Consider the following 60,948-nt stretch of genomic DNA (forward strand, 5'->3'; position numbering starts at 1 on the left):
AAGATTGAGGAATAATCATAAGACAATGGAGATTGAAACAAAGAATGAAGGAGTAAAAATCTTCTCTAGAGTAAACTTTGAAAGAAGCTTTGCTAAATGCAGCTGGGCATACTCAGTATACTCAAGTGTTGTTTAAAACTAACAAGGTACTTCTGTCTCTCTTTGGCATATTAGCAAGCTGTTTGTTCCAGGAGGTCAAGACCCAAATGTCAAGATTTAGCATCACAAGCCAAACACAGTCTGAAGATGAGAACCAACCAGAAAAATCCAGAAGGTCAAGGGAAAAGTAATTCAGTAATTCAAGGCCAAACACATGCTGTTGGGAAGGCACCAATCAGCAAGAACACATGCTCTCTATCCTCTACCTAAAACTCCGGGTTTAAATCCTCTATATTTTTTTGCCTTTGAGGAGGAGATTTTGAGTTTTATCTCCCATTTCCTCATCTGTTTATCTTTAGCTAATACACCTTTTTCCATACCACAATCCTGACGGATTGAGGAATAGTAGAGATCACAGAGTAAGAGAACAGATCTGAGTGAATGTGTCATATTTAAGATTTTATAGATGAAGGAGTTCTAAGAAGTAAATATGGGAGTAGTTACCGCATATAGTGCGGGTACCAATATACACTCTCAGGAGTGGAGTACTTCAGAACACTGAGAAGCTAGAACTGCCTGCATGAACAAAGACGATGTCAAGCTAACTTGAGATGGAACTGTAAACTTTATAAACATATAAAAACTATAAAGACAATGAAGTGAGTGTATGGAGAAGTGGATGAGATAGTAGGATCAAGATGAGGTCAGCATTAAAAGAACAGTCACGTGCTTCTCTCTTTCTAAGGAATTTAACTTCCCTGATGCAGCGCGCTATTGTCTAACCATTCCCTCTTCTAAACTTTGCCTCAGTCGCATTCCAACCTGTGTATTAGGTTCTGAATAAACATGGGAAGAGAACAGGTTGGGATGAATTCTGAATCTTACTCATTTAGAACATGGTCTGTAGCACTGTGCCATAGGAGGTAGGCGGGGATGCATTGCTTATTGCTTAGTTGGTGCAGGCTTGGTGGAGATACGAGAATAATTAAGCAGGCAGGAAAAGCAGTAGTATTGGGCATTGGGAGTGTTAGGTACTATTTTAAATAGGATGGTCACAAAAGACTTCTCTGAGAAGATAGCTCTTGAGCAAAAATTTGAATGAGACAAGAGAGTGAGCTATTTGGATGTGTGGGAGAGTACTCTTGGACATGGAACTGAAAATGCTAAGCCAAGAAGAAAAAGTGTTCCTACAATATGTAAGTGACAGCAAGCAGGCTAAAGGTGACATTTAGTGAGCTAGTTAGATGGTAGTAGAAGATAAGGTCCAGAGCTGCAATAGGAGTTTATGTCATGTAGGCTTTCAAAAGGGCTTTACCTTTTTATCTGAGAAAAAAGGAGAATGATTGCAGAGTAGCTAGATGGGCTGATATGTTTTAAACGGATCACTCTGGATGCCCGACTGAGAAGATAAAATGAAAAGGACTCATCTGTTAGGCCTCTTTACAAAAGTTCAGATGAGAGATGTCGTTGGATGGACAATGGTATGAGAGGTCAAGCTGGTCAGAAGTTGTTGAATATGGATTTATTTTAAAAGAAGAGTCAAGAAGCCTTTCCAACATATTGGCTATAAGGTAAAAGGAAAACAAAGGACTCAAAGTTGTCTCCAGACTTTTAGAGATAAGAAACTAGAATGAAGGAGTTGTCATTTGCTGAGATGGAGATGATGTGCAGAAGTAAATTCTTGTGGGAAAAAGATGAGTTTAACTTTAGACATGTACATTTGAGATGCCTGTTAGGTATCCTGGTTAAGATGCTGTGAAAACAGTGAGGCATACAAGTCTAGAGATAGACAAGAGGTTTAGACCAAAGATACATATGTGGGATTTGTCAGAATATAGTTATCATTTTAAAGCCACACAGGTGGATGATCTGAGATTAGATTAGATGTGTGAGTGTGGAGAAAGAAGAGAACAGTCATGAGGGATCTCCTCATTAAGATATTAAAAAAGTAGAGGAACCAGCATAGGAGGCTGAGAAGTATTAGTAGTGAGGTAAGAGAGAAGCAGGCGATGGTTTTGTCTTGGAAGGCACTTGAAGGAGTTGTTTCAAAGAGTTAAATGCTACTAACAGGACAACTAATATGAGGACAAAAATTTGATCATTGGATCAAAATCTAATACTCAGAATGCAAAGTGACTAGAGCAAAGTTTAGAACAGGGAATGGTTAGAGAACAGCCCTTTGCATTGGGAATGTTAAATTTCTTCGAATGAAAGAAGTAGGTAATTGTTCTTTTAAGGTTGATACCATCTTGACCCTATTATCTTACCCACTTCTCAGTACACCCTCTTCATGGACTTTGTTTATAATTCCTTCCCAGGATATGTTGACATTGTCCTTGTTCTCACAGGAAGCTCAAGTTTCTCAGTGTTTTGATGTCCTCAACTCCTGAGAGTTTCTACTTTTACCTACACTACACGAGGTAACTACCCCCATGTTTACTTCTTAGAACTGCTTCATCTCTGAAATCTTAACTTTAGCATATTCCACTCCCATCTCTTCTCTTACTCTGTGTTTTCTACTACACCTCAATACATCATTTGTTGGTTCATCATGAAATGTGGTCACTGAGTCTACATTCCCCTTTTCATCCTTTCATTTCCCATATAAATTCACATATACAAATTAGGTTAAGTAACAAATTAAATTTAAATTAATTCAGAAACCACTCATTCTCTCTACATTTCTCCTTTAAACAGATATGCTGCTGGGTGAGGCAACCTGGAGTTTTCACCTCTTAGTCTGTCCTTGTACCAATCATGCAGGGCAAATGTTTCTAAAACAAACCCAATGGCACTGCTTTTACTAATGTGGAACCTCTTATCAGAAGCTGAGACCTACACCCATTGGAGATTCTTATTTGTTTGACTATAGTAAAGCCTAGATATCCCTATGTTTTAAAGGCTCGCCAAGCAATTCTAAGCATAGCCAGAATCTGAAAAATCTAATCTAAAGACCATCAGTTTCTCACTATGATTTTGGAGGTCAAGGATTTTGCCTACCCAGTGTCCACTGTACTCCAAATGGTTTTTTTAGGTCACTCATGTTAACTCCATCGCCATTGACATGTAATCAGCTTAGGAAAAAAACTGTGAAGCAGTCCTGGCCAGTGACACATGAGAATAACTGTGCTGGGGGGCTTCTAAGAGAGTTCCCTTCACTTTTTCAAACCTAGTGGCCCCTCTCCCTTACTGAATGTGTCCTTTTGAGATGTGATGTATGTGATGTCTGAAATTGTTGCACTGTCTTCACCCAACCCAAGGACGATGCCCGTACAGAAGAAGGGAGAGCCGAGAGTATATTGGAGAAGATCTGGACCTCCCATGATAGACCCAGAGCTGGTCCTTCCTCTTGACTTTTTGTTATGGGTAATACATTTCTGTGGGACTTCACCCAATTTGAAATAGGGTGTATTCTAAACAAATCAGCCATATAAGTTAATAATTTTCTCTTTACAGCTCCCTGCACTACTCATCTAGGCAAGAGTTTCACAATCTGTGGAAATTACTGAGTCATTCCTCTGAGACCAGGAGCCTCACGTGATACTAAAAGTTTGACAATAGAATTAGGTGATTTTAAAATAAATGATGCAGGAGAAGGAGTGATTTCCAAAGAGTCTCAGCTTTTCCTTCACTCATCTTGAGGCCACATTCGGGGCTCATTTATTTATTCGGACAGAAGTCTTCAGACACAATAGTGAGTGAAGTGTATTTTACTTCAAATACCATAGGTCATGAATTTCATCAAACACCATTCTTTAAATTTCATAAATGTCTCCTTAAATATCTCTGTTTTTTCCCCAAAATTCCTCGAGGGCAACAACTGAGCCTCATGTACTCTCTCCACCCTCCCTCTCTTTCATCTTTCCTCCCAAACAGCCTCTACTATCTCCTGCCTTTTCCAAAGCGAAATGGTTTCACATTTGTCCTGCATAGCACCTCAGTCCACCACCCCACACCCATAAGCCTCTGTCAAGCTCAAGTGAACTCTATTTTTGTTCAAACAGGACAGCACATGACCCCAATCTCCCCACATAAGAAATCATTAAATAAAACTGTTCACTTCCTAGGGATAAGTACTGCTGGAACATAGTTTTATTTAAGGTTTCAACCATATCAGTATATCCTTTGCTGAGCAAATATTTCCTGTTCTCTGAACACTGACAGTTCTCTTGTGTAGAATGAGTGAGGAGAAAATAAAATGATTATTGACAGGTGAACATGAGCATTGTTTATTTATAATTACTGGGTGCTCTCTTCTTCTCCCTCTGTTACATAACAGAGAAATCCTGAGGTCTCTTGACATACGGTTTTCTTGTTTAATTTGATTTTATAAACTGGGGAATGTTTGAATCCCCACCAAGTCCATTAACCCAGACTGGTCAAGCACAATCCCCATTGGACCAGTCAATTTCTCCAGTGAACCTTGGGAGGCTGGAGGACTCTAACATGTCATTGGATGAATAGGAGAATGTCCAGCATGGGCCCTCTGCGATACAAAGTCTATCTTACAAGTCAAAGCCTGCCCTAATGTCCCCAGGGGAGCAGCACCTCAGGGCTCAGGCCCTTTTCAACCCTCCATCCTAGTGTCTGGGTCTGGTGAAGGCAGAACTAACTAAATGACCCAGGCTTTTCCTCCTGCTTCCAGTCTCCAGAAGATACTTGTCCTTCACAGAACCCATGCAACTTCTCAAAGTCTTAGCAGTCCCTGCATGTTCTTTGTCTGAACAAGTAGGATCAGCCCAATGTGGAGGGGGTGACGTTAGTGCCTGATAGCCACAGTCATATTGTTTGTAACAAAATCTTCCATATTGGAGACAAACCAGAGGCTGTGGCTCCAGACCAGGTCCTGTCTTGCTCAAGCTGTCCTCAGTGGTGGTGAACCTGGTTCTCCTGGTATCTTCCTAAACCTGTAGCATGTACAGTCCTAGCCCATACTGGAGCCATATCCACACACAGATCTTGTTACCTACCGGTAGCCGGGATCAACTCCCTGGTTATTTCCCCCAAATCCTAGGTGGGCACAGGAATCAAAACTTTTATGAGAGCTTCAGAGGTGGGCTGACTGTAGCTATTTTGTAGACTGATATTTCGGCAGTCATTTTTAAAGACTTTGAGTAGTTTGTGGTTTTCCTTTGGAAATGTTCAATAATACCTACTAGGCATGTTTTATAAGGCACTCCCTGCTTCTCATTTTAAAATTCCCTGTTACAGTGGGCTGTTGTCAGACCATTCCTTGTTCTAACCTTTGTCCAGATCACATTGCATTCTTAGTATTAGGCTCTGAATAACCATAGGAAGGAAGAATTAGTTGAGAAGAGGTCAAATCTTATCAATTCAGAACATGGTTCCATAGCACTAGGTTGTAGAGGATGGGTGGAGATGTTTTGAATAGTTGTTGCAGGCTGTGTATCTCTGACATTGGCACTGACAAGGAGACTGGCAGAGCACCTTCCTACTTGTTCACCCAAAGCCACATCTGTTCTCTTTCAGAGGTTGTAGATCAGGAAACTGAAGTTATTTATTCATCATCATTAAAGATGCAATCAGAAACTCTACCCATTCTATTGTATTAGAAATTATACCTAATACTATTCTATTCTAACTCTTACACATACTTAACTGATATTCACTATTTATAAAGCAGCCCTAAAATAGCCTGTTGTTTATATTTAATGCTGAAAACACACTTAGCAATATTGCTAACTGGGAGCAAATCTGCTCTACCCACACTATAATTTTACAGAAAATAAAGACTTTAGAAACTTTTTTGTAATTTTGATTATACAAGCCGGTTTTGCCTGCTTGGGGAAGTTATTCCTAAGTGTTTAATTTTCTTCATGCTATTATAACTGGAATTGTTTTTATAAATTCCTTCTCATATTGTTTATTGTTACTGTAAAGAAATATAATTAATTTTTCTGTGTGGATTTTGTATCCTGCACCATTGCTGAGATTTTTCGTTAGTTCAAACAGTTTGTTGTTTGATCTTTAGGGTTTTCTACATATAAGATCACATCATCTTGGAACAGAGATAATTTTACTTTTTCCTTCTCATTTTGGATGCATATTTTTCTTTTTCTTGTCTTACTACTGTAACAGGAATTCTTTCCTTTGTGTTTAGATGATATGTGGTTGTGACGTTCTGATTCCTTTCTCATTTTAAATTGTGTATATTCTATTGTTACTTTCTTTGTGGTTATCATGAGGATTTCAGATCATGCTCTAAAGTTATAATAATCTCTTTTGATTTGATACCAATAGAACGACAATACCATATAATAACTCTACTCCTATACAACTCTGTTCCCCTCTCCCAATTAATGCTATTGATGTAACTAATTTAATCTTTATACATTGTGTACATTTTAACATAGACACATAACTATTTTATGCATTAACTTTTATATCTTTTAGAAATAAAAAAGTAGAATTACAATTCAAAATTATGAAAGTACAAATTTTTATATTTACCCATATATTTACCTTGGCTGGAAGTCTTTATATCTTTACATCTATATATGTTTATAAAAATATCTTTATATCTTTATCTTTATATAGACTATAAAGTCTATATATCTTTATATGAGTAACTTACCCTCTTGTGTCCTTTCATCTGATCCTGAATGACACCCTTTACATTTCCGGTAGGGAAGTTTTAACGGTAATGAACTCTTTCAGATTTGTTTATCTTAGATTGTCTTTATTACTCCTTCATTTTTGAAAGACGTTTTTACCTGATATAGAATTCAGTGTTGACAGATGTTTTTTACTTTCAGCACTTTAAAGACATCATTCCATTGCCTTATGTCTTCCAAGGTTTCTGATGAGAAATTTGTTGATAGTCTTATCCAGGATTCTTTGTACCTGATGAGTCAAATTTCCTTTGCTCTTCAAGATAATCACTTGTCTTTGTTTTGCAACAGTTTGAATATAATGTCTGTAGGTGTGGATAGCTTTGAGTTTATCTTATTTGGAAATATTTGAGATTCTTGTATTTATTGATTATTCATGTCTTATAGTCAGCTTGGAGAATTTTTGTTCCTTACTTCTTTGCATAATCTCTCTGTTCCACTCTCTCTACTCCTTCTGGGATTCCCATAATCTGTATATTAGTCCACATGATGGTATCCTATAGGTCCTTTACAGTGTGTTCACATTTCTTCACATTTTTCTTTCTCTTCATTAGGCTTTATAATTTTTATATCTTTTTTGATGTTATCATTTTATTCATATATCATTTACCTGATTTTTTTGTTCTTTGACAATTTCTCCTTTAGCAATTTCTGCATATATAAACATTTGTTTTAAAACTCTTTGTCTATCAAGTCCAATGCTTATGCTTCTTCAAAAACAGTTTATTCTAATGTTTTGTTCTTTTTAATCAGTAATGGTTTTGGGTTTTTTTTGTATGTTTGTGTGTGTGCCTCATTGGGCATTAGAAAAAACAGCCACCTCTCCCACTCTTTGCAGATTTGATCAGTACCCTGATAATCTTTCACTTATTAACTTTGCATGCTCCTAGTCTTGGAATCAGCCCAAGATGAAAGCTGAATGTCTATGCTCTTCTTTTCTGAGCATTCATCTTGCCTGGCCTGTGTGTGGTTTTTTAAATTTCCCTGAATACATGGCTGACTTTTGAATGTCTTAATATCCCCAAACTACACACACAGGCTTCACAGAATTTTGTGTGGTGTATTCCACGTCTTCACTCCTAATCTCTCGCTTCTGGCATCTGTGCATCTATAGTCCCCTGAAGCCATAATGAGCCATTCTAGCTGCTTTTCAGTTCAAGCTTAGAGTTAGATGAAACAGATTTCAGACTTTCAGGCAGCCATGAAATAGTTTAGAACGTTGCAAATAAGATATCCTGTGATCACTCTGATTTGAGAGAGGTACCTGGGATCTGGGTTGATGCCTTTAACAGACTAAACCTTTACTGTGTCAGGAAAGGATAAGGGCAAGGGTGAGTAAAAACATAATTAGTTGCCATTTTAAAGCCACAAAGAGGGATGATCAGATATCAGATTAGATGAGTGAGTGTGGACAGAAAAGAGAAGAGCCATGAAGTATCCCATCATTAAGAAGTTGTTAAAAAAGTGGAGGAACCAGCGAAGGAGGCTGAAAAGGTGGGGTAGTGAGGTACGAGGGACAGCAGGAGAAGGTTCTGTCTTGGAAGGCAAATGAAGGAATAACTTCAAAAATGAGAGTCAAATGATACTAATAGGACACGGATGATGAAGACTAGAATTTTACCATTGGATTACAATCTTATGCTTAGAATGAAGTGTGACTGGAGCAAACGTTAGGACATGGAATTGTTAGATAATAGCCCATTGCATCGGGGATGTTAAATTCTTCAGAAAGAGAGAAGTATGTAACTGTTCCAAAGCTGACATCATCTTCACCCTATTATCTTACCCACTTCCCTGTCCAGTCTCTTCATGGTCTTAATTTATAATTCCTTCCCAGGATATTTTGACATCATCCTCGTTCATTCAGACAACTCAAGATTCTCAGTGTTTTGACATCCTCAACTCCTAAGAGTTTCTACTTGCACCTACACAATGTGAGGAAAGGGCTCCCATGTTTACTTCATACAAGTGCTTCAACTCTGAAACCTTAAATTTAACAAAGACAATCATATCAATTCTCTTACTCTGTGGTTGCTACTACACCTCAATCCATCAGGTTCTTAATTCATCATGAATTCTAACCACTGAGTCTCTTTTTAACCTTTTCAACCATTCAGTTCCCATAGAAGTTCATATATTCAAGTTAGGTAATAAGTTAAATTGAAATTAAATCAGAATCCGTTCATTTCCCCTTTCAACAGATTTTCAACTGGATAAGCCCTTCCTGCTTTTTCTCCTCTTAGTCTTTCCTGTACCAGTCATAAGAATAAATGTTTCTACAATAAAGGCAATGGCTCTGCTTTCATTAATTGGGGCCCATTTATCTGAAGATGAAGCCCAAACCCACTGGAGATTCTTATTTGTTTAACTGCAGTAAAGCCTAGGCATCCTTATAGTGTAAAAGCTCACCAAGCACTTCTAAGTGTGGTCAAGACCTGAAACGTCTAATCTACAGTCCATCAGGTTGTCAATATGATTTCAGTGGTCAAAGTGTTTGCCTTCCCATACCCAATATTCTCCAAATGGTTTGTTTATGTCATTCATGTTCACACCAGTGCCCTTGACATGTAAACACTTTGGGAAGAGGACTGTGACCCAACCCTAGCCAGTGACACATGAAAGGAACTGTGCTGGGGGGGCTTCTAAGAGAGTTTCTCTCACTTATTAAAACAAGTGTCCCCTCTCCATTGACTGGTTATGTCCTGTTGAGATGTAGTGTCTGAAAATGCTGCACTGTCTTCACCCAGCCCAAAGATGAGGCCAAGACACAGAAGAAGGAAGACCCAAGGGACCATCAGAGAAAATCTGGACCTCCCGTGATGGACCCGGAGCTAGCTTTTCCTCTTGATTTCTGGTTATGGGGTTAATAACTTTCTCTGGAGCTTAAGACAAGTTGAGATACATTTATTTGACCTGGCTGTACCCTAACCAAATCAGCCATATAAGTTAATAATTTTTTCTTTACAATCTCTGCACTATTCATCCAGCAAGCAGTTGCACAATCTGTGGAAACTGCTGACTCATCCTCTGAGAGTAGGAGCCCTAGGGGATTCTAAAGGTTTCACAATGGTATTGGGTGATTCTAAAACAAAAATAATTTATGCAGTAGGAGTGATTTCCAAAAGAGCCTGAGCTTTTCCTTAACTCATCTTGTGATGTGGCCACATTCAGGGCACATTTTGTTCTTCAGACAGAACCCCTCAGATACAGTAGTCAGTCAACTGGATTTTACTTCAAAATACATGGGTTATGAATTTTATCAAACACCGTAATTGAAACTTCATAAGTATCTTCTTAAACATCTGTTTTTCCCCTGAATTCCTCCCAGGGTAACCACAGTTCCTCATATCCTCTATCTACCTTCTCTCCCTTTCAACCCTCCACTCTTGCAGCCTCTGTCACCTCCTGTCTTTTCCAAAGCAAGGCAATTCTGAACTTTGGCCTGTACAGCCCCCCCGTCCCATAAAACATATCTGTAAGCCTCTGTCAAGATCAGATGTACTATTACTATATTTTTTCACCGTAGTACAACACATCACCCCACTTTCCAACCAGGGAATTCATTAAACATCACAAGTCACCTACTAGGGAAAAGTAATGCGGGGGCATAATTTTACTTATTTTTAAACCTTGTCAATATACACTTTTCTAAGAAAATATTTGCTGTTCTCTGTATGATGACAGTTTTCTTGTAGGGATTGAGTGAGGAGAAGATCAAGCAGTTATTGGATAGTGAACATGGACAACACTTATGTATAACTCCAGGATGCCCTCTTCTTAACCCCCTCGTAAAGACTGCAAAATCCTGAGGTCTCTTGAAATATAGTTTTTCTTGTTCAGACTGATTGTATAAACTGGGGAAAGTTTGAATCCCCACCAACTCCATTAACCCAAACTTATCAAGCACAAGCCTCTACGGACCTGCCAGCTTCTCCAGTGATACTTGGGAAGCTGGAGGATTCTAACTGGTCATTGGTTTAATATGGGAATGTTCGGCCTGGGCTCTCCAACATATGTAAACTATCCTACAAGTGCTCTCCTGATGTCCCCAAAGGAGAAGCACCCTGGGGTTCAGGCCACTTTTGACCTGCTGTCCAAGCGTCTGGGTCTGGTGAAGGCAGAAGTCACTAAGTGTCCCAGTCTTTCCATCCTGCTTCGAGTCTCCACAAGATGCCTTTCCTTCCCACAACCCACACAACTTCTCAGTCTTAGCAGTTCCTGCTTGTTTTTTATCTGCACAATCGTGACCAGTATGTTATGGAGGGGGTGACATCAGTGCCTGATAACCATAGTAATCCTGTTTGAAATGAAACCTTCCAGACTGGAGACAAACTAGAATGTAGCTCCTGACTGAGAACCTGGTTTGCTTGAGGAGTCCTCCATGTTAGTGAACTTGGTCCTCCTGGTATGTCCCTAAACCCGACCTCTTCCAGTCTAAGCCTACACTGGAGCCAAATCCACACACACAGATCATGTTCCCTACAGGTAGCCATGGTCAACTCCCTGGTTATTTCTTCCTAAATCCCTAGGTGGGTACAGGAATCTGAACTTTTATAAAAGCTTCACAGGTGGGTTAAATGTGGGTATTCTATAGACGGGTATTTGGGAAGTCCTTTTTAAAGACTTTGAATAGTTTACGGTTTTTCTTTGGAAACATCCAGTAATGCCTACCAGGCATGTTTTATAAGGCATTTTCTGGTTCTCCTTCTTAAGGAATTTAACATCCCTGATGCAATGGGCTATTGGCTGACTCTTCCCTGTTCTTACCTTTGTTCCAGTCACACTGCATTCTGAGTATCAGGTTCTGAATAAACATAGGACAGAAGCACAGGAAGGCATCATAAAGGATGGGAGCAGGACATATGCTCTTAAGGTAAGTATGTTCATAAAGCTGAAGGAAACAAGTAATAAAGGAGGCTATGCCTGGAGGAGACCATAGCTGAAACTAAGGCACAACCTGCAGCAATTCATCCTTGATCTCATCACAATTTTCTCTTATCAAAAGGATTCAAAGAAACAAGACGCAGAAATCAGAAGGGGAAGCGAGTTTTTGATACAGGGAAAAAGTTAATGTAGTTAGAGGTGGAGCTCCTAAGCTATTTTGTTACATGTATGGTTGGGAGCAGGAGTTAGTCAAGAAATTCCGAACAATACTTTTTGATGGGATTTTTGACAAAATGAGAGTGAGGTATTTAACTAAAGTCCTATAGTGGAATTTGTCTTTAGAAATGACCAGTCTATTGATTTTTATTTTTGAAAGGTAAGTCTGAAATAGTTATCAAGGACAAATTTACATTTTTTTTTTTTAACTTTAGAGTCAAAGATGAGCAAAGCTGAAGAGAAAATTCAAACTCCTGTAACATGCATGACCATATCTTCATGATTTTTCTGTAAGATATGCCTGAAGAGAACTGAACAAATTATGAAACAGTCCGTGGTTTGATTCTAGTTTCAATTTGGAATCACTGACCTCTGTAGTCCCAGCCCCACTTATCTTGCTGTTATTAATAAAAATAAAGAATGCTCTAGACTTTCCTTCTACTCAGCTTGCAGTTAGGGAAAGGAAGGAAAGACAAGAGTTGGTTTAGCCAGGACTGTGGACAGTGATGGACCTATAGTCATTTTGTGAAACTGAATGATGGGCACTTTATACCCGTACTTGGATTGGCACTTTTGCTTCACAGGAAGAAATTAGAGGAGCCCAGGGGACTGGCGGGTTGAATGCAAACAGCCTGGAAGGATAGTCAGCAGACCCAAACTCCTGTGGCTAGTACACTTTGGGTGATTTGGATCAATTCATTTGAGTCTCCATTTCACCACGTCTATTCCCCAAGTGGGATGACAAGCTGTTGACTTTGGGGATTCAAACAGTGGGAATTTTGAGGGTGTATTATCATTATTATTATTTTAGTTACTTAACATATACTGAATGCTTATCACATATTTTAAGTATTTTCCATGCATTGTCATTAATCCCTCAGGAACTCTCCTAGGTAGATGACTATTATTCTTATTTCTTAACACATGTAAAATCTAAACTCAGGCTGCCCTTCCTACACTCATCTGCTGCCTCAGTCAGAGCCACTCCGCTCTTTGTTAGAAACCCATGATTAGCAGTGGGCACAGGAAGAAGGGACAAGTAAAATGACTACTTCATAGCAGCTTTGCTGTAGGATTCTGGAGCTGGAATTATTTGCCAAAGAATTTTCCAAAATATTCCATCATTGAAACCATTTGTCATATCAGAAGCCACTGTTATTTTAAGTGTTAGATATTTAGAAATATCATCTTAAGAGGTATAAAGTTATAGTGGTGATGGAATTGTGCTTTCCTCTAAATCTATTCTTCACCCATCCACATGGTCAACTGCAATGAGCTTAGAATGTCAGATTACAGTCATGGTGAGTGAGGGGTATCTCTGGAGTTGCTTGAGAGAGATTGTCCCCCAGGATTATGGAGACCTATATGCTCCATTTTGGTAGAGCTATGGCATGAAATAACAATAGCTTCTAGCTATCAGACAGGGACAGTTTGTTTGTAATGACATACTTGTCCATTGTACCCACCGTTACAGCTTAAGCATTGGGTATGTCTTATCTACTTTATATCCAACTTTTATTACTGTTGTTAAAGACATAAAAGGACCACAGAGAATAGAACAAAGAGGCAATGTTACATGGGATCCTATAGTGGTAAATCCAACTCTCTATCCCTTACATAGTAACTCTGTCTGAGGGACTGTGAACAGAAATGGAAAACTCATACATAGAATCGTATCAGTCTCAGTAAATATGAACTGCTACTTCTATCCCCAATTAGATGGAGAGTTTAATATAATCAACTCATCACTCATGGGCAGGCTTATCTCCTCGAGAAACAGTACTTTACCAAGACGCATTGTCAGTCTCTACTGCTGCTGACAGGTCACCCATCTCAAATTAGTGGTAGCTCAAACAGCCTTTGTGAGAAGCAGCCCATGCAGTTGGCCTATAGTCTTAGTCCCTTCCACCCTGACTATTCCATTCATGGGCCCATTGTGTAGGTGGTCAGGTATATAGACTATGTAGCACCCAGTGGTCAACACATCCTCTTTACCTAACTATCAAGAGCCTCTCCTGAAGACTCTGGTGGTCATAGAAATCCCCAGGCAGAGTTGCAGGTACTTGAAGTTGGAATTCTGGGTCAGTGAACCAAGCGGATACAGGTAGAGTGTAACTGTGCCATTCACAATAATAGGCTCTATATAGTACATTTCTCAATTAATCTTCTTCACAACCCTCTGAAAATTAACTATTATCCTCCCTTTAATCCAATTGTTACACTTTATTTTTTAAAAAATTTTCAGCGTTATTGAGGTAAAATTAACAAACAAAATTCAAAGATAAAGTGTATTCCATGATGATTTGAGATACGTATCCATTATGAAAAGATTCCCCCCATCAATTTTAATGTATCCATCACTTCACATATTTCCTTTTTTGTTGTTGTTGGTAAGAACATGTAAATTCTATTCTGTTAACCAACTTTCAATATACTATACCATGTTATCCACTATAGTTACCATGTTATAAATTAGATCCTCAGACTTTATTTGTTTTAGGCCTGAAAGATTAAACCATTTAACCAATGTATCCCCATTCCCCCCTCCCTAGCCTCTGCAACCACTTTTACACTCTTTGTTTCTATGAACTCAAATTTTTTTTTCACATTCCATCGTTCAGCATTTGTCTTTCTCTGTCTAACTTATGTCACTTAGCAAAATACCCTCCAACTTCATCCAGGATTTTGAAAATGACAGATATTCCTTCTTTTTAAAAACTGAATAATATTTCACTGAATATGTATATCACATTTACTTTATCCATTCATCTATCAATTAACACATAGGTGGCTTTCATACTTTGGATATTGTGAATAATGCTGAAATGAGAATGGGAGTACAAATATGTCTTCAAGAAAATGATTTGGTGTCCTTTAGAATAATACCCAGAAGTGCAATTGCTGGATCATATGGAAATTCTAACTTTAATTTCCTGAGGCACTTCCACACTGTTTTCCTTAGTGGCTTTGCCAATTTACATTCCCACCAACAATGCACAAGGGTGCCCTTTCCCCACATCCTTGTCAGCATTTGTTCTCTCTTATCTTTTTTAAATTATTTTATAGAGCTCATATTGGCTTATAATATTGTGTTATTTCAGGTGTACGTTATTATGAATGTTTATGTATAGACTGCCTCATGTTCACGACCCATAGTCTAGTTTTTATATGTCACCATATATGTGTGTCCCCTTACCTCTTTCACCGTCCCCTCACCCATTTCCCCTCTGGTAATCTGTTCTTCTTATGCATGTGTATTTCTCTTTCACATACTAGTGAGGTCATAGGGTGTTTGTCTTTCACTGTCTGGCTTATTTCACTTAGCATAATATCCTCAAAGTCCCTCAGTGTTGCTGCAAATGGCACAATTTTGTCTTCTTTTATGGATGAGTAGTATTCCATTGTATATATATATATACCTCATCTACTCTAACCAGTCATCTATGGAGGGGCACCTGGATTGCTTCAATATTATCTCTTGTCTTTTTGATATTAGCCATCTTAACAGGTGTGAGGTAATATCTCATTGTGGTTTTATTTGCTTTTCCCAAATGATTACTGATATTCAGCAACTTTTCAGAGACCCATTTATGTCTTCTTTATAAAAATGTCTATTCAAGTCCTTTGCTCATTTTTAATTTGTGTTATTTATATTTTTTCTATTGAGTTGTATAGATTCCTTGTATATTTGGGATATTAACCTTTTATCAGATACGTGGTTTCCAAATATTTTCTCTCATTCCATAGGTTGCAATTTAATTTTGTTGATGGTTTCCTTTGCTGTGCAGAAGCTATTGATTTTGATGTAGCTCCTCCTGTTTATTTTTGCATTTATTCACTTTACTTTTGCTGTCAAATCCAAAATGTGATTTCTAAGACAAAAGTCATGGAGCTTCCCTTTATGTTTTCTTTCAGGACTTTTACACAGGTCTGTTTTGTTAGTGGTTAAATCTCCAGGGATTCAGGGTCTAGCAAAATGCCAGGGACACAGGAGGTGCTTTAGAAATGCCTGTTGCATAAATGCTGAATGAGACGACTTGGGAAATGAAGGATAAAAACAATTATGCATGACTTTTAGACCCCATTTGGGTAGAAACTGCATGGAGGGAGTTATGGACTCATTTCCAATTCTAAGCCAAAGGAGATGCTATGTATCTATATGTATATCTAACATCTCTCCCCATCTATATCTTTAAAGGTTTCCTCCAAGTGTCAGAATTATTTGTTACTTCATTACAATGAATGCTTAATTGACTGAGATTTGATTTTCTCTGTCCATGGTGCAGCCCATTTCCTGAATTCATTTCAGATTAGACGTTATACTGGAATTTAGTATTTGACCCCTGAGGACAAAGTGGCTATTGATGTAAGTTTCTGTCAAATCGACACAGCACTCCTCTATCAAGGTGAGGGGGAGTTCAACGAGGCCCTCCAAGAAAGGGTGGCAGGTGGTACCTTGAAGAGAGAGGCCATATTTTACACTGCCAAGGTGCTGTGGGCAGACTGACGAGAGGACACAGTCAGTTCAGATATTTTATTTTGAAATGAAAACCAACTTTAGTTTTGATTAAAATAATTTGTTGACCTCCTAACATTGCAGAGTCTCACTATAGAAAAATAGACAGCAGAAAAGATTTGCTTTTCTCTGAAATGTGTTGGGTGGGACCCAGTTGCTCAACCACTCTGAACATCAGTCAGTACTCATATGTGAAACACAAGTAATGATCTTGATCTTTGTTTTCATGGTATGTTGTAGGAATTGACTGAGCCGTTATGGAGTGAGTCTACTCCTTTTATAGTTCAGCAGATTCTTTCAGGACATATTAAAATGAGGCTGACATATTATTTAGAAAAGGAAGCCAGACTAGAAAAAACTTTTTTCTAGTCAGCATTAAGTTTACTAAAATATGTAAAATTTTCTGAAGTGAAAAACTCTGCTTCAAATGTCAAGAGAGTTGAGGTCTCTACAGAAGGATCCTATGTATGTCAAAATCAGTGAGGATGTGGTCTAAAAACGCGGGCTTCTCAGCAGAACTGCTTCCAGGTATTTATTATACGGGGCAGTAGATTACATTTCCCCTTGCCTGACATTTCTTGACTTTCTTTCCAGAGATGACTTTTGTAATCCTTGAAACACTTAGGTTCTTTTCCTGGGCTGTCTCAGTTTTATTCACAGTTTTCTTATAGTCTCTCAAATAAATCTCAGTTCCCTTAATTAAAGAGCTCATTTTTAGCAAGTCGCATAAATTTCGCCCCAGTGACTCTTATTTTCAGACCACCACAGACGTTTGTTACTCACTTCTCAATCTTTAACAATTAGGTTTAATTTGGGACCCAAAATGTGTGAAATAATAAGCCATTGTTTATTTCTTTTCATCATTGAAGGTTTGGACTACTTTTCTTATGCCAGAATTGGTTCAACCATCCTTGAAAAACTCACTGAACAAACTTGAACTGGTCTACATAGATCCCTTCCATGTGCCAATCACTGTAGAGGTCAGCTTTTGCCTTATTTTGCCCAAGAGTATTTCATAACTGCTGTTCCAACTCCATTCTCTAATTCTGGCTAGATTTTCTTGGTTTTTACAGAGATAAATATGTGTAAGTGTGGTAGGTAGAATTCCTATAAGATTTATGACTCTCCTTGATGGTTATGTCACTTCACCATCAAGATGTGTTTTTAGGGGTCAGCCAGTGGTGCAGGAGTTAAGTGCAAATGTTCCACTTCAGTAGCACAGGGTTCTCTTGTTCGGATCCCAGGTGTGGACATGGCACCGCTTGGAAAGACATGCTATGGCAGGCGTCCCACATATAAAGTAGAGGAAGATGGGCATGGATATTATCTCAGGCCAGTCTTCCTCAGCAAAAAGAGGATTGGCAGCCAATGTTAGCTCAGGACTAATCTTCTTCAAAAAATTAAAAAAGATATGTTTTTATCCTTATCCTGTAGTCTTGAGAGGGATTGAAATTGAACAATCTCACTACCTCTAACTCAAAGATTTGAGGGCACCACCTTACATGGGTAAGTAATTTGATTCTGTCTGTAGTCTCTTAGCAATTTGGGTCCCTCAAGAAAGTTGAATTACAACAGACTGCAGAGATACAATGGGAAATCTCTCCCTCTTTATGAGGACAGCCTTCCTTTATGGAGATATCAGCCCTAATCAAGAGTGAAGTACACTGGGATGGTCTGTATTACACCACTGGACTCTTTTGGGCTTCATTGATCCAACCTCCCATCATAGTGGATGTTCACTGGGTAAATCTGATATCATCACTATCTCTGAGTTGGGTAATTATAAACTGGAGCTAAAACACATTGCTCAATAACAAAGATAAGCCCTGTCATCTGAACCAGCCTGCTACTGGGAAATGAAATCAATTTGAACAATTCTTAGTGAAGTTCAGAGGTGGGTGTTGATAGGAGAGTGTAGGTCATTGTGGGAGAGGCACTTGGCCACCATCTCTCAGGTGTTGCTTATCTTCTTTCCTCCCTGTGTGTCTTCTCTTACAACACACACACACACGAACACTCAGATTACCCTCTTGAAGGTTTTGCTACCAAGGTCCTTAGGCACCAGACAGGTCATTCCTTTAAAAAAAGAACACAAAAATCTTCTTCATCTTCTTTCATGTCTGTATTTCAGTGTGTGGAGGAGCCTGTTTCAAAGTATGCCAATGGGGAAGTGACATTAGATACAGTGGATCTTCACGACTTGGTCGAAATAACTAGAGAGGGAGTCAGAAGAAATGAGTTCTGGCATGACCAGTTGTCTGGCCTTAGCCACGTTGCTGCACTTCTCTGTGTTGTGATATTCTCATCTGTAAAACAAATGAACTGAACAGCATGACCTCTATGGGCTATTCTTCATCTAAACTTCCATGGTTCTAAGTAGGGGTTTCTTGGCCCTCTGATCAGGTTGATCCTGGGAGCCCTATAAGGAAATCATTGGAGCAAACTCAAGAGAAGTTAGAGCTCCATCCAGTGACAGATAAACAGGCTCATGGAGGGAGGGGAAGCTGAGTCTGACTCAGCACAAGGGTGGACTGTCGGAGAGTGAAGCCTGTCCTTACGTAGCCCTTCCCATCACCTTTTTCACCATTCTAAGAAAGAAGAAACAGCCAAACCCTCTACTAGGAAGACCTGAGAATTTCTCTTGACCCTGACTCAGATATCATCTGCTAAAGAACTATTAGATACCCAACAGCAAAATATTTTGGCAGAAGAAAGGGAGCAGGGAGGAGAGAGGTAATTGAGAAGCATCTTCATGTCTATTTACCAACCTGGATTTGCATGTAATAGAAGCAAGAAGGCAAAGTCTGTATGCTTAGAAATATAGATATTATGAAATAATGTATTCAAATGATAAAACAGGTTCAGTCAAATTTTGATATATGTCAATAACAAGCTTTCAGTTTTTAAAACATTCAATGCGAAATGAAAGGACCAAATACAGGAAAGGTTTACCACACATTTCCCTCCTCCCCAGGCCCTGGAGAAGTGTAAAGATGCAGGTTTAACCAAGTCTGTCAGGTTGTCCAAACTCAATCACAAACAACTTGAGATGATACTGAATAATCCAGGTTTCAAGTATAAGCCAGACTGCAACTAGGTGGGCCCAGAGTCCAGTGAAGTTTCCGTGCTGTCTGCTCCTCATGCCATCTTCCTTAATTAAGGTTTCCCAAGTCACTGGCTTGATGTCAACTGTGTAGTGATAGTTCCTTTTGCTACCAAAGGAAGTGCCAAAGAAGGAAAAACTTGAGTGTTCTGCGAAGAGTATTGTTCAATTATTCAGAGAAAGGTTTGACGTCACTATGAGACACGTGAGTGGAGACGCTGAGTTGGCAGATGGCAATTCTGGTTTGAAACTCAGGGAAGACGTCAGGGCTAGAGGTACAGATTTTGGAGTTATTGCTTTGTGGAGGGTAATTAAACTCACAGAAGCGGATTTGCTCTCCTGGGAAAGTGCATAGAATAAACAGGAAGAGGGCAGGAAAGTCAATATTTAAAGATCAGGGAAAGAGGCACTGGCTAGGAGATTTAAGAGCAGTTTCCAGACATGGAAAGAGAAAAATGAGAAGACTCTGTTGTCAAGAAAGTCAAAAAGAGGGACAAAAATGCATGAGACATAGGCTGGACCCTGCTGAGGGGCAGGGATCCAAGTCTGCATGGAAAGAAATATTGGATTTAGTGACATGGAGCACACGGAAACCCCACAGGAGTAGTCCCAGAGAGGTGAGAGAAAAAGTCAGAGAGAAAAAGAAAAGGAGTGAAAAGTGAGGAAATGGGGAAATCATAATGAAGAGAAATAATTTCTAAAAATAACACCCAATGCTGCCAATTTTCAAACACTGTGACGTTGTCGCGTTGTATAGCCCTTTTGTAAAACAGTTCGAACGCTATGCAAGAAGCCATTCAAATATTTATTTTCTTTGTCTTAGTTATTTCGCTTCTAGGAATCCATTAGTGGACAATAATTCAAAATATTTTAAAATCTGTCCCTCCCTTTTACCCTCCGCCTCCTCTTTGTCTTCTCTCTTCCTGTTTCAGTTTCCTTCTGAAAGAAGATAAGCCTTTTTCCCTTTCACTTTTCCCACACAATTGATGTTAGCCATTGATCCCTGTGATACCGTTTGATATATTACTTAGTCTTTGTACCCCTGTAAATTAGAGGTGATCTAAAGAATTGATCATAATATATATTATGAATTCATTAATTTTAACAATTATGGTGCTTTCCCGTCTAATGTAGTTACTCTTCTTATTGGTGATTGAATGCTACCATTTTATTTCCCCTTCAAGTGAGCTGGTGAGTCCTTTGACAGGCCTCACCATCTTTCCCATCTTCTTCACTTTCTAGAATGTAAGATGTTCTAGGGTCAGTTTGCAGTTTTTGTGCCTAGACCTTGAGTCAGCCATTTTTCTAAGGAATCTTCATTTCTTTCAGTAGGACACAGAATTTAGAGGCCACAAACTTGTTGTATGTTTTTAGTCATTTTAAACAGTGATAAAAGTATAAGAAGATAGTTTTATCATTTCTGAAAACCAACATTTGAAAGTATTTCATAAGTTGCATGGGAAAAACTACCAATCTGAAACCTATAGTATATGTATTAACTTAGTGTTAGATATTCCCTAAAAGGACTTTTCAGATTTACATGTCACTGGCTAACGTATTCTGATAACTTTTGATCTTGGCAACTTACAAGTGGAATGTCACCCTTAGTTCTACCAAAACAAAGTCCTGGAGTTTTCTGCAAGCCCAAGGACATTGTTGTAGTTGCCTACAGTGCCCTGGGGTCCCATAGAGAACAAAAGTGTTAATGACAATATCAGAGTAAACTTATATCAGCAACTCTATTGGTAAAGAAACACTTTTTTAAATTAAGTTTTAACATTTTATGATGGAAAGTTCCAATCATAAAAAAGTGAACAGGATAGTGTAAGGATCAACGCATGAATAGATAAAGAAGATATGTTACATATACACAATACAACAATATTCAGCCAAGAAAAAGATGAAATCATGCCATTGGCAACATTGTGGATGGACCTTGAGGGCATTATGCTATGTGATATAAGCCAGACTGAGAAAGCCAAATAACATGTGATTTCACTCATAGGTGAAAGATGAAAACAACAACAACAACCAAAAGCAAACACATAGATACAGAGATTAGTTTAGTAATTACCAGAGGGAGAAAGAGGAGGATCCAAAAGGGGTGACAGGGCACAGGTGTGTTATGACAGATGATAATTAGTCTTTGGTTGAGGAACGTTATGTAGTCTACACAGATACTGAAATATAATGATGGACAAAAGTTACACCTGGAGCTGAAAGGACCGCAACATTTTAGTCATAGTTCTTGCTTATAAATAAATATAAATTATAATCTAAATCAAACTAAATGTCACTCTGATGTTTATGTTACCTGAGAATTTGGGAATTGGGCAAGCAGTTGGAGGTTGCACATGGACAGGGAACTTGCACGTATGTGTGTCAGTGTAAAAGGAGGGACGTCACTGTACATTTAGTTTTCAAACCATCCTGACAGCATCCTCAGACAAACAGTCTCTTTAATGGTGTGAAGACAGTTAATGCATTAATATCCCTCTTTCTCTTTCAGTGCTTTTTGTCACACTTATTTGTATTCTGAAGAATATTGACCGTGAGCTATCCACCATGAACTCTACCAGAATGCCATGCTTCTAAGGGTGTGGAGAGGACTTCTGTACATGGTGGAGGTGATTCAAAGCAGCATCTCTAGTTTCAGGCTGCTGGCCTTTATTTTTTAAAATTTTCTTCCATTTTAAGAAAAAATAAAGACTCAAAATAAGAATGTTTGCTTTTCCTGGTTAATAAAATAATGCGTATACATTATAGAATATTTGGATGATAATAGGGAAAAGATAGAGAATAAAATAACATAATTAGTTCATTTAAACATTCTTGAAATTTTGGTGCATTATCTTGTAGAAATGTGGAGTATGTGTTTATTTACAAAATTGAAATAATCTTTAATAGACAGATTGTATACTTTTTAAAAACAACATAAAAATTATCAAAAATCAAATATTACTAAAATATCCAGTATTATGTTTTACTTGATGTAAAGCAGTGCATCTTAATAACTTACTTAATTTATTGATCATCTATGATTTGGCGTTTTGACCTGTTCTTGAATATTTTGACATTGATCATTCATTCATTCAGCAAAAACTTTATTCAACATCCTTCACGTGCCTGAGATTGCTTTATGATAAGTAATTTAGACAAGAATTAAATTAAAATAAGAAAAACCTAGAGTTTCCTGTCTAGTGGAGGAAGAAGACCACGAAGGAGATAAGGAATACTGAGCTGTTAGAAGTGGGTAAGTACCTGTTGGGAGATAATTCCACATGGTCTCACATTTCTATATGTGTGATAAGCAGAGGCACTGTCTATCCTGCTTTCCACACTAATTTTTAAAGAAGTTTGTCAAGAAAACAGCCTTGGAGTGTAGAGAGAGTGGCTCCCTCAAAATAAATGGAAAGGATGCCTACTGTCCAGTAATCTAAAGAAAATACCTCCCTCCAGGGAAAGGGCAGGGATGCTCAGTGCCTGCTACAATCCATCTGTGTTCACTCGATTCTAGTTTTCCTCCTGTAAGGCAACCTTCAACTTCAAGTGTCTTGTGGGCCCCTTCACTTCACCCTGTAGAAATGTGGGCTCAAGGACCTAGTACAGGAAATAGTAATGTGCGAAAGTTAATTTGTTAGCTTTCAAGTCAGGTTAAAATTTTAGATCCTGCATGATGCTTGACAACAATAAGGGAAAAAAATTAAACAGGCAGGGAAAGGGATAGTGGTAGGCACAGGGAGTATTAGGTGCTGTTTTAAATAGGCCTGTCAGAGAAGATTTCACTGAGAATGTTGCTCTTGAGCAAAAATTTGAATGAGATAAGAGAGTGAGCTGTGTGGATGTGCAGGAGGGTATTCCTTGACATGGAACAGAAAATACTAAGACCAAAAAGAAAGAGCATCCCTACAATAATTAAGTGAGAGCAAGTAGGCTAATGCTGGTGACATTTAGTGAGCAAGGGAGATAGTCATAGAAGATAAGTTCCAGATCTGCAATAGGGGGTGGGCTATGCCATGTAGTCCTTCTAAAGACTAAATTTTTTTTTTCTGAGAGAAATGGAGAATGATTGCAGGGTTACTACATAAGCAGACATGTTTTAAACAGATCAGGCTGGATGCTACGCTGAGAAGAAATAGAGGAAAAGAACCTTCTTTTAGGACTTTCTGCAAAAATTCAGGTGAGAGATGATGTTGGCTTGGAACATTGTAGGAGCAGTCAAGATGGTTAGAAATTGTTTGAATGTTGATGTATTTTAAAAGTCGAGTCAAGAAGCCTTTCTAATACATTGGATATACGGTAAAAGGAAAAAAAGGTTCAAAGTTGACTCCAGACATTTCATTCTATTTATTTATGTATTTATTTATGTATTTATCTAGTTCTTTCCTTTCTTTCTTTTTCTTTCTTTCTTTCTTTCCTTCCTTCCTTCCTTCCTTCCTTCCTTCCTTCCTTCTTTCTTTCTTTCTTTCTTTCTTTCATTCTTTCTTTCTTTCTTTCTTTCTTTCTTTCTTTCTTTCTTTCTTTCTTGTTTTGCTGAGGAAGATTAGTCATGAGCTAACATCTGTGCTCATTTTCCACCACTGTATATGTGGGTCACCTCCACAGCATGCGCGAGAGGTGTATGTTCATGCCTGGGATCCAAAGCCTGGAACCCAGGTCAGTGAAGTGGAGCATGCTAAACTTAACCACTACATCGTGGGGCAAGCCTAGACTCCAAATATGTTTTTTTTTTTTTTAGGACGATGAGCCCTAAGCTAACATCCACTGCCAATCTTCCTCTTTTGGCTGAGGAAGATAGGCCACGAGCTAACATCTATGCCTATCTTCCTCCACTTTATATGTGGGACACCTGCCACAGTATGGCTTGATAAGTGATGTGTAGGTCCGTGCCCAGGATTTGAACTGGCCAACCCCAGGCTGCAGAAGTGGAGCACATGAACTTAACTGCTGTGCCACCAGGCTGGCCCCACAGACATTTTGAGATAAGGAATTGGAAGGAAAGAGTTGTCATTTGCTTAGATGGAGATGATGAGAAGCAAATTTTTGTGGGGAGAAGATACGTTTAATTTTAGATAGTATGTTTAAGATGACTGTTAGTTATCCTGGTTAGGATGCTGTGTAAACAGTGGGGCAGACAAGTCTAGAGGGAGAGGAGAGATCTAGATGAAATATATGTATTTGAAATTTGTCACGATGTAGTTGTCATTGTAAAGCCACAAAAGCAGATGATCAGAGACTAGACGAGGTGTGTAAGTGTAGACAGAGAAGAGCCATGAGGGGGTCTCATATTAAGAAATTGTTTAAAAAGTGGATGAACCAGCAAAGAGGCTGAGAAGGAGGAGCTAGTGAGTTTCCAGGGGAAGCAGGAGATGGGTCTGTTTTGAAAGGCAAATAAAGGAACAGTTTCAAGGATGAGAGTCAAATGTAACTAATAGGACAAGTAAGATGAGGATTGAAAATTGACCACTGGATTGGAATCTAATGATCAGAATGCAGTGTGAGCAGAGTAAAGGTTAGAACAGAGAATGGTAAGACAATAGCCCATTGCATTAGGAATGTTAAATTCCTTAGAAAGAGAGAAGCACTTGACTGTCCTTTAAAGTCTGATGTCATCTTGACCTTATTATCTTACCCACTTCTTGGTATGTGAATTTTATGATCTTAGTTATAGTTTCTTCCTAGGATATGTTGACATCTTCCTTGCTCACGCAAACAACTCAAGTTTCTCAGTGTTTTGACATCCTCAACTCCTGAGAGTTTCTACTTGCACCTACGCAAAACGAGGTAACTACTCTCATGTTTACTTCTTAGAACTGCTTCATCTTTGAAGTTTGAACTTTAACACATTCCATCTGGATCAATTTCTTACTCTGTGGTGTCTACTGTACCTCAATCCATCAGGTTCTTGATGCATAATGAATTGTAATCACTGAGTCTGTTTCTTCATTTTCATACCTTCAGTTCTCATAGAAGTTTACACATTCAAATTAGGTTAAGTAATAAATTAAATTGAAGTGAAATCAGATTCTACACATTTTCCTTTAAACAGATTTGCTCCTGGGTGAGGCCTCCTGGCTTTTTGACCTCTCACTCTGTCTATGAATCAATCATTCAGAACAAATATCTCCATAACAAAGACAATGGTTCTGCTTTTACTTATGTGGCCCAGAGATTCTTATTTGTTTGATTGTAGTAAAGGAAGAGTATCCCTATGTTTTAAAAGCTCACCAACCAGTTCTAAGTGTGATCAAGGTCTGACACATCTAATCTAAAGTCCATCAGGTTCTACTATGATTTCAGTGGTCAAGGAGTTTGCCTTCCCAACACTCATTGTTCTCCAAATGGTTTGTTTAGGTCACTTATGTTCAGTACATTGCCCTTGACACATAATTGCCTTGGGAAGAGGACTGTGACCCAATCCCGGCCAGTGATGCATGAATGGTGCTGTGCTGGGGGGCTTCTAAGACAGGTTACCCCACTTCTTAAAACACATGGCCCTTCTCATTGAACTGGATACATCCTATTGCAGCTTGATATCTGAAATTGCTGCATTGTCCTCACTCAGGCCAAGGATGATGCTGGTATACAGAAGAAAGAAGAGTCAAGAGAATCATCAGAGAAGATCTGGACTTCCTGTGGCCAACCCAGAGCTGGCTCTTCCTCTGGACTTTGTTTTATAGGGGGAACATATTCTGTGGGGCTTAAGCCAATTTGATATACATTTTCTGACCTGGTTGTATCCTAATCAAGTCAGCCATATAAGTTAATAATTTTCTCTTTACAACTCTGTGCAATATACATCTAGCCAGGAGTTTCACAATCTGTGGAAATTGCTGAGTCATCCTCTGAGAACAGGAGCCCCAGTAGATTCTAAGGGTTTGAGGATAGTATTGGGTGATACTAAAATTTAAAAAAATGATGCAGTAGAGGGATTGATCCCCAAAAGAATCACTGCTTTTCCTTCACTTAAATTGATGCCACATTCAGGGCACATTTTGTTCTTCAGACATAATCCCTCTGACACAATAGTGAATCAAGTGTATTTATACTTCAAATTCATGGGATATGAATTTAATCAAACACCATAATTCAAACTTCATAGATATCTCTTTAAACATCTCTAGTTTTTCCCAAAAATTGCTCCCAGGGCAACAACAGTGACATATCCTCTCTCCACCCTGCTGCAAGTTCGTCTTTCCTTCCATACAGCCTCTACCCTCTCCTGCCTTTTCCAAAGCAATGCGTTTCCGAGCTTTTGCCTGCACAGCCCCTGAGCCCCATAAACCATACCCATAAACCACTGTCAAGTTCAAGTGTACTGTATTTTTTTCTCTCAAAACACCACATGACTCTACTCTCTCTCTGGAGACTTCATTAAATAATACTGGTCATTCACTGAGGATAAGAACTGCTGAAAGATAATTTTATTTTTTACACTGTGTCAATATGCCCTTTACTGAACAAATACTTGCTGTTCTCTGTACACGGGTAATTCTCTTGTGGGGAGTGTGTTAGGAGAAAGTCAAGGAATTGCATGCTGTTGAACATGAACATTTTTTGTAAAATTTATTGCTCAAGTATGACCTCTTCTTCTCCCTCTCCTCCAGGACTGGGAAATCCTGAGATCTCTAGATGCACATTTTTCTTGTACAGCCTGATTGTATAAACTGAGGAAAGTCTGAGACCCCACCAAGTCCATTAACCCGGCTGGTCAAGCCCAAGCCCTGATGGACCAGCTATTGAAACTTGAGAGACTCTGGGATTCCACCTGGCAACTGGATTAATAGGGAAATGTCCAGCCTGGGTCCCCTTTGATACATAACATATCCTACAACAATGCCTGCCCTAATGTCCCCAACAGAGCAGCACATTGGGGCTCAGGCTGTTTTGATCTTCCCTCCAAGTGTCTGGGTCCAGTGAAAATGGAAGCAGCTAGGTTTCCCAGGCTTTCCCTCCTGCTTCCAATCTCCGGAAGATGCATTTCCTTCTTACAACCCACACAACTTCACAAAGTCCTAGCAGTCCCTGCTTTTTCCTTATCTGTACAAGTGGAACCGGCACGTTATGGAGGGAATGACATCCGTTCCTGACAGCCACAGTCATACTGTTTGTAAATGAAACCTTACAGATTGCAGACAAACTAGAGGGTGCATCTCCTGACTGAGGTCCTGGCTTTCTCAAGGAGTCCTCAGAGGTGGTGAACTTGGTTCTCCTTGTATCTCCCTAAACTCAATCTCCTCTAGTCCAAGCCCACGCTGGAGTCAAATCCACACCTGGGTCATCTTACCTACGAGGAGCTTGGGGTAACTCCATGGTTATTGTGTCCTAAATCCCCAGGGGGGCACAGGAATCTGAATTTATATAAAGGCATTAGAGATAAATTGAATATGGCTATTTTGTACACTGCTATTGGAAGACATTTTTAAAGACTTTGAGTAGTTAATGGCTTTTGTGTGGAAACATCCAATAATGTCTGCCAGGCATTTCTTATAAGGGATTCCCTGCTTTTCCTTTTTATGGAATTTAACATCCTCAATGTAATGGACTATTGTCTGACCATTCGCTGTTCTAACCTTTGTCCAGTTTGCAGTGCGTTCTGAGTGTTAGGTTCTGAATAACCATCTAAAGGAAGCACTGGTTGGGATGAGGTCTAAGCTTACCCATTCAGAACAGGGTTCTGTAGCACTGGAGTGTAGGGTGTGGGTGGGGGTGCTCTGCTTAGTTGGTACAAGCTGTGTGTCTCTGACCTTGGCACTGACTACAAGAGTGACAGAACAGCTTACCACTACGTCACCCAAAGCCACATCTCTTCTCTTTCAGAAGTTGCCATTTAGGAAAGTGAACTTACTTTTTCATCTTCATTAAAGCTGAAATAAGAAACTCTCCATACTCTATTCTATTAGAAATTATACCTAACGTTTTTCTATTCTAACTCTTGCAGGTAGTTAACTAATATTCATTATCTGTAAGGCAGTCTTAAAACATCCTCTTGTATATATTTAATATTGCAAACCCACTTATCAATGTAGCTAACTAGGAGCAAATACACTTTACCCACTCTATAATTCCACAGAAGTTAAAGATATTAGAAATTTTAATGTTTCTTTCTTTTCGGAAATTAATTAAAAGAACAGTCCCAATCCCTTCTCTAAGCATGGAAAACTGACTATAATTCATGTATGTGAAGGATTAGAGAAAACTAAAAATATTTTTAATATTAATCCAGACACATTCTCTCTCTCTCTCTCTCTCTCTCTCTCTCTCTCTCTCTCTATATATATATATATATATATATATATTTCAACACTATAACAAGTACAGTGTTCATCATCTTGGGACCTCATGCCAAACAGTGCTTCCTTTCTATGTTTATTCAGAAACTAATACTCAGAATGTAGTGTGACTGGAGCAAAGATTAAAAGAGGGTTATATTTAGACACCAGCTCATTGCATCAGAGGATGTTGAATTCCTTAAAAAGGAGAAACATGTAACCCCAAACTGCTGCTACTAACACCATAGTTCCCCTTGAGGGTGTTTACACATTCAACTTTAACAACATTCTGAAAGAATACCTGCCATTTGAATGAGTGTCTTCAGTGGGACAGATGGCTGGGGAATTGAATAATCAGAGCACTAAGGAAGAAAATCCAGTAAGTAAAACTCACATACTGTCCACAATCAGAGGGTTCAGGGGAAGGTGAGACTGTGGAATTCCGACTAGTGTCTTCTTGATCTCAGGGTCTTCAATTTGCCGTCTCTATAATCGAGATCATGGGGCAAATCCTGAACATCTCAAATTTGAGGTAGTTACTGGGGCCACCTTATTCGGGACAACCTCCTCACTGATCAAGAATGACCCTTGGAATTGCTAATCTGGTGGCTATATGTAATAGGGTCATTACATATGAGTAAAAGCTATCCACTTCAAGAAAAGAGGAGCTACACTTGAAATTGAGTTGTAAAATGGATCCATTGAAAATGTAAATCACTTTGACTAATATTGTCATCCTAATATGAAGTACTTCATTTATGAACATGGTTGTCTTTCACATATTTGTGTCTTCTATAATTCCTTTAAGGAGCTTATAATTTTGAATGTACAAGTCTTTTGCGTCCTTAGTTAAGTTATTCCTAAGTATTTTATTCATTTTCATGCTATTATAAATGGAATAGTTTCATCAGTTTCTTTCTCAGATTGTTCATTGTTAGCATATAGAAATATGATTGATTTTTCTGGGTTCATTTTGTATCCTGGACCTTTGCTGAAATTGTTTATTAGTTTCAGCAGTTTGTTTGATCTTTAGGGTTTTCTATATCTAAGATCATGTCATCATGGAACAGAGATGATTTGACATTTTCTTTCGCATTTTTGATGCATATCTTTTCTTTTTCTTGTCTTATTACTGTAACTGGAACTTCCAACACTATACTGACTCTGAAAGGCAAAATCAGGCAAATTTTTGATATTATTGATCTTAAGGGGAAATGCTTTCAGTCTTTCAACACAGAATATGATGTTAGTTGTGGATTTTTCATATATGGGCTTCAATATGTTGAGGCAGATTCTTTTTCTAGTTTCTTGAGTGTTTCTTGTCATGAAAGGGTGTTGAGTTTCGTCAAGTACTTTTTCCACTTCAATTGAGATGACCGCATGTTTTTTCCTTCAACCCATTAATGTGGTGTGTTGCATTTACTAAATTTTGTATATTGAGCAACACTTTCATTTCAGTAATAAATCCCACTTGATTATGGTGTAAAAATTTTTATGCTGCTGAATTCAGTGTCTCGTATTATTTTGAGAATGTTTAATTCTCAAACCATGTGGAATATTAGTCTTTAGTTTATTTCCTCATAGGATCTTCATCTGGCATTGTACCAAGGTAATGTTGACCCTATGTAATAAGTAAGGAAGTGTTCTATCCTCTTTGATTTTTTGCAAGAGTTAAGGATGATTGCTGTTCATTCTGCTTTAAAGGTTCGGTGTATTTCACTAGTGAAGCAATCTGGCCCTGAGCTTTTCTTTTTTGGAAGGTTTTTGATTACTGATTCAAACCCCTTCATAACTATAGTGATACTCAGGTTTTCTATTCCTTCATGATTCAGTCTTTGAAGGTTATGTGTTTCTAGGAACTTCCCATTTCGTCAGGATTTCTCAATTTATTGACATACAGTTGATCATAGTGCTCTCTTTTCAATTTTTTTATTGATAGTCTGATTGTGTTATCCATTATCAAAAGTAGGGGACTGAAGTTTCCAACTAGTTTTTTAGTGTTGTCTATCTCTCCCTTGAATTCTGCCAGTGTGGATTTTATATATTTTGGACCTCTGATGTTTGGTGCATATATGTTTATAATTGTTCTATATTCTTGGTATACTGACCCTTTTATCAATATATAATAAATACATTTTTTCTCTCTTGTCACAAGTTTTGTCTTAATTTTCTTTGTTTTTTGTCTGTTACTGGTACAGTTACACCAGCTCTATTTTGGTTATTATATACATGGAATATATTTTATCATTTTTCCCTTTCAAACTATGTTTGTCCTTAGATCCAAAGTGAGTATCTTATAGAGAATGAATACTTGACCCTGTTTTTTTTATTTCATTCTGTAAGTCTGTACCTTTTGATTGGTGGCATTTAGTTACATTTGACTTAATTGCAGATAGGGAAAGACTTACACTTTATTCTTTTCTAAATGACATAATTTCCTTATTTCCCCTATTACTACCTTCCTTTTTGTTTAGATGTTTTTGAGTAGTGACATGTTTTGATTCCCTTCTCATTTTAAATTCTGTATATTCTATTTTTTTGTGTGATTTTCATAGAGATTAGAGATAATATTGGAAAGTTATAATAATATATTTTGAATTGATACCAATTAAACTGCAATGCCACACAAAAGCTCTACTCCTATACAGCTCTGTTCCCATCTGCCAATTATGTCGTGAGGTCACTAATTTGAACGTCATACTTTGTATAAATATTAATGTAAATGCTTATCTATTTTTTATGCATTTATCTTTTAAATTTGGTACAAATAGAAAAGTTGAGTTACAAAGCAAAATTATGAAAGTGCATGATTTTGTACCTGCCCATATATGTATCTTTACTGGAGGAATTTTTATCTTCATCTGGCTTTGAGCTACTATCTAGTGTCCTTTCACTGAAATTGAATGACTCCTTTTACATTGTTTGTAGGGCAATTGTAACAATAATGAACTCTTTCAGCTTTTGCTTATCTTAGATTATATTAATTACTCGCTGATTTATAGAGAACATTTTTGTCTGATATAGAATTCTTGTTGACAGTTTTATTTTGTTTTAGTGCTTGAAACATATAATCCCAATGCCTTATGTCCTCCAAGCTTTCTGATGAGAAACCTGTAGATGTGTTTATCCAAAATCCCTTGTATCTGATTCATTATGTTTCTGTTGCTACTTCAAGATTGTCTCTTGTCTTTGTTTTTCAACAGTTTGAACATCATGTATGTGGGTGTGGATACTTTGAGTTTGTGTAATGTGTAAATATTTGAGTTTTTTGGTTTTGTTGATTATCTATGTCTTAGATCCAGTTTGGGGAGTTTTTGTTCATTATTTCTTCAGATAATCTCTCTTTCCCATTCTCTCTCTTCTCCTTCTGGGACTCTGATAATGAGTATATTAGTCCACATGATGTTGTCCTATAAGTCCTTTAGGGTCTGTTCACATTTCTTCATTTTGTTCTTATGTTCCTTAGGCTCCATAATTTCTAAAACTTGTTTGATATTTTCCCTTGAGATTTACCAGATTTCCTTTAGTTCTTTATCCTACTTTTACTTTAGCAACTTCAGCATATATGACAATTGTTTTTAAATTTTTGTCTATCAAATCCATGCCTATGCTTGTTCAAGAAAAGTTTCTGTCAATTTTATTTTTCTTTTTAGTCCATAGGTTTTTTGTGTACGTTTGTGTGTGTGCTTATTTGGTCATTAGAAAGAGCACCCGCCTCTCCTACTTTTCACAGATTTGTTCTGTGTCCTTACATCCCTTCACTTGTTAGCTTGGCATGCTCCTGATCTTGGGATCAGCCCAACATGAAAGCTAGAAGTCTATTCAGTTTTTTTCTGAGCATGCATGTTGCCTGACCTGTGTGTAGCTTTTTTAATTCCTCTGAGTAGATGGCTGCTTTCTGAATAGCTTAATGTCCCAAAAATAAACATTTGAGTTTCTCCTCAGATTTATGTGGTGTAGTCTATTTCTTCACTCTTAATCTCTTGTCTCTGGCATCAGTACTTGTATAGGCCTCCTGCAGTTATAATGGGCCATACCAGCTGCTTTTCAGTTCAATGTTAGAGGTAGGCAAAATAGAAAAAAGTCTTTCAGGCAGCCACCAAATACATTAAACTTTAAGAATAAGATCTTCTATAATCACTCTGGTTTGAGAGATGTAACTGGCAACTGGGCTGATGCCTCTTACAGACCAAGCCTGCACTGTGCCAAGCAAGGGGAGGGGCAAGGGTGAGTACAAACATGATGAAATTTCCTACCACTTTGAATCTTACTTTTTCCTAAATAGGTGTTCATATTGTTGGTGTAGGTCTTTGTTTCACTGTTTTCCAGAGCTCCTCTAAGGTTATTTCAGCTAGATTCTGGTTGTTTCCTTTTGTGTTCATGGGAGAACTCAAAAATTCCTAGTCCACCATTTTGCTGACATCACTCTATGTGTTCAAATTTCAATGGCTTCATAATATTCCATTGTATCAGTGCTTGATAATTTCCCTAACTGTTCCCAAGTGTAGTGTAATTAAAGCTGTTTCCAGATTACTCTTTTGTGAATACTCTTGGGCAAGATAATATACTATATAAAATCTTTATTCAGTTTTTGTTGTAGTTACATCATGATAGTTTTCTAAAATTTATAACTGGGTGAAAGTTATGCATGTTAAAAAATTTTGTCTTAACACTGTAAATGATATCTAAAAACTGTTAGTAATTAGTACTCCAATAATCACCTTGCCAAAATGTCCTTTTTGAACACTCATCTCAGGAGTGCATTCTTTTTAGGATGAGGTTTTCTTTTTATAACCAATGAAAAAAGAAACAAAAATAATTTTGTTGATGGGAAAGGTATAAAGACAGATTTGCTTTCATTTTGAAGTTTAAATTCTTTATTGACAACCAAATTTTTGAAAAAAAATGTTCAGTATTCATTCTTATAAATTATATGTCTGTGTATGTGTGTGTGCATGAATGGTGTTAGATACTTGATTGTTTCAAAAGGGGATTCTTCATGGCAAAAACAAAAACAGGTTATATCTGTAGGTTTCTTGTCTACCATATGGTTAATAATTATTCAGAAAATCTCTTGTAATGATTCACTAACGTACGTGGATACTGAATGAACAATGTACTGTGCAGGAAATTAATTATTTCTTTACCATTAGATAGCTGTTTAAGAATTCTCTTTGATAAGACCAAATCAACCAGATAACTTCTTCCAATTCTCTTCTTACTCCATGGCTTACTGCTTTAAAATTGCTCCTCCTACAGTCTGTTTGATAACAGCTGGACTCTGGACTTGGGTGTTACCCTCCTGTTATACATATAAAATGGGAAGGCACAAGAATACAACAGTCTCCTTAGACAGAGGAGCAACACACAATGGATCCCAAAGGTCGGCACCTGAAACTAAATGATGGTCACTTCATTCCTGTTCTGGGATTTGGCACCTATGCAGCTGAAGAGGTAACAGTAGCATTCTTGGGTTAGAGTATTGAAAAGAAAATTGATGTAGCATAAGTAGAAGCTGACTTGGTTGGTCAAGTCATTGAGTTCCTGTGTGACTATGGGAGGCTCGTTTGGTTCTTGTAAACAGCCTAGAACCATTTGTTATACAAAGAGTAAAGTAGTCAGTGTTCAGACTTCATCAGGGTCTCACCATGTGGTCACCTTCAGATTATTGTGGGCCCTCTTGAAGTTTACATCTATTTCCCAGAGTTGCAAAACAGATGGAAATCAGCAATCAAGAACACTATCAGCTGCCTTACTTTGAGGGTGATTACATGGGAGTGGTTTCTCTTTATATTTCTGGAATTAAAAAATACTTTCATCCCACCAAGAAGACATGATCCAGAGAAATATTTGTGGTTGAAGTTCCAGGAGATGAGGTGAATAACAAACGATGGGGGAGAATTGCAGTTCTGTTGTGGGGTAGCCTGTTGAATGCCAGACATTAAATATTTAACCTGTAGTTTCCCTGGTACTTCCTTACTGCTTGGGAATTTCTCCCAAATGGAAAATATAATATCATTTGAGGGAATAAGCTACAGTCTTCCAGGGAAAATTTTCAATTCTTGGTCCTTTTATGTATATTTGAATAAAGCAAATAGGTATATTTGGACCTTGGGCATGAGAGGGAGCAAAGAGGACAAGTCACCAGACTGAAAGCCCGAAGTTCGTCTTCCAGTTTAGTCATTAGACTTGTAGGACAAGGGACTAGTAGTTAAAATTTGAGTCTCACTTGCTCATCTCTGTAACAGAAGGGAAAATTCAGAGATATTTTGGAGACACAAGACAGGACATATTTACTTTGTAGTACAAAGTGGGATTTAGGGTAGGGATTGGTCGTGGATACCACTGAAGCTTCAGCTTCCATAAACCTCTGAAGGCCCCTATACCTAAGGCAAGCACATGAACAGCACAGGGCAGTTAGACCAAGTATGCAGTTCCTAGAAACTTTATTGAACAAAGAAAGGTTCTGAAATGCTTAAAATAAATGGAATATTATTCAGCATTAAAACAGAAGGAAATCCTGCCATTTCCAACCAAGTGGATGAACTTGGAGGATGTTATAATAAGTGAAACAAGCCAGACACAGAAATACAAATACTGCATGATCCCGCTTATATATGGAATCTGAAAAACTCAAACTCATGGAAGCAAAGAGTAGAGGAGTGGAGACCAGGGGTTGAGTAGGGTCAGCGGGAAAAATGGAGAGATTTTGGTCAAAAAATACAAACTCTCAGTTATAAGATGAATAAGTTCCAGAGAACTATTGTATAGCATGATGACTATAGTTAATAATAATATACTATATTCTTGAGATTTGCTAAGAGATATTTTAATTGTCCTCAACACACACACAGAAATGAACTATGTGATATGCCAGGTATTTTAATTAGCTTCATTGTAGTAATCATCTCACAATGTATTTGTATATGGAAACATCACATTAAAAAATCTAAATATGTACTCTTGAATTTATATACAATTTTTACTTAGCATGCTCTGTGTGGCTACACTGATAGAGGACTCTTAGAAGTGATCACCTTGTTTTTTGAGAGTCAATTCCATGTACCTTTTCCCTTGGTTGATTTTGTTTCATAACCTCTCACAATATAAATCATACGCATGACTACAACTATATGCTATGTCTTGTGAGTTCTTTCAGAAAGTCACAGAACCCCAGGCTGAACTTGGGAACCTTTGATGCTAGTGATGTAGTAGTGAATGCCCAGTATTGAAGGAGTTCCTGGGATGTCCAAAGTTGATTATGGGAAGGTCAAAGTTGTGCCTGAGCTCTCTCTCAAACATTGCATATCCAAGTACTAACTTTTGTTGCTCATCTAGGTTCCTAAGAGCAAAACTGTGGAGGACACTAAATTGGCTATAGATGCTGGGTTCCGCCATATTGATTGTGCTCATGCATACGGTAATGAAAATGAGATTGGACTGGCTATCCAAAGCAAAATTCAAGATGGCACTGTGAAGAGAAGAGACATATTCTGCAATTCAAAGGTGCTGTATGTGTGGTGTGTGTGTGTTCACAGGTGTAAAAGTGATTGTGTGGAGATGACAATTATATGATAGGACCAGTAGTGTTTGGTGAATTATGCTTATTGGTACAACTTTCATCACAAATATTAATGTATTAAATCTAGTCTCAAAAAAAGATGATGGTTTTCTCATAATTGCTTTGTTCAAATTTTATGATTTTAAAGTAAAGTCAATTTACATTTCTTAGCCTCATACTGTATCACTGTGATTTTGCATGGATTACTGAATCAGACTCAACTGTGATCGAATTATAGCTTTCCTTATCACCTAGTTGACCTGCTAAACTTTCTCAATATTCTGAATCTCCCGTCTCACTTCCATCAATAAGAGAGAACAATATAAGGTGCACTTTTTGTACTAAACAAGAGAAAGTTACAGTGTCTTGAATAGTATCCAGCATATGTTAATATTTTCAAAGCAATTTTCCCCTGTAGTTATATAAACTAAAGGGGCACTACTTATTCTCCATTAGAGAACACTTTTGATGGAATAAGGCTATCTTTGAGAATTGTTTTGTAAACTCCATCAAACAGAATTCAGATGATGGGCACGATTATTATTTGATAACATGTTTTATCTCTCAGGTCATTTCATTCTATTTTTGGTAGATGTACTGATGGTAAGTCAAAGCAATTAACAGTTTCTGTGGATAAGTCAGATCAAAAGGGAACCCAAGAAGGAAAAAAATATTTTTCTCTGTGGTCAGCAGTTTCCAACCAGTAGAAAATGTCTAATCCTTAGGTGAAACAAGAAAAACAAAACTGACAGAAGTATTAATCCAAAACAACTTCCATTCTTTAACCTCTACAGCTTTGGGTCACTTGCCTTCAACCAGACTTGGTCCGACCAGCCTTGGAAAAGACTCTGAAGAATCTTCACCTGGACTATGTTGATCTCTATATTATTCATTATCCAACAGCTCTGAAGGTTGGCAATTTGCGTGGTCACACCTATTTCACTTCTTCTGTCAGAATGTCTATCAAATTGCACAGATGGTTGACAGGAAATTTCCTTAGACATATATAGGGATTATGACAATAGAGAAAAATCCCCAAAGTAATATTTCCTTATTAGCCTTTTATGTACATTTTGAATCCTTGATTTCCCTTCATGCCTCTAAGAGAAAAGAAATCAACAATCTTAAATTCTTTACCTCGAAAACTTGAGGAAATAAAAATAGGCATGTTCAACATTCAGTAATGATTATGACTCCTGGGTCTCTTAGGGATATCCCCAAAATAGAGTTTCATGCAGCTGTGGTGACCAATGAAACTACCTTACACCTGTGCATAATGAGTTGCTCTCCTTTCTCACCGTTTGAATTTGAAAGCAGATAGGATGGTGGTCCCTCTGGGTGGGTCTAAACCTGGCATCCTTCATAGTGATATGCAAAACCTTGTCTACATTGTTGGCTATCTTCAATGTGGAAATTTGTAAACTGCACTTAGCCGTTAAGGATTGTGCTATGTAGAATTCTTGATTGTAACTTATAGAAAGCTACTCAAGCTGTCCTGTGCAAAATAGTTTGTTTGTCTTTGTAAATGGGAAGTCCAAGCCATGGACAGATGGACCGTAGAATGTTCAGAGGGATAAGGAATTCTGATTATACAGCCTGGGTCAAGATTGTAATTGTTCTTTTGGATATAAAGGAACATGTAACTTACTGTCATTCCCAGTGCAAAGGAGGTCGTTGGCAAGAGGAAAATATAGGGGGCAGACCAGTGTAACATAAGTCATTAGTAGTCCTCTTTAGGATCTAGGAGAGTGATATTTATTAAAACATATAAAGTGTAGTTGATTGGAGGAAGCCTGGTTTCCTAAAGATGTACCATACAACTCCATAGGCAAGTCACTTTACCAATAATAGTATCTAAAATGTTATCCCACCTAACTCATGATGGTTTAGTGTCTTGGCCCTAGATGTCCCTGGAAGCCGGGCTAGGTGTGCAGAAATTATTTTGCAACATCACTAAAATGACTGTTTCTATTTTAGCCAGGGGAAGAACTTTATCCAGAAGATGAAAAAGGAAAAGCAATATTTGACACAGTGGATTTCTGTGCCACGTGGGAGGTGAGTGCTTGTAGGAGAGACCACAGAGGAAAAAGACAGAAGGTGAATCTGGTTCACTTCCTCCACTTATGAGAAGGAGCTATACAGCTTCAGATTCAGGAATTCATAAACTTTAAAAGAATGGGTATTCTGTACAGGTGTGGAGGAAACCATTCCTGAAATGTTAATAGAGAGGAACCAAGGAGAAGAATTTGGTACAATGAGGATAAGTATCGCTTGCCCTCAATGTGTAATACTCTCTCACATTTTTCTAAAGAGAAGACAGTAATTCTTATCCTTGCTGTCACTACCTTCTTTTCTCTTTTAATTTACTACTTTTTCTCTCCTTGATAATCATGCCAATTGGCTTTATTGTCATTTCTTTACAGTTGTCCTCTTAACAGATTTTTCTTACAGTTATTCTTGATTTATAGTCAATTGCACGAATTATTCTTCACCACCTCTTCCTCCTCAGGCCATGGAGAAATGTAAGGATGCAGGATTGACAAAGTCCATCGGGGTGTCCAACTTTAACCGTAGGCAGCTGGAGAAGATCCTAAACAAGCCAGGGCTCAAGTACAAGCCCGTCTGCAACCAGGTGAGTACCTTGATCTCCTCTGCTCTCTGTTCTTCATCTCTTTCTTCTTGCACTACAGTCAGATGTCTATTTGTCCTCCCCTCCTATTCATCCTACATTTATGGAACAGAAGATTCTAGAATCCAGAGCCTCTGTCTAGTGTGAGTCAATAGAACCCATAATTGTATCTCTGTTTTGGAAAGCCTTAGTGAAAAAAAGTGATGAGAACTTAGTATTAAGTTGTTAATAAAAATTAGGGACGGGAAGAGAGGTGACAGTGGCCTGGCATTGTTACCAGACATTAGAGGGAAGGTGACATTTCCCTGCACTGTAAAGAATGTCCAGAGATGTGATGGGTGAAAGCGATTTGGAAGGAATTGTGTACAGAAAAGAAGGTCATGAAAATATGGAATGGGTAGTAAATGAGGGAAGAGTGAAAATAACGTAAGGTAGGTGTCAGGGGTTTCTGTGTGGTTTGGATGTCTGAATCCTTTGTCTTGGTATGTCTGCTTTCAAAGGTCTTTGAATACGAAGCATAGATATGAGAAAATGAACTTGAGGCTTTGAAAGTCACCCAGGTTAAAGGGATGTTTTTTGATCATACTAATGGTGGGACAAATCAACACTCAGGAATGTTTAGCAGAAATGTAGAGCAGGCTTTCTGATTTACTCAGTCTAGTTCTTCTCGATTTCTACACTTGAATTAACTCATTAGACACGTTATTCTGTGTCTGGTTCTGTACTCTTAATTTTTTTTTCTATTTTTATTTTATTATGATGAGAACACCACAAGAGATCTACTCTTAAAAAATTTTGAAGTATGCAATACAAAACAATACAATACAACAGAATCTTGTTAACTATGAGGACAATGTTGTACAACAGATCTCTAGAACTTATTCATCCTGCATAATTGAGACTTCCTGGCCACAATGAGCAAATCTCCATTTCTCCCTCCTCCCTGCCCCTGGCGAACACTATTCTGCTCTTTGATTCTATGAGTTTGACTATTTTAGATTCCTCAAATAAAAGGTATCATCTGGTACTTGTCCTTCTATGTATGTCTCAGTTCATTTATCATAATATTCTAAAGGTGTAACTTAAAGTCAAGGAGTGAGCATCTTTGATTGGAAAATGTGGCATATAAAATTTAAGAATTTGTTGTATATTGTTATAGTACTATAGATTCACAATTATAAATGCTAAAAATTTCATGGGATTCTAGTATTAGTTTTATTCTCAATTTTTGTTATAAAAATTTTCAGACATTCAAAGAAGTTAAGAGTATCACAGAACACCCATGTTTTCCCTCCTTTATTCAAAAATGTTTCATATTTTGGCACATTGCCAAATATATGCATATACATGTGGATGTATCTGCAAACATGTATGTAATATTTTGCTGACCCTCTTCAAAGTAAGCTATAGACATAACAATTCACCTTTACAGACCTCAGAAAGCTTATTGTCTACTATCCAAGCCACACTCAATCCTCTATGGCTTTCTCAATCCTTTTTCCAGATCTTATTTTCTAAGCAGGTGCCAATTGTGGTCCACATATTATTTTCAGTCATGTTTCTTAAGCTCTCTTAATATAGAGTGGTCACTCAACCCTCTTTTTACTATGACATACAGACAGGTTTTGTTGAATATTCTGGATTTATCCAACTGTTATCTTGTGATGTTAATTAATTTGTTTCTCTAGTCTCAATTTCTGTAAATTAGAAGTTATATCTGAATGCCTTATTACGTTAAGGGTAAACATTTTTGGCAAGAAAACTTCCTTTTCATGCTGTTTCCCTCAAACCACACTCCAGTTTGAAGCTTGTCATGACAAGCTGTCCCACTATGAGAGATGTTAGTTTTGTTTTCTTGGTTAAGCTAGTGGCAGACAGGTCTTTTCTTTGTAAATGTATATTTTTCCCTTTGAAATTACCTACCAATCTTTTGGGTTATAATTGTCATCAGAGGAAATCATATTGCCTCCAAGTTTTCACATAATAATTGAGTAGCCATCAACGATTTTAACATGAATCATTATTATCAATGGGATTCATAAGTAATTATTTTTAATTTTAAGCATTCTTTTATTTATTTTTTCTCTTTGGAGGAAGACTAGCCCTGAGCTAACATCTGCCACCAATCCTCCTCTTTTTGCTGAGGAAAACTGGCCTGAGCTAACATCGATGCCCACCTTCCTCTACTTTATATGTGGCATGCCTGCTACAGCATGGCTTGCCAAGCGGTGCCTAGGTCTGCACCCAGGATGTGAACTGGCGAACCCTGGGCCACCAAAGCAGAATGTATCAACCTAACCACAGTGCCACAGGACCAGGCCTTATATATATTTTTTTAACCTGACATTTTATTGTAAACAGAAAATTCCCTTGTAAAGTCAGGGTAAAATACAATTATTCTTATAAGATGGGTAAAAGCTTAATTCCTTCCCTTGAACTCTCAGTATTCCTGGAAAGCAGTTACTGTAATAATTGATGTCAGTAGGAACAAATATTTTTTTCTCTCTCTCTCTCTCATCCCTACGGACTTGTGGATTTTTATTTACTCTATTGCTATAATTGTTTTTAGTCATTATGCCCTTTGATCATCGCATCTACCCAATGTCACTACTGGGATCCTCATCAAACTGGTTCTTTAGTCCTTTAGAAATCCCTTCGTGAGTCTTTGAGCAATTTCTTGTTTTCTGGCATAACTTGATGTCCAAGGTTCAAACAGTTCTTTTCCTGTCCCAGATCTGGAATTCTCTTTGCAGTGTACAATGGTACTGAGTAACCAAGATCTAATCCGTGGAGTTGCTTGTTCTGTGCAATTTCATTATTTTTTCCTTCTTACCCTTTTAAGGAATAGAGATATAACATTTATTTTTTTTAACAAAACATTATTTGATGTTGATATTTCCAGCTTAAATTGAATATTACTGTTTTTTATTCATCTTTTTTTTCCTTTAAACCTTTTTGTTCCATATTCATATTGTCATTTCATGTAATCTGACTCTTTTTCCCTCTTGGCATTCTACAGGTGGAATGTCATCCTTATCTCAACCAGAGGAAGCTGTTGGATTTCTGCAAATCGAAAGATATTGTCCTAGTTGCCTATGGTGCTTTGGGAACACAACGTCCAAAACAATGGTAATTAAGATGACAGGAAGTTTACTAAAACCCTAAAACACTAGTTTTGGTGAAATATTTTTAATCATACCATACTCAGTTTTCTGGAACTAACTCTCACCTGGCTTGGGGAGAAAGGGGAAGGAAGGAAGAATTCCTTTCCTTTTTTCATCCCATCACCCAGCCAATTCTTTTACATTATATGTGCCTGGTTGTAGATTAATCAAAAACAAATCCCTGCATTAAAATCTATATGTAATCGAAAAATTGAGACAGAAGATATAAGCTCAAGTCATGATTTTGAATTTTTTTTAACTAATTAACACATTTCTAGCAATAGATTCTCTAAGCCTCACTTTATGTCTAAAATATGGATAATGTTATAGAACTCCCAGGTTTATCATGATAGAAAAAATTACAATCTGAAACATTTTTATAAATTTCTATAGAAATATGGCATACTATAAGTAAGGATAAAATAAATAGTTCTTATTTTTGGACTACTCAATTTTTATCAATATCTTAGAAATTTTAAAATAAAGAATATCCCAGGTTTTCCCCATTCTCTTTTTCCTTTCATACTCTTGTCCTTACTTTGGGGCTCTAATCAGAGAAAGGAAAGCAGCTAATGGGAATTAAAAAAGAAAAAATGCACGAGTTTGGAAGCATTGATCTTGACTCAAGCAAGCATCAAGATGACCAGGAGTGATTTGTAAACAGAGATTACTAAGTGCCACACCTCAGTTTCAGAATCAGTTTGTCTTGTTGGAAGCCATGGAATTTACCTTCCTAACAAGTTCCCTGATGATAGTGATGCTTCTGGTCTCAGGACAATTTTTTGAGTAATGTCCGCTCTGATCTAGAGTGGGCCTACTGGATTTGTTTAGGAAGCCTCCTAACAAAGTGAATACTCAGTCTCAGGTCTTTAGCATTTAGTAATTCCTTCCAGGGTGGACCAGAGCTCCCCGGTTCTCTTGGAAGATCCAGTCCTTTGTGCCATGGCAAAAAAGTATGAGCGAACTCCAGCACTGATTGCCCTTCGCTACCAGCTACAGCGTGGAGTTGTGGCCCTGGCCAAGTGTATCAATGAGAAGCAGATGAAGGAGAACATGCAGGTGATGAGTGAGGCTGTGGGCATAGGGGTCCTAAAGAGTATCCTTCACATGTGTTCTTCTTTGTAAGCTCTCAAGACATCTTTGGGCCCAGAGGTTATTTCCCATGCATGCATGCGTTATGTGTATTCCCACCATGTTTTTCATACTGTGGCAACAAGAGAGGCAGCATGTCTGGATGGAATTAAGATTGGACGTAAAACAGAGATTATAGTTCCCACATGTCTGCAATGTACTCTGTAGCTTTATGCAAGTCACATCTCATTTTCCTAATTCTAAAATGAGGGAATTAGATTATGTGATTTTTTTAGTCTGCTGGAGATGATATAACAAAATATCACAGACTAGGTGTTTTATGAAAAACAAAAATTTATGTCTCACAGTTCTTTAGTCTGGAAGTCTGAGATCAGGGGGTGAGCATGTGAGTGAATGCTCTCTTTTGGGTGGGAGACTACTTGTAGTCTATCATAGCAGAGGGGTAAGGGTGCTGTTTCGGGACTTATGAGGGCCTTAATCTCATTCAGGAGGGCTTGACCATCATGACCTCATCACCACTCAAACGCCCTGCTTTCTAGTATTATCAGAATGGGGGTTTTGTGTCCAACATAGGAATTTTGGGGTCACATAAACATCAGAATGTAGCAGTGATCTCTAGGCTCCAAATCTCTTTGGTGTTAGTTTTCATTTCCTTGAATAGTAATGTAGTTTCATTTTCAGGTATTTATTCTTCTTGAGTTTCCACTATTGTAAAGCACCTGTTCAGATATTTGTCTATTTTTATTGTGTTGTGTTTTACATATAGGAGTTTATTATTATATCATTATGTATAGGAGACTATAGCTGTATAACAAACTATCCTCAATATAGAAGTTTACTACAAAAGCCATTCATTTAGCTCATGATTCTTCAGTTTAGCAACTAGCCTGGGCTCAACTAAGTAGTTCTTGTCTTGGCTCTGCTCTCTCATGTATTTGCTGTTAAATGAAGAGCAACTAGACAGTTCTGCCTTAGGAGGTTGATTTTCCTGTTGTCAGAGTTGTGTAAACTCTGCTGCATATAATTTTTCATATTGTTGGCTACACTATAGCCATCTAGCCTGTTCTTCATCACAGTGGCATGATCCCAAGGCAGTGAATGGGTACTTACAAAGACTTTTCATGTCTAGGCTTACAACAGACACACCACTGCTTCTGGCAAGCTTTATTGTCCAGTGCAAGTTGCAGGCCAAATCCAAAGTTTATATTTTCTCAAAGATTATCATTGTCATCTCTGTTGTATATCAGATGTCCACCAGTTGATTTCTGGCCTCCCTCTTCTTTTCAAATCCTTACTTTTCTGTACCATCTAATTATAGTGGAAAATAAGTGTTGCTTTTCAGAGCAGTAAAATTTTTTCTACATACATTTTTTCTTCTTTAAGAATATCTTGACTACTTTTTACTAGTTTTCTTTTATGTAAAATATGGTATCACTTCTCAACTTCCATGAAAAATAAGAATATAAATCATTGGAACCTATTGCATTGAAACTGTAGATCAATTTGGAGAAAACTGTCTTTTTTACAATATTGAGACTTCCAATCCATAATTATACTTTGAGTATTAATTTAAATATGTGTTTTTATATATTTTAATAAATTTCATAACTTTATCCACAAAGGTATTTACATAGTCCTTCAGTTAGATTTATTCATACATAATTAGTATATTTGATATCATCTTAATAACTTTTTCCTAACTTTCTATTGTGAAGATTTTCAATGTACAGAAAAATTGAAAAATAATGAATCAATTGCCTTGCTTGGATTCATCAATTGTGAAATAATTGACATTGTGCCTGCTGTCTATCTATCTACTTATGTATCTATCATCTATCTATCTTCTCCATCTTCCACTATCTTGGAGTATTAGTATGAATTGCTGAATGTATTTAGTTCAACATGTTAGCCATTACTGACATTCTTTTTGATGCTTAAAGTGTTCCACATTTAGACAGGGATATTCTCTTCAAGCCAGTTACTATGTTCATTGAAGATGACATCAGCAGTATTTGGACAATTATTGGATTACATTACCTTGAAAAAAATTTTTTCACATTCTAACTTTCATTGATTCGATATATATGTCCACCTGTAGTCATCAAAATTACTAAATTATACTTTCTACTTTTACAATTTATCTCTAGCTTCTTCTGGCTCTTCTAAGTATGTGACCCTATTACTTTGAATAATGTCAGCTTTGTTCCCCTCTGCTATTTAAAAGTTCTCCTTTTTGTTTGTAGTTTTTGAAGTTTGCATATATCATCTCCAGGGATGGATTCCAATTTAACTTTTGCCTGATATTTTTATTACCACTGGAGTATTTTGCTTTATCTTTAAAAACTTTGGGAAATATTTGGATGTTGCCTTTGCACCATTCAGTCTGATTTGCTGGGATTTTAAAGATTGGCCATCATGCAGTCTAGAAATCATAAAAATCTTTCTACTTGTGACAGGTTTTTGAATTCCAGTTGACTTCAGAGGACATGAAAGCCATAGATGGCCTAAACCGAAATCTTCGATATCTTCCTTTTCACATGTAAGTGACTTTGGTAAATATGTTTGCCTCAATTCACTTTCTGATAGCGTGTGTATGATGATTGTTAAAATTTACCTTGATACAAGGAAGACAAAGGCCAGTTTGAGTCAGGAGTGAAACAGGAGCTTTCTGGAATCTTATCCCAGACTCACTCCAGAGCTTTGTTCACTGGCACAACAGGGTGAGTGAACTGGAGTCAACTTGGACTTACATTCCTACGTCATGCACTATCACTCCACGTAACTTTCTGAAAAGCTCAGTATCATTGCTGATCGTACACCTTCCCTGTAGGTCTCCCATTTCAACAAGTTAGTGAACCTACACTGTGGATATCACCAGTGTAGCCTAATTCAATGTTTCCAGAAGTGTGTTTATGATCTTCTTCTCCAAACTTTTCAACTCTTTGTTAAAGACTTCTCTCTCAAGCTTGTGATCCACACCAGAAATGCCCATGAACCTGATATGGGATATTCATGAGATTGTGCCACATTTATATCCTTCATAAATTTGCAGATCACTCCCTTCCCTTTCATTGCATGTTTGTTCTGGACCAAACTACTGCATTTCCCTCCAGAAAGCCTGGCCTTATGGGTTCCATAGGAATTTTTGCTTCAGATTTTCTGAAATATGGAGATCCCCATGCAGAGGACAAACTTTTCAAAAGGAGAGATTTAAACCAAGTGAAGAGTGTGGAGGCAAAGCATCATTGTTGGAAAGGATTTAGAACCAACAAAAGATCTTTACTAATCCTTCATTCTGTGTGATTCTGGAATTTTGAGCAAAGACTTTCATTATAAATGAAGGAAATGGAGGAATGCACCATCTTTCTGCCTGTGAGAATTGTAATTCATGATATTAATACATGTGGTAATGTATGGAAAGAGATTGGCATAATGGCAAGTTATGAATGCCCAAATTTGGTAGATATATTTACACCTTTGCTAATATATTTATTACTATAGAGACAAATGAAGAATAAGATAGGGAAATAAGGCAGAGAGAAAGAGAAAGTGGTAATCAGTCAGTAATTCTTACAGTTAGATATTTTAATAATAAGCAAGAATTTTTCTGTCACTTTATATCTTGGGTTATTACTGAATAGAGATCTCTCTGCTGTCCAGTAAGCTCCTTGGACAATGGGCCAAATTTTTACATTACATTCTTCTTATTTCTGGATCTAACTGGATATGTTGTATGTGGTAGGCAGTTAATAAATAGTTCATAAATTTAAAAATGAAAGTCAAGTTGCATTCAGTAACCTGTGTTGCCCTAAAATATTTATTAGTGCAGAGCACGGGGCTGGACATAAACTTTGGACTCCTGTTCACAACAAGGCATAATCAATCTCTTCTTCCACTAAGGAATTGAAATAAGAAAGGACAGGCTATCTTGTTGCTTTATTGACAGATGTAGCTAGGGAGAACATATTTGAATATTTGACTCTTCATCTTCTGCGTAATAAATTCCAGGGAGGGAATATCATTTCAATAATTTATTATTATTATGTTCAAATTATTATAAAGTCATGTTTCTGAAAGAAAGAAAGGCAGACTTCATACCCAGTCAGAAAATAAACTGTTTAACCTTAACTCAATGACAACTTCATGGAAATCACTTCTCTATCACCCTAGAAACACAGTCATTGAACCCATATATGCAATGTTCTATCTCATTTCAGTGCTGTTGGCCACCCTGAGTATCCATTTTCTGATGAATATTAGCATGGAGGCCTTTGTCCTGACTTCTCCCAGAAGCACTGCATGTGGATAGTGAGGTGTGAAACCTCTCAGACGTTGGTGATTGGACGCTTCAGCAAAGGTTCTATCCACGCTGCTTCACAACTCGTGCTCAGCCAGACTTAAGTCCCTCAGTCAGGAATTAAAGGCACCCCATTTTTGTCTCTTTCTGTAAAAATTAAAGATTTTTTTCCCCCTAAAGTCTCTGACCAATTCTAGTCTCTGTTTTGTATATTTTCTTTCCTTCTGATGCATTAGAGCCAAAGACTAATTTGCCTAGAGTTTGGAGTGGGAGAGGAGGGAGGAGATAGAATAACAGCAATTTTACAGACATTTCTGGAGGGGGATAGGTAGCGTTGTCAGTCTCTAGAGAACTAGTAGTTAACAGGTATTTAGCAGTGTTCCTTTAGCCCTTCAAAGTACAAGAGGACACATGGCATATGATCTGGATGGTGAGGCTAATATTGCTGAAAGGAAGCAAAGCATAGACTCCCTTTCTGCTTCTCAGGGAATCTTTTCTGAAGGAAATCCCAGAATGAGATTACCCTGTGACAGAGTGGGCCCAGGAGGTGGGAGGGGACGAGGCTGGAAGGATGATTTGGACTCAGACATACAGAAAATTTGGGAAGAGGGAGCTGAGCACATATCTGTACGGGAAACATTGGAATATGCCTCTTTGCTACTTCTCTCTTACAGATAAAAAGAAACTTTCCACAGTATTTTACCAAAGAGCCAGAGCTGAGAGTCAGGACTAGACTGCCACATGTGCCCAGGTAACAGCAATGAACGTGCTGGCTTGTAGTTGGGCAGAAATTCAAAGAAACAAATAGCTGATCAAATTACCCTTAACATTGACTCCATATTTATCAAGTTTTCTCAGGTTTAAAGGAACATTAATATGAAATATCGATTTTATATACTTGATCTTTTTAAATGTTTCAAGCACAAAGCAAGGCACACTTACAAATACAAAACACTAAATATTCGTAAGCCATTAAATATTTTCTGTAAAGCCAATCTTAACATGTGAATACATTTAGTAATTCCAATTCTCCTAAAATTTCAAACACTATTTGAAAATATATGTACGTGAAATAGCACAAGGCTTACAACATTTGTTAACTTTTGAACATCTATAAAAGATATACATTTATTTTCTACAATTTTTAGTAATACAGACTCAATCTTGTAAGGAAGCAAGTTTTTATCTCAGACCACTTGTTAAAATTTGGGACGATCATTGACCAACCAGGGACAATTAAAGAACTTTGAGACTAACCGATTTTCAGGATGTGGTTACACTTTCTAATATCTATACCTGCAACCATTGCTTCCTCTCATGACCACATTCGTCAGTCATAACCACTGGGCTTGCTACAGCCAAGCTCTTTAGCTGGGATGAAACGAAAAAGCTGTGTAATCAATAGTTTTTCCTAAAATCATTCATGTTTTAAAGTATAAGATGTCATATATGTTCTCAGATTTTAGTTCACACTTGTATGACTGTAGCATAACCTTATGGTATTAAGACCTAGTCAATAATTATCGTGATTGAATCTTTTCAGTAGGCAGTATTTGTACCATTGCAATTTGTTTAATGACTCCTTTGACTTTTTTAAGTTAACTTATTAAAATTCATGTTGAAGTTCTCTTCCTTTGGGAAGATAAATTGTATATGACAAAGGTCACCAAGTAAACTCCCTAGGCATGCTCCAGACAGGAAAAAATATGAGGAGAAGATACTGAGACTCAAGAAACTATTGTCTAGCTAATTCAGAACTGTTCACAAACAAGGGTCAAATTTTAATAATATTGACAATGTTAGGCTTTTGTTATCTGGTCATATACATAAAGAACTTGGAAGCCAACATTTCTTTTCTTCATAATGAGAAAAAATATAAGCAAGCTAAGAATCAACAACTCCCCTTAGATACATCAGAAAATTGAGGTCACAGAGCAAATTGCAGACTCCAACACTGGAGAGCCACTTAGATGCAAAGAATCATGACTCATTGGAAGCAGGAGAACAACTAAGTTAGCAGACTGACATTATTCAATTTCAAGGCTTGCTAGAAAGCTGCAGCAGTAAAGGCAGTGTGGTATAGGTGAAAGCAAGACAAATCAATCAATGGAACGGAATAGGGAGCCTGGAAATAACCCACAAAAGTAAAGTTAACTGATCTTTTACAGAAGAGCAATGGCTACCCAAAGGAGAAAGAATAGTCTTTTCCACAAACGGTGCTGGGGGAACTAGACATCCACACGCAAGAAGTGAATCTAGACTCAGACCTTACACATTTCACGAAAGTTAACTCAGAATGAAACATAGACGTAATGTAAAATGCAAAACTGTAAAATTCTACAAGATAATATAAGGGAAAATCTAGAGGACCTTGGGAATGCTGATGACTTTTTAGACAGAACACCAAATGCACAATACATGTAAGAAAAAAACTGTTAGACTTCATTAAAATGAAAAAATATCTGCTCTGTGAAAGACACTCTAAAGAGAATGAAAATACAAGCCACAGACTATGAGAAAATACTTGCAAACTTCTATCTAATGAATTATCAGTATCCAAAATATACAAATAACACTTAAAGCTCCATAGTAATAAAACAAAAAATCAATATCAGCAAAAAATCTGAAGAGACACTTCACCAAAGAAGATATATAGATGACAAGTAAGCATATGAAACATTGCTCAACATTATTTGTCCTTCAGGGATAGCAAACCAAAAAAAAAACCAAACAAATAAGATGCCATTACACATCTATTAGAAAGGCCAAAATCTGAAACAGTGACAACACTAAAGTGAAGTAAGCCACTCTTAAAAGGCTACTTACTTTATAAGTTCCACAATATAGCATTGTGGAAATAGTAAAACTATGGAGAAAATAAAAAGAATGAAGTTTCCAGGAATTTAGAGGAAGAGACAAAATGAAGGATAAATAAAACCAGCACAGAGGACTTTTAGAATGATGAAACTATTCTGCAGGTAAACAGTAATGATGGATGCACGTCTTTTGTATTTTTCAATATTCATAGAGATGCACAACAAAGAGGAACCCTAATGTAAACCTTAGTTAATTACAATGTGTCAATATTGGTTCCTCAGTTGTCACAAATGTCCCACAGTAAGAAATGATGCTAGCAAAAGTGAAAATAGTGGATGGGAGGTGGGAAGAGGATGTATGGGAACTCTGTACTTTATGTGCAATTTTTCTGTAAATCCTCAACTATTCTAAAAAGAAAAGTCTGTTAATATAAATGAAAAATGTATGGTACAATTTTTATTCCTTCTAACAGATTATTCCCATTAATTGAAAAAAATTTTGAGCATGTGCTAAGAGTCAGATTTTGTAATGACACAGCTGTTAAAGGATCTGATACTCAGGTAGTCAAGACATTGGTGTTTCTGATAATTCTGATATCTGTGAAGGTGAACTGGAACAGGAAATGCTCTCATTCTCTGGTAACCACCCACATTTTAGTGAACTAGGTCAGCGGTTTCCTCAAAAGTACTCCACATGATCTCGTGTGATTAAGCCTGGCAACCTTGTTGATGCAAGAACAGCCTTGTAGTTGTAGAAATGAGCTTACTGGGAAAAACCCACAACTGGTCATTAATTTCTGCAGTGTATTTGGTGGAATTGAAGCTTTCAAATAGTCTTTGGCAGTAAGAGCCCATGGAAATTGCACACCCAAACACAAAGGTATTGAGAAATTATGAATCTCATATGGAGATTCAGCTAAGATGCTCCAAGTAAGAGTCCAAAGAGTTGTACCAATATTGGTGTATTTGGAATCAATGTTGAGAAACTTGGGATTTAAAAGGAAGAATACAATCATCCTGAATCCTTGTATAAGACCTAGAACCATGAGAGTTACACAAATCCCCAAGACATGCAGGAAAACGATTGTTTCTAGAACCAAAAATAATGAAGAACACAAGGAAACCTACCACTGTGAAAAAGAACCAACAGACCTAACAAGTGGGAAAAAAAACAACACAAGAAGAAATAACAATAGTAGAGTAATTTGAGCATTACATGAAAATAATTTGGTGTAGCGCATTCAAAGAAATTAAGAACAGAGAAACATTTATGAAAAGAGAAGAAAACTAAGCAAAAAAGAAATGGCAGATAGGAGAAAGAACTAGTTCAAAATATTAATTTATGAAAAATAAATTATTTGAGAAAAAAGAAAACCTCAATCAACGCGAGAAACAAGAGACAGGAAACAACAGATGTGAATTTTTATTTAAATTAGTGATTACTTTTAGAACCTACTTGGTTTATCTTTGTCTAACAAAGCCAATGATGACAATATATTCTGATGACTTCCAGGTAATACAGATTAATCAGTGTTATTTTCCCAGTAAAAATAATTTTGCCTCTAAAGGTTTTTGGTATTTGCATTCAATTGTTAAGCTTAATTACAAATATTTAGACCTCACACCTTATAACTGCTTTGAAGCTTCAGTTCCATGCCTTTTACCTATAGCTTCCAATTTTGGATCCTTCTTCCTGGCCCTTCTTCATGAGTCTCCCCTTGTGCTCCATAGTAGAAAGCCAAATCAGGCCAATTCACATTTACTCAGCACACTCAGGGATTCAGTCACCTCAGGCGTAAAATTTGTCTCTTTCAACAACTTTCCTATCTGCAGAAATATGTGGGAAGGCAACTGCATGCTTCCTCACTCCTTCCTTTGCTGGCTTTCTTCTTCTGACCGGAAGATAATGGCTGTCTACAGACTCTGTTTCTTTTTCACAGGTCACTTTTGTGTTCCCCTCAGAACCAATGGAAACTTTCAAATGTTCTCACCTGGAATGAGATCAAATTACTGACTTTTCTTTGGGGACACACACAATGGTAGCCTGTGGGATTGAGTCTGCCAGGAGAAATTGTTAAATCTGTCCAATCACATCTGAGACAAGGTTTGAATGAACTATGTCCCATTATTAAAGATCTTTTGGTTGGAAATATTATAATTCAAACAATAATTCTCCATTTAATAGCCTTCTATGACCAGTTCTAAAGGCAGACAAAATTGAGTGATGATTCTCAGCTGACTATTGTAAGTTAAATATAGTTGCCCTGGCAGTTATAATTGATGTCATCAAGGACATACAAAGGACTCCAGGTGACTACCTTGCTGGCATTGACTTGGCTACAATGTTTTACTCGATACCTGTATCTGGTTTGCTGTTACGTATGACAACACTCATTCAATGTTCTCTCAGCCTCCTGTAGGCACCTCAGTAGCCTGCTGTCACACAACCTTTGCTCTAGGACTGAAACAGTTAAATAATACCTCATTTTCTTATTACGTAGACAATAACTTTTTGTGGGGACTTGCTTTAGAACAGGTTACCCAACATCTTAAGCCTCTAACAAGCTGTTTAAAAAACAGAGGCTGAGCCATTGCCCATCACAAGATTGAAGGACTTGCCAAATATGTCAGATTCCTTGGTTAATTTTATGTGGTCATCTGGATACAGGTTCGGTGAGCCAAGGAGTTGAAAGAAAGATTTTGTGGACTCTCAAGGTCTAGCAGTAGTGCTCTATTATTCAGAGAACAGCATGGAGTAGCATGAGGACAGGACCCATGGGCAGTAAAGAGCTGCAGCATGGGAACAGGACCCATGGACAGTGAAGAGGTGCAATGAGTTGAGGGTAGGGTTAAATTTATAAAGCATAGGTATGTGAGTTATTTCTTTACAAGACAAAGGAAAGATCATGAACAAAATCATTAAAATGGTATCAGTGCAGGCATAGTCTAGTTATTGGGTGGTCCTATAACTTTGGATAGGAATCAGGTCATATCAGGTCAGGATGTCCTATTCTTCCCAGAGAATGATATAAATTGGTATGTGGGGCAGGACACCTTGGATTTCTCTCCCTGGGGCAGACTTGACCCTCATCATAAAATGCCCCTGAACCATTTGGTCTGTAATCTTTTGGGGATGCGGACAATGGCCAATCTTCTGTAACTACTTCTGGCTGTACAAGGTCATAAAGTTGTCCATAATTGGGGCTAAAGGGGAACAGGCAGGAAGTTCAGTGGACCGGAAGGCTGCACATGTGGAGTCCAAGACCGGCAAGGTATACAGATCCTCTGGAGATGAGAGAATCATTTGATGAGAAGTGGCCCAGGAGGTGAAACTTTATTGACATGTGTAAGACAAACAATGAAATAGATAACAAATTATAAGAAATACAAGCACTATGATTACCCAATCAATAAAGTTTCGATAGTCATCCAGAGACCTGGGCTTGACCAGGAGTCCAACCAATCATTTAGGAATGGGGTAGGGTCAGACATGGATTTAATTTGGTAACTCATATCACATAGGAAATTTGTTTAGGGCTTCCATGTGCCAGATGACACTTTTGATTCCTAATTGGGGAAGTAAAATTGAGGCAAGATGATCATACCAGTGGAAGACAGAATGGGTCCCGGGTAGTTTCAGTAAAACTTGGTCCAATTATTTACATAAGTGCAGCAAGAATAGCAATTGATCATATAGACTCTTAAGTCTGCTTTGCTGTAATTTCTTATGAGGAATCTCAGATTGAACTTTAAAGACCTCTCAATGCCAGAAGAGCCAAGCCAAAGACTTGCCATCAGATTTTGCCTGCAGTACCTACAGATTTGGGTGGACTCCTCTCTTCTCGAGATTCCCCCAAAATATTTTGAGGTTCCTCACACCTGCCAGATAAGCGACTTCCTTACTTACCAGGTAAGATTGCTGGAATCTCTGTAAACAAGGTACCAGGCCAATATTTCCAAGTGGCTTTATTCAAGTCCTATCTTTGTTCCTGAAAAGCTGTTTTATCATATCTGAGCCTGCATGTTTCTCTCAAATATGATAATCCAGTCAAAGCCTTGGTAATATAACCAATGTGTCCTGTTAGAAGGAAAACAAATTCTTATTGAACTTATGCAAATAACTATATTGCCACAAAATAACCATACTCACTTAGAAAGAGTTTCCAAATTCTGGAGGGATTAGGTAGGGAGAAAAAGATAAATGTTTCAGTTCTGTTCATAAAGGTATAGTTTCACTAAATTGCTGTAAGTCATAGATAGCATAAGAGAAAAGAGAAAAAGACTTCCTTGATATGAGAAAACAAAACAATACACCAAAAATCAGCAATATTTCAAACAAAAGTTATAAAAAATTATAATCATCCACATCAGTTGACACAGTTCTGTATAATTGATTCTTGAGCTTAATCTTCTGTTGGCAGATTTATGAGCTTATCTGTTTCTCTGTTAGAATTCTGTAATTTCTTACCCAGTTCAGTTTTACAATCTGAAAGTTTATCAGAAACCTGTAGTTTAGAATCCTGTTAGAAATTTTTCATGAGTTTCTCTGAAGATGAAACATATTTGCAAAATCAAAAAGCATCAGAGTGAAACAGCAACTATCTGCAAATGACAAGACTCCAAAGGGCAATTGACAAAGAAACTTGGCTACTTCTGTGACATACAACCTTCAAGATAATAGCAAAAATGATGGCTGATAACCAGGACAGATCAGAATTTTAGGAATGTTATATAATTTTTAAACATTTATATCAACAGCATTCACCCACGTAACACCACCTAAGAAAGTTTATCATCACTTATTTGACAATACTTCCCATGTAATTTAATAGACCAAATAAGCCTAATTAGTTTTGTATTTTCCACCTCATAGGAGCAGAGAACAAATTTCTTTGAGAAGTCTCAGGAGCCCTCTGAAAATCCTCTGAGAAATTTTTCTTCCTTCTGCCAGGTTAAAAGAAAGCCTTCATTCTGGATTCAAATACTATTTTGAGGGAGAAGCTTGTCAAAACAGCAAAAGATTTTAAAACACTTCTTTAAAAAGGCAACAACTCTCACTGCGAAACAATACTCAAGTATATATTCAAAATGACAACAGAAACAGTCAAGAGCAGTGGAAACAGTCAAAAAATCTTAAGAGAGACCTCTTTCTTTCTGAACATAGGAAATTATTTTAGCAAGACATAGATTTTTTGTCTTTTGGGTAGAGTTAGAGCAGGCCAAAAGTTCAAGAAAATTATCCTTTGAGAGAAAAATCAAATTTTAATTTCTGCACCAGCTTATTCTTTTTCATTAAAACTCATGTACTTAATTGGATTTACTTTAATCTTAGCCAACTTGACCAGGCATAAAACTCCTTTCAAAATTTTTCCTTCACAAACTTCTACAACTTTCTTTTTACATTCAGAATTTGTCCCATGCTTTCTTTCTTCCCTTCTAGTACTTTAGGATAAATTTATCTTTCTTAACCCAACAAACAAAAACAGTTCCATTCTTTATACCCTCTTTACTGAAAACATACATTTTAACTTCCTTGTATATAGAGCTGTTTCCTTATTAATTTCCAGTAGCTTTCATTACATATACTGATTAGAATTCTTAACTCTTAACAGACCCTAGTAAACACTAAAAAGGTAAGCAATTACAAATTGTCTTTTATATCAGCATTCTAAACACCTTTCATAATTTCTAGAAACACACCATTTTACAGTAATAGGCCCAAACATCTTTAGCTTCTCTGCAATAATAAGCCAAAAGTAGGTAATTTAGATACATTTAGAAATAATGTTTCAGTGTTCTATCCTATCCAAAAATGACCCAGATACTCAACAGATTTTTTTATCATTTAACTTAACTTGGCAAAACTCAAGATTGTTACCAAAAAGAACTGGAAGCTGTTTTTTCCCAAGTATACAGACCATGAAACAATTATTCTATGAAAAAACTCTTACCCATTTTCATCTATCTAAAGCATTTGTTTCCAACCATTATGTTCAGATTACCCACGAAAACTTCATGAGACCTATTAGACAAAATTAGCCATCATTTAAAGCTGTTATTTTGCTGATGAATTTCTAACAAACAATGTGAGCTTATTTGACTAGTAAACCCAGGCTGCATGCCTGAATCATATCCAAATACCGACAGCTCTGACAACATGCCTATTTCAATCAAACCAACAAACTTAAACAAGGTTTCATTTACCAAAGGTTAATTCAGATCATGGTAACTTGAAAGACATTGGGTTAATTTCTACTTCATTTAGAATTTATGTAAGCACTTAATTTAAGCCAATTAAACAGAGCTCTTGACTTGGCCATACCATCCAGAGGTAAAATACTACACACATGGAGCATACATATAGACACACATACACCGACTCTCCATAGCTATTGTTTTAAAATTACTGCCATGAATCAGGTACAGTAATACAAAGCTCACCAGTTATGAATACAAATTTTGTTTTGAACCTTTTACTAATATCTGTGGAGAAGATACTCAAGTTGCTAGATTTTTTGCCAAGGGCATGCTTATGGCCATTTTTTTTTTCATTTTTCTCTCTTTTTTCCCCTCAGTCTTAGGAATTAGCAATGGACTAGATAGTCCCCAGAGGACTTGCAAGCTCTTTGAGATGAGGGAAAGGGGTGGAACCTGAACCATCTCTAGAGCTGCTTTTCCAGGCTTACAAAGATTTTCCAAGGACAGTTGCTCTTGATTTCTCAGAAACCGGGTTCTAACTCAGATGACATCATAGGTTGATTCACCTGTCCAACTGCATCATAAAGGCACAGAGAAACTCCTTAAGTTTTCTCCCAGATGGAGTTTCCAGGTCATAACCCATCCAATTGAAAGCAATTCCAATTAGTTAAAATGCACCTAAGCAGTGAGTCTTTGGGGATGCTTGGGGTGTTCCCCATGCTTATAAAGCTGGTGTCCAACTGATAGCAAGCCAGAGAAAGGGTTTAGTGCCTGACTACAGGCATCAATATAGTTATAAGATCTAGTCAAGTCCCACTCAGCCTGGGCACTTAGTCCCTGAGTGAGCAAGGGAAGCAGGAAGCAAAGGCCTAGAGCTGGCTGGGGGCAGGGGCTCCCAGTGCCATGGTTGAGAGTGAAGTCCTTGGCAAAAGGTTTTCAAGCTTTCAATTTTACAGAAGGTCCAGGTTCTGCTCAGGTTCAGCCTGAACTTAACCTCGACTTGGTGACAACAAAGGCGGTGATGAACAAAGCAGACCAGAAAGGAAAAGAAAAGATCAGGTCTCACCTTCAGGGTCTCTTCCTGAGGGTTATCAAAATAAGGGTTACACCACAGTTCTTGTACCGGAGCACACAACTCCAGCAGGACAGTTCACAGAATAAATCACAGGTCTCCTATCCTCATAACTGACTCAGTAGGTGCGTAGGTGCCTAAAATATTCAATGTCAACCACCAAGAGAGGGCACCCCACTTAGGGTTGCCTGGGTGATCAGGCCCAGGACCCAAAGTGGGGGCTCCCAGGGGTGGAGCCATTGACTCTTTAAAGATATCTTTGTTTCCCAGTTGCAAAGCTCAAAAGGAGACCAAAATGGCCACTGTAACTCTAAGAGAGATGAAAGAAAAGGCTTCATTACCTTGAAAATCTCTCCTGAGCCTAGGACAGCTTCCTACCCATCATTCCACCTGTGGGGTTCCTCTAGCAAGGAGTGATGGGGGCATCCCCCTGCATTACATTCCTTGTATATCTTCCCTATTATGCCTGGTAGTAATAGGTGACTGGTGAACGGTCCCAGAGATAAAAGAATAGAGAAAAACTGTGAAGAATTTTCCACTGGTCTGGGGGATGTTCTATCCAATTGCATCCTGGAGCAATTCTCCCAAGAAGGGGTTCCCATACTCAACCAAAGGTTAGAGTTTGGTACTTTCCTTGAACCAGAATCCTGATTGGGACTTTCCTATGGTTCAGAATGTAGTCAGGATCCATAGGGAGAGATCTCAATCCAACCTTAGGAAAAGAAACCTGCCATGGAGTCTTGGAGATTGGCGACCATCCCAATGACATAAGTGGTCAATTTCTGCACATGTAAAATTTATATATCAGAGATAGGATTAAGAAGGAGTGGATTAATTCATTCTTCATCACCCTCAGGCTTAAGGTACTGATTCTCTTTGGGCTGAATGCCGTGATTTGCCCCATAGAGTAACCATGGGCAGCAAACATGGATTCACACAGCTGTCTAGGAAGGTTTCTGATGGAGAAGTGAATTTAGATCCATCCTTGAAAAAGAGGAAGGCACAAGGAAGAAAAGGACACTTACTAGAACTTAAGCTCACAAGTGGATGAAGCATGAACCCCATACGGGCCACCAGAAAAAATGATGAAGGCTCAGCGAGCCGAGGAGTCAAAAGAAAGATTTCTTGGATTCTCAGGGTCCGGAAGTAGTGCTCTTTTATTCAGAGAATAGCATGGAGTAGAGTGGGGACAGGACCCATGGGCAGTAAAGAGCTGCAGAATGGGGACAGGATCCATGGGCAGTGAAGTGTTGCAATGGTTTGAGGGAAGGGCTAAATTTATAAAGCATAGTTATATGAGTTATTTCTTTACAAGACAAAGGAAATATCATGAAAAACATAGTTAAAATGGTATCAGTGCAGGTGGGGTCTTGTTATTGGGTGGTCCTATACCTTTGGATAGGAATCAGGTCAGTCAGGCCAGGACGTCCTACCCTTCCAAGGATATGATATAGATTGGTATGTAGGGCAGGGGACTTGATCCTCATCAATCTGATATTTGAACAATTCCTGAGACCACCAAGCAACTTTTGTTGCTTAGAACATCTTGACTATATAACATGTACAGCATCGCCTGGGCTGCTTCATTTTTGGATAAAACACATATCCTTCTTGTTGATTCTGCCACAAAAATTTCACAAATTACTAGAGCGTCCACTTCCTTCCTGTGGGGGGACTGAAACAGCAGGCTTTGTGATTGACACACATGCTGCCCAGCTGGACTCCTCCCTCATCCCAGGTTCTGAATGTTCAGTGAGGTCCTGTCTACCAAGCACTAGGCCTCCTGGAGTTTATGGACAAAGGATGGCAATAAGGGCCACCCAGGGATTTTCAGGTCAAATGGCTGTCACGAGGTGCACATGGGAGACACTTCAGAAAAACAGATATTTAAGCCTACTGGACTATGTTGCAGACTGAGGTCCTGGGCCCTAGTTAGTGGCCTGAGGACTCAGATTCCTCCCTGCCACGTATAAGAGACATTCCGCATGGACAGCTGGGTCCAGACACAGAGCCTCCTGGGTTAAACGGAAATAACTCCTTCAGACAGGGCCACAGTCCAGGAGGATGACTTTCATATGCTCGGCCACCCACCCTGACCATGTGAGAGGTGGATGTTCCCCCTCTTTCTGCTCCCTTGGTGAAATGAGGAGCCCCTTGGGACAATGGGCGTGACACCCTTGAAACTGAGAACAAAGGAGGAAAAAGCTTCCCTTGAGCCAAAACTTTGAGAAAAACTTTGCTAATCGCAGCTGTTCATTCTCAGCATCATCAACTGTCATTTAAAACTAATGAGGTCTTCCTGTTCCTCTTTAGTATATGAGTGAGCTGTTTTTCCCAGGAAGTCAAGGTCCGCACATCAGGATTCCGGCTCTCAAGGCCAAACGCAGGCTGAAGATGAAAACCAACCCAAAAAGTGCAGGCAGTTAAGGGAAAAGAAATTCAGCAGAAAGCCCTGATGACCTAGGGGTTGCAGTTTGGCATGCTCCACAATGGTGGCCTGAGTTCAGCACCCAAGCTCAGAACCAGACCACTCGTCTGTCAGGAGCAATGCTGTGGCAGCAGCTCACATAGAAGAATCAGGGGAACGTACATCTGACAGCCATGCAGAATTATGTGTGCGGGATGTGAGGGTGAAAAAGAGGAAAACCGGGAGAAGATTGCGGCAGACGTTAGCTTCGCGTGGATCTTCCCTGCAACTTGAATTCAGAAGACGGTCTCCTAAAGACAAAGAAGGAATGGATCCAAGGTTCTTTCCTTACTTGTTGGATTAGAAGATGGCGGGCTACTTGATTCTATCAGATTTCACCTGTGGTTCTAGGCACTAACTGATTCACTTACAGGCCTCTTCTCCTGGGTTCTCCAAGGACTGAGATCCTGTATGAAGGGGATACTAAAATTTGGGCTGCCTCTTTTGCTAATTTTTGTCTGGAGCTCAGGAAATCTGTCTTTGCGAAAGGTACAGATTTTGAAGTTTTTCCTCCATGGATGGTAATTAAACTCACAGAAGTGGATTTGTTCTCCTGGGAAAGTTAATAGAATGAATAGGAAGAGGATAAGAAAGTCAGCATTTAAGGATCAGGGAAAGAGGCACTGAGTAGGAGATTGAAGAGAAGATGCCAGACAGAGAGAGAGAAAATGAGGACAGAGTGGTGTCATGAAAGCTGAAGAAGAGGGATGAAATGATTCTGTGAGCCGCAGGGTGGATCCTGCAGAGGAACAATCCATCCAAATAGGGAAGACTTCTTGGGTTTAATGACATGGACTTCGCGGAAACCTTTCACGAGCGGTTACAGAGAGGTGAGAGAAGAAGTCAGAGAGCAAAGCAAAGAAGTGATAAGTGAGGCAATGGAGAAATCATAAATAAAAGAAAAAAAATTAAATAACACCCAATCCTGCT

The 60,948-nt window shown here is 37.9% G+C and overlaps 1 protein-coding gene and 1 pseudogene across 1 annotated transcript; both read left to right on the forward strand.

The window, feature by feature from the left end:
• Positions 1-10,713: 10,713 nt before the first annotated feature.
• Positions 10,714-21,156, forward strand: LOC124248141 (aldo-keto reductase family 1 member C15-like; annotated as a pseudogene).
• Positions 21,157-34,051: 12,895 nt separating this feature from the next.
• Positions 34,052-47,630, forward strand: LOC124248767 (aldo-keto reductase family 1 member C23-like protein). Its single transcript, XM_046679222.1, has 9 exons — positions 34,052-34,176; positions 36,061-36,228; positions 37,078-37,194; positions 38,261-38,338; positions 38,793-38,915; positions 41,932-42,041; positions 42,970-43,135; positions 45,625-45,707; positions 47,386-47,630. The coding sequence occupies exons 1-9, from the start codon at positions 34,093-34,095 to the stop codon at positions 47,426-47,428; spliced, it is 972 nt and encodes a 323-aa protein (XP_046535178.1). The 5' UTR covers positions 34,052-34,092; the 3' UTR covers positions 47,429-47,630.
• Positions 47,631-60,948: the final 13,318 nt, after the last annotated feature.

This window comes from Equus quagga, chromosome 12 (assembly GCF_021613505.1).
Source record: "Equus quagga isolate Etosha38 chromosome 12, UCLA_HA_Equagga_1.0, whole genome shotgun sequence".
Classification (NCBI taxonomy): Eukaryota; Metazoa; Chordata; class Mammalia; order Perissodactyla; family Equidae; genus Equus; species Equus quagga.

Bases quoted from the DNA above. Each gene is read 5' to 3' on its own strand.
- LOC124248767 (XM_046679222.1), top strand. From the start codon at position 34,093: ATGGATCCCAAAGGTCGGCACCTGAAACTAAATGATGGTCACTTCATT. The intron at 34,177-36,060 runs GTAACAGTAGCA...TTGCTCATCTAG, and splicing joins GCACCTATGCAGCTGAAGAG to GTTCCTAAGAGCAAAACTGT. The intron at 43,136-45,624 runs GTGATGAGTGAG...TACTTGTGACAG, and splicing joins AGATGAAGGAGAACATGCAG to GTTTTTGAATTCCAGTTGAC.